Source organism: Linepithema humile, chromosome 1 (assembly GCF_040581485.1).
Source record: "Linepithema humile isolate Giens D197 chromosome 1, Lhum_UNIL_v1.0, whole genome shotgun sequence".
NCBI classification, from domain to species: Eukaryota; Metazoa; Arthropoda; class Insecta; order Hymenoptera; family Formicidae; genus Linepithema; species Linepithema humile.
In genome coordinates, this window is record NC_090128.1 from 16,271,283 (window position 1) to 16,332,230 (window position 60,948).

Sequence of the window (60,948 nt, forward strand, 5' to 3'; positions counted from 1 at the left end):
TGTATCAGCATGTGTCTGTTATGCAAAAAAATAAAAATAATTAAAAATAAATAATAATTAGACAATAAATATTGCACTAAAATTGCACATAAAAAATAAAATAAAAAAGAAAAGTCTTAAGTATTAAGAACCATCAGATGAAGTTCCTGCTTTTCCATATAAATTTTGCGGATTATGTAATTTTAAATGTTCGGAATCAATTTCAAAATTTGAACAATTAATGCCTTCAGCTTGAAAACTAGACCGCATAATACAAATTGCAGAAACAGTTTCATTAGATAACTGATTTCTTTTTTTAGTTTTTACATCTGTAACCATTGAAAAAATTCGTTCCGCTTCAGCATTAGAATGGGGAAAAGAAAGAACTGCTTCGACTAATAACTCTAAATTTTGAAACCTTTTTTCCCCATTAAAATTTTTTAATTCTAATATTTTTTTCCACATTATATCGATTTCTAAAGAAGCTAATTCTTTTTTTTTCATCATTAAAAACAGATGGTAAAATTCTCAAAAGAGTAGTATATAGCAGGTATGGGGCGTCACAACAAACCCCCACCACCTACCCCATATTTGACCCACTGACCTACATTTGGTCTGGCGTCAAAACAAATGACGTCACAGGGAGGGGAGGGGGAAAAGATGGCGGCAGTGGGTCCAACATGGTGGACGTCTACAAGATGGCGGCTGTTGACAAGATGGCGGCTGTTGACAAGTGATTTTTATTTTTCGGAATTGAGAAAATCCAAGCTGGGTTCGAACCTGGATCGCAGGATTTCTAGTCCTGGTCCTAGTCTGCTGGGCTACCTATACATCTAATGATAGTAAAATGGTGTGTCGTATTTATGGCTATGGGACCTGGCAGGGAAGGGATGTATATATGCTGGGACCGCGTCTATATGATGTACCCCGGACTCTCTGGCAGGTATGGAACATGTAAACAAACGGCGTCGCACAGTCGCCTCTAGTCTGCGAAGGGAAGGGATGTATATATGTTGGGGCCGCGTCTATATGAGGTACCCCGGACTCTCTGGCAGGTATGGAGCATGTAAACAAACGACGTCACACAGTCGCCTCTAGTCTGCGAAGGGAAGGGATGTATATGTGCTGGGGCCGCGTCTATATGAGGTACCCCGGACTCTCTGGCAGGTATGGGACATGTAAACAAACGACGTCACACAGTCGCCTCTAGTCTGCGAAGGGAAGGGGCGCATTTATACTGGGACCGCGTCTATATGAGGTACCCCGGACTCTCTGGCACGTATAGCGAACAAAAGAATGACGTCGCAGCGACGAATGATCATGCGACTTTTAGTTTGATATTTGGTGTGATGGTTAAGGGGTCGAGCGCGCGATATTGCGTGAACGGGGTGAGCGTCAGCCACCCGTTTTCGCAGATTGAGCGTGCTGTAAAAATTGACGATGGCGAGTGGAGCGTGCAGGAACATGCGAAAAGGGGAAGGAAACGAATGCAAGAAATGAAATACAAAATCGTTTATTTGGGATTTTTTTTAAAAATACATAATTGAACATTACAGTCAAAATATAAAAATATTTTATTCGACTTACTGAATACATTCTAAAAATATTATTTCAAAGCGCGCATCGAGAAATGTTAAATATATGAAAAAAATGTTTTATTTTAAATTTTTAAAAATACATCATTGAATATTACAACAAGTACTAGTAAGGTAGTTTCGTTTGATCATTCTTTTTGCAAAGAAAAATTTTGCGATATAAGCATACTATCAGTCTGTCGTTTTGGTTATAATCATCGGTGAAAAGACGAAGAAATTGCTGAAGGCTGTAACCAAGAGACAAATAGTAAAGAAACACGCAGCAATATTGACCGCATGTTTGCGAAAAAAATCCTTGTAGCTGCTCGGTGTTCCATCGATACGTGATGGAATTTCGTCGAAGTCGCAGATGAAATCGTTGATCCGAGTGTGGCGGGATTCCGTAACTATCGAAATATGTGTCGGTACCATGCTCGTCGATGTAAAAGGCGACCCAGTGTCTTCCGGGGCGGTCATGTTCGTCTGTATAAGCGACAATGGCTGTCGACCTTGTCCACACCCTCGGTAGTCTGTCGGCAGGATAGACTCCCGCATATCTGACATTGAGACGATGCAACGCGTGTAAGATTTCCAACGAATTCATTTGTCGCGTAACAAGACGGTGCTCGCGTGCGAGGAATTATTTGTATAGTAGAGTCGCAGGGGTTTACCTCCTTACGCAAAGAGTAGACGTTCTCGAATGATTGTGTGTTAACGGGGATGGTTTGTTGAGCGTAGCTATCGGTAGGATATTCTTCTTCTTTCTTTACGTACGGTGTATCTTTTGCAATGTAATAAAGTGATTGATTCTTCTCTTCTTCTTTTTCCGTAGCGTTACGCCACGCTTCGATATTGCGAATTATATCAAGATTTTTATTCTTTTTCATAAAAACAGCACTGTCGGTTTTTTCGCTTACGCTCCAATTCTCATGAGAAAGATCATCGCAGCTCGAAACGATGCTACACTCGCTGCTAGTGTTTTGAGTGACTATCCAGCGTTTCAATTTGCAAGCGTTGCGTAACGCGCAAAGAAATTTGTCTGTAGAGCAAAATCGAAAGCCGTGGTGAGAGCACCGATGTCCGCTCTCTTTGACTTCTGGTAAATTTTTAAATGCCGGAGAAATTCCTTCTAGATCATATACGTTTCTGGAAAGTAGACGCCTCAGATAGTGTGCCTTTTCCTGCCCCCTGCTATAGATGTAGCGCGCTCGACGTGTTATTTCACGTAGTTGTATTACGAAACATTTAAGATCAGTTTCGCCATCGAACCACTCGATACCGTGATAATTTCGCGAAAGCCAGTTGTTTTCTAGTCTCGATTTATCGGGTAAATCGTCAAAGGGATAGGGAGGCGTCATAATCCAGTGTCCGATGATTGGTGAGTTAATCGCAACGACAGCTACTTCTTTCGGAATAAACTTCTCGGCGGCATCGCGGAAACCCTGTATATCAATGACTATATCCATAGTTATGTCCAAGTACTCACTTTTTATTTTCAAACGAAGCGACGACGTTCGTGTCTCGAACAAGACTGAATCTGTTTCCGCTGCTTCACACGCCATTTAAGAAAACAGACGTGAGGGAAAAATGTGTGTAGTAGTAGTGGTGGGAGGCGGGGGTTTGGCGTTATAAAAGTCTAACCGGCAAAATCGACGATAACTTGTCGAGAGGAGTCTATTTCTAGAATGTTATCGAACTCTGCGTAAACGATACAATTAACGGTCGCGGTAAGCGCCTTTTCAAATTTCACTTCTAATCGCAAACTACCATGTTTCACGAGATTCCAATGTCCGGCGCAATGAGCGGACAAGTCGGGGGTAAGATCGAAAGCGAAAAGAGTGTAGCCCTGGCCATAATCCTCTCTACTTATAGAATTTCCCTCGTTCAAGAAGTGAATGCCGGTTCCCGAGAAGAGCGTGTGGTTGGCTTCGACGTAAAGGCCTTCGTCTTTCGAAAAGTTCGGTTGTAACGGTCTACTGGGAATTTGCATACCATCGGCATACAGAGAAAAGAAATTTATACCGTAGTTTTTGAAATTAAACGGATTCAGTTTTCTATCACCATTAAACGCTCTGTTATCGACAAAACCGACTATTACACGTTTTGGCAGTTGTCCGAGTATTACATTATCTATCGATTCCCCTACGAGTCCAGCGTGAATCGTAAATGTTTTAACCTCGACTTTTGTGAGAGGATATTTGGCGGTGGTTTTACTCAACATTCTCGCATGCGAGAGTAACACACCAGGGCTTATCTTTGCTCTTCTAACGAGCAGACTAGCGTCTAGAAGGCGTATTTTTGACAGTGAATTAGATTCCATAAGGCAAAACGAATCTTTCGAGCGAACGAGCCTCATTCTAACTTCCACCCCGTTGATTAAGAATTTATCCTGATTGAAAACGTCGCAGTGAAGATGGCCTATGAGATCTAGCGCCTGTTCGTCTCGAATGTAACGCGAGCGTCTCACGAGAGCCTGATTTGGGGTTTGCGACTTTAGGAGGGCGTCCATTAAACCTGGGGTATCCATATCCCACAGACAGCAGGTCAGATGGGAGTTTTTTGCGGGTGAAGAATAATTTAATAATGCCTCGATGTAAGCCCGATACGCGTAAGCGTTGTTTGGGGGCGACACGAGTTTTTGATTGAAATATATGTCGATTTGGTTGAACATGGAATGCAGTAAATGATTTACAGGGCCTACTTTGAATTCGGGGGTGCCAACGGCGGTACCACCTCCTGCTAGGGGGGAAGATTCTACGCGTACGCGAAGGCTCAGCATGGTGTGCGTGAGATCTAGATAATCTTCTCCATGACCGGGTCTGACGAATTCTATAGGCGCGTCGTCCGCGAGCGACGTTACGGGTTTGTAATAAATCTATTGCAAACTCTCGATGCTGGTTTGTGTGAGTGGTAAAGAAAAGAGATCGAGTTCACTTTTTAAACACTCGTTTAAATGTGTATGAAGAAAGGACATGCTCCGTAAATTCCTAATTCACGCACTGATTAAGAGAATATGTCGGCTACATTGCGTTTCTTGACTCGACGACGCCTCGTGGTGCCGGATGGCTTTTTGCTGTTGGTCTTTCTAGCCGCTGTGCGAATTTTCTTTTTTTTTGTTGTCTTTTTTTTCTTCGTGATTTTCCTTCGCACGCTGCTTTTTTTCGACGATTTTTTTTTGCTCGTCTGACGATGAGGACGACGACGCTTAGGAACCGCGATGCGTCTTTCGTGATTGAAGAAAGAAAACTGAAGCGCGGCTGTTTTCGCTGATACTTTATAACTTGTACCCTTCATCAAGCTAGTTATTTTTTCTTGGGCTTTTCTTTTGAGATTTCCACTCGATTCCTTGAAACAAGATTTGACCACCTCCTTGAACGGTGTATTATTTTCAACATCCTCCATCACGCTAATGCCGGCGCGTAAAGCTTCTTTACCAACCGCTCGTACACCTTTACTCAGATAAGGAAGCGCCCTCCTGAATAATCCTCCGAGAAAACTACCGATTCCGTGTCCTCGTTGATAAGGTGCTCCGACGAAAACTCGTGTGATTCCTTCACTCCGACCTTCGTTTTGTATATCGTAATATTCGTGGTCCTCCGGTCTAGTCATAGCGTGCGGCTTTTCCGACTGATTTTTTCTTACTGGAAACGTCTAAAGTGCAACGTCACCGTCAGCGTTCCCGATTGGAATGGTATTCTTTTTCCGAATTGATCTTTTATATCTATTTCAATCCTACGAAAATACGTTTGTCGTAATGGTATATAATGCGGGACGGAGAAATGTTTCACTTGATTCGCTCCGTACGCGTAATAATGACCGTAATGCTGCAGCTCGACCGGTACTATTCGAAGAAGTGGAGTTTGCACATCGCCGGTTATATAAGGTTCACAAATATCACAATAAACAAAGAGTTTATCGGGAATACCGCGCAGCAATCCGTGCGGTTCGAGAGTATAGACATTTCCAGCGCGCCCTCTTTGTTCTCTTTTAAACCCGAGTTTGATAAAAGGTGCTGTAAAAATATCTTTGGAATTAGGATTAGTTGCAGTAAGTGTTGTATAGAATTCGATTTCACTAGTCGTTAGGGCCCCACCGCAACCGAGTATTCATAGAAGATTATCGGAAACGTTCATATGATGAACCAGATTGCATTTATTTTCATCGCATGTAATCTCGAACAAGATTTTACCACCACTAGCGTCTTCTAGTGTCAAATTAATATGCGAATTCGCATTTTTGCACGCCGAATTAATAGCGGAGATAAGTTCCTCGATATTTTTGTAAATACCATTCGGTATTACTCCTTGCGTCGACGTTAACGTCGTCCCGCCTTTCCTCGTCTCGCGACCATTTTCAATATCGACGAATCTAATGACATTTTCACCGTGATTTATGTGTAAAAAAGTAGTGGGAAATTGGATCTCGTTAAGCGCGACTTCCCATTCGCCGTGTAAGTGTATAGGATGGGGTAATTCTGTAATGAAGGAAGTGGTTGCATTGTCTGGAAAATAGCGCATACTACTATTGCTGGGAAGAATCAAGAGAAATTGATCCGTCCTCATTTCGAACAAGCGGGGTTAAACTCACAGCAGGGATCCAAGAATCAAACTTGCTGGGATAACCACGCCAGCTAACCAGCACCTGTTTATTATTACCGCGACCCCGACTTCTTATCACACGATCGACGATAAACTCCTCCTCCTGCAAGTTTTTCTCAACCCGAGCCAATTCTTGTTCGTAAAAAATGCCGTCTATGACTTCTCCCGCTAAATCGCTCAGCTCGTACACACGTGGTTTTCGCCAATCGAGTATACGGTGAATTCGAAATATCTCCTCGCTCCACCGTGCCTCGTATCCTTTCTCGAAGACGACTTTTGCTCTACTGATACGAACGAGATCACCGACGTGGTATTTAGCCTTTCGACGTTTCTCGTTCGCTTCGTCGTCGTTGCTCCTCCATTGGCGCGTTATATTTTCACGCGCGATACGTGCATTTTCTCTCGTAACGACATACGGTTGCATTCTGGTGCTCGAATGACGGGTGTGATTATAGGCGTTTACGATATTTTGCAAAACATCGATGTAGCGTCGCGTATTTTTATGCGTAAAATAACGCCACATTCGTTCTTTCAACGTTCTGTTGAAGCGCTCGACGATGGCGGCTTTGACATCCGGATTGCGGGCTACGCGAAAACGAATGTCATTTTCTTCCAAAAGCTTTTGTAGCGGTCGCCCGACAAATTCTTTACCCTTGTCCGTTTGTAGGTATACGGGTACGCGTCCGTTACTTCTCGAGAGCACGCACTGGAAAGCTCCCATTACGGAATTACTCGTCTTGTCGCGCAATGGTTTTACCCAGACGTATTTACTAAGTACATCGATAATCACGAGTAAATACGCATATCCGTCGTTGTAACTTTTGAGATTTCGGAGTTCGATCAAATCAGCCTCCCACAGATCGTCGATATTCGTTACGTTGTAATGCATTCGTGGAAATTTCCGTCGCAATGGACGATGCAGTGTGTACGCATTTTGCGCTTCGAGCCATCGCATGACATTGTTACGGGATAAATTCGCCGCGCGAAACAGATTATCAACAGCCGAATAACCGGCATAATGCGCGGGATCATAGTACAATTTTTCAAGACCCGTCATTTCAATTTATTCCAATCGAGCAGGCGTCTCGCTACCGGAGAATCCGTGTTTCTCTTAGGAGTGGAACTCGCCGTAGGATCGCTAAGTTTCGCGATATTTTGCGAAGAACCGACTGCTAATAATTTTTTATTTCTCACTAGTGTGGAGGGAATGTTCAAGTCGTGAAGTAACCGCGCGAACTGAACTCTTCCCACGGCTTTCACGGTTTTTCTATCGCGCATCGCCTCGTTTATCAGGTCTGAGATATTTGAATCTTTTACGACGTTACCGTCTATAGTCACGACTCCTTGCTCATCCCAGCTAGTTCTACTCGACGATGTTTTATCGAGTAGGTGTTTCGTTAGTAAGCGAGCTTCGGCACGGTAAGATTTCGGTACGCTTTCCACTATTCTTCCGACGCTTTTCATCGCCTCGAGACTTGTGTCGTGTTCTTTCGGGAAGCTTCTCGTACGACTAGAGTCCGGAACGAATGAGCCCGTGAGATCGTGCACCGGTACTCCTTCACGTGTGTCCAACGCATTTTCGTCTTTTTCTTCCTCTTCTTCTTCCTCGGCGTTACGCGTGTCGTCCTCTTGATTTCGTCGTCCTCGTGCTACTCGTACAAAGTGAAGATATCGCCAAAGAACCTCTTTGTGCATCTTCCATCTCTCGGCTTCGTCCTTCGGATAGGGTGAATTAAGAATTTGACTCAACTCCGCATCGAGTCTGGATAAAGGGGTCCCGGGAGTTCGCACGGAATTATTATTATTAGCGCTTTCGTTGTTCCCCGATGTGTTTTCCACCAGAGGTACACCGTCGGTAGTCGGCTGCGGATGATGTAATTGACGCTGCATTCTCTCGAGATTTTCCGTAGAAATTAAAACCATTTTTTTCGCTCTTTCCATAACGCTCAATATTATTTTCTCTCTTGTGTTTTAATCCGTCGCCCTGTCTATAATTCGCGAAAATAAGGCCTCTAATAAAGGAACGATGATATAAGATAAGAATCCACCTCGTTGTACCAATAGCTTTCTTTTATTCTTCCAATTTCCACGCTTTGACGCGATACGACGCAGCGCCGTTTTGTATTTGCTCAGACGATTTTTTTCGCGTCGTTCGAGCGCAACGTTACCATTGAGTGTGTTGAAAACGCATTCGCAAATACAGCGAATAAATTTTTCATCCGCGGTTCGCAGGAAGGAGGTGCGTTGATTTTTGTTCAAATGACACAATGCTTCTAGAAGACAAACGTTTCTCTTTCCGATCGAACGTCTAGCGGTTTTCGGTGCACTGTCTGACGCTGCTACCGCTTCTTTCATCGTGTGAAAGTCTCTCGCAACTGACGTCACGCGAACGCTAGTACATACTTTTTATACGTTTGAGAATGATCTGCGCGGTACGTAGACGTAATGCAACGCATCGTCGGGAAAGATGTTTGTCCGAAATCGATATTTGTCCGGAGTCGATTGTTTCAGATCGAGTAATAAATATCCGTGAGGGCGTGAGGTTGCGTCAAAGTATGCTTCTTCTAGAAACTTTGGGTCATGGGGGTACACTTGTCGCGCGAGATGGCGAATTTGAGCGCGATCGCGCGGGTTCTTGAAGACGACTATGTAGTTAGAATTAAGAGATATGTCGCGCTGTCCGCGTCCCTGGTGAAATAGATTTTGCGTGATGAGTATAACACTGAGATTCTTATTATGACTACCCTTTGTAAAAAGATCCACGATTACGTCGCACGAGGATGATTCTCTCATAAGATCGTCGATTATCACCAATTTTGGTGCGAGAGGATCGCAAGAATAATCGTCCGTTTGCGGTAGCCCTTCGCGAAACTCGATTATATTTCTCTTTATTTTACCCTCCCCTCTTCCATGTCCTCCCACTTTCTCTTTTGTTTTCGCAAACATGTATTGTAGTTGACGATATGCGTCTTGCCATTCGGCGTAATAAAATAAGACTCTTTCAAAAGAAACATCGGCCATTTCGGGTAAATATTTGAGAAAGGATTTTACAAAGACCGTTTTACCACAGCCGGTGGGACCGCTGACAATAGCCGTCCAGGGATGTTTCCAGCGTACGTCCATCTTGTGAAATGAACACCGCTCGTGTCTTTACTAACATAAAAAAAGCCGTGCAACGGTACGATGAAGTAAGCTTACCATCGCAGCAGGGGGCACTCCGCGGCGGAGGTGCGCTCGCGCCAGCGTACTTTGCGGCGGTCTTTTACGAGCTGATTCGGACCGGAGAAGCTGGACAAGCGTAAATGCTGAACAAGCGGAATTGCTCGCGTCAGCGCCTGCACGCGCGGGGGAGTAAGTTCATGAACTTATGATACTCCCCCACGATGAAAAGCTGCTTTCCACGGAAAGAATTTGGCAAAAATAGTCGTTTTACGTGAATGTATGTGGGGAGAGAGAGAGAGAGAGAGAGAGGGAGAGAGAAAGGGGAAAATAAACTTGGAGAAAAATCATTGGGGAATTATTTTTTCAGAATATAAATACAAAGCAAAAACGATATAAAATATAAACAATTTTATTATTTCTTAAATCTTTACATGACTTTTTTCTATAATTTTATCATTTTCTTAGCCTATTCTTATTCTATTTTTACAACACAATTTTTATTTACTTTTTACAAAAAATTTATAAACTTTACATATATGGGGAAAACATGCGTGTAATTATTTAAATAATAAAATAGAGCGAAGGAACAGCATCGTGAAATAACAATTAGCGTTCGGATAAATATCCATAAGGGACGGAACAACGACTGTCGAGAAATCTACGTTTTAGCAACACGGGTGTGCAAGCTTTCACTTCGTCGCGTGTTATTATTTCGTGAAAGGCTGTACGTCGAATTGCTCTGAAACGTAGATTTATCGAACGCGATTCTACCGTTGCCGACTCCGTTCCTCCTCCTCCTCTTGACCTTCCCGCTCTTTACGTAATAATAATTCCCTAATACTATTAAAATTAACTAAGCGTGAGTTTTCGAAATTTAGAGTTATGCCCTTTACTTTGCAAACTTCTCGCGTTTGCCCTTCCGCTGTGCGAACCACGTATGCGTAAAATTTCGGACCACCCGATACAAACGCCTCGATATAGCTACCGCGACCATAGCTCTCGAGTTCGTCCGTCATATCGCCTAGGAAATTACCTTTACGCACTTCGTATTCATCGGAGACACCGTTGCTCACGTAAATACACGAGTCGGTATCGTAATATAAAACGCGACGATCCAATTTATCTAAATATTCGTATAATACAAGACGCGCCTGTGCCGTCGTGAAAGCCGCTATAACCACGTTAGTAAGAGGCGAGGGTACGTCCAGCTCTTCTCGCAGTCGCCACGAAACATACATCACTTCTTCGTTTACGGGTAATATTTCGATTATCTCATGCTGAGGACTCGTGAGTAAACTCGCTAAACGCTGTTGAGTTTTTACGATCTCGGTATTCGGCAGGTTGGATCGTTGACCAAATTTCCCCCAAAAAGAATTTAAACATAGCTTCGCGACCGAGCGCAAACCAGGATTTTTCGCGATGTTTTGCTTATCGAGAACGACACCCTCGGTTTTCTCGTAGTCGCGAAGATATTGTTCTTTAGACACGTCATCCTCACACTCGCTCGGTCATCCGCTGGCTTCTTGTTTCAATTTAAAAAATGTGTTTATATATTCCGTGAATAATCCACCCTGCTGTGTATCGGGATCGTAGCGAGCTGTAGTGTATTGCCAAATCTCACAAACCCTCGTGATCGAGATAATTATACATATTATATAAATAATTACGAGATAACCTTTGTCGATGGCTTTGCGCAATTCAAGCGATACCCACGTACCCTCGAATTCTCGCTCGGACGGCTCGTGGGTACATTCATCGTGTGAAAATGTTTCGCAACAACTGCGACACAACGCGAATAGTAGCTTTCCACGCACGCGATAGGGTAATACGGGGTGAAAGAGATCGCTCGGAGGGAGTACCCTGCAACGCACGAGACCTTCGACGGAATCAAAATTGTAACACGGTCCTATGCCAATTAGAGTCGAGCATTCCTCCGCGACGTACACCGTGGGATGTCCGATCGGGAAAACCCCGATCTTCAGTACGTACGGGTACAGAGAACACACATCCACGTAGCGTATCTTCTCCGTATCCGTAATCTTGTACCGCGTCACGATGTTCCCCGTACGTCCACCGTAGAACGCATCGCGCGGGTTGAGCGGCTCAATTTCTATCATCGGGTGATTTTGTAAAAATTCACGCATTTCTCTATTTTCCATCATTTCGCGATCAAAGACGCATTCCCACTTCTCTATCACCGAGTACCCCCGTCTTCGAAGACGATACGTTGTTGCGATGGTGCGCTCATAACGCAAATCAATCGTATCGCCGCGTTCGTTGTTTACCGTTAGTTCCCTATCGCGATTAATCTTAAAATACGACGGACATCCGTGCCAAAAACAACCGTGGAATTGCAACACGTGATAGTGTGTTATACCGTTTTCCATCGACTCGTAATAACCATCGACTAGCGTGCCGTCTTGCAGACGATATTCCCGAGTGCGTCCTGCGTGGGTGATGTTATGTCCGAGCTCGCGCTCCTTCCACACCAGCCACTGAAGCGCCTTCCGCGATTGGGTATTCGCGCGTCTGTACCCACCCGGTGGAATTATTCCAATTTCTCTTTCACGTAAAAAGTTTTTTCTAAAAACCCTTATACACGTGGAAGCGATGGTTGTGCATTCCTCGATCGGACACACGCGACCGCACTTCAAGAAAATCTTTCTGAAAGACATACACGCGCGTCTCAGAATATTCACGTCGTTGCGACAGTAACGCAATATCTCGCATTCGAAATCAAACACATAATTCGTACGAATCATTTCCGCGTGCCACGCTAAAAACTTTTCTCGCTCGTTCGTATTCATACTATCGGGTGAATAATATCGAATATCCGGCAACGGACCGACATATGACTGATTATCGTTGGTATTAAATAAATGCGAAAAAATGCCTTTGTCCGAAGTATTTGTCAGGCCAAAAGCCTTCGGTAACTCCGATAAACGCATTGGCATATAATTAATACTATCGATAAATTTTGTATGTCCCACTGTTAGTACTACAATTTTCGTCCCGTTTAAGATTACCCGCGGTTCTAAGGCGGTTCCGCTCTCAACAATATAACGTAGGATAAATTGCGCATCGAATGCTTTCGCGTTATGAGCTATACAAATTATGTGTTTAAAATATTTAGTTGGACGTGTCGCGAAATCTACAAACTCCTTTACAGGATCACGACGAAATATGTATTCACGAATACCGCACCACCGACAGCGCACCGAAGTATCCTCAATCTCGGCACACGTTTCGCAAATCTGTTGCGCGACGCAAAGTGTAGGTACGTGAATATTTACACTCGCGGTACCTTGAAGCGTGTCATCCTGTCGCGTCTCGAAATCGTAAAACACGAATGCGACGCGACTTTCTGTTTTAAGTACGCACTCACCCGCGTTTTGTTGTTGCTCTCCTCCCTCCCCCAAAATGTGCTCCGTGTCGTTAGTACGGAAATTAGCTTTGTGAGGGAGAGGAAGCATGTGACAAAGATGATTCAACGGCTGGGCAGAACGACACGTTGAACAGTAAGTCACGCCGCATTCGTGTTGTCTATTACGCTTGATTAAACGACCGCATTCTTCGCAAAAACATACGGTGTTGCAAACGCTACGAGACGATTGCCCATCGTATGATTTTTGCGCACGATGATGCTCAAGACACGCGTGATTGAAAAATTCGCGATTACAATTTTCGCAATGAATACGCTCCGCGTCGAATCGCTCGCACGAAGATACCGCGTAACACCGAGGGCATTTATTTGAGCATCGGTGTCCCCCTACATCGCTGCGGTAACCGACGTTACACGGTACACAATAACCTCGGCTACCCGCGGCGGCTCTTAAATTTAAAATAACGCTGTAATGTCGTAATTCAGCGTGATGTAATAGGTTTAAACACGCGACCGGTTCGCGATGTAGTGAGGCTAGTATCGCATTTCCATCAAATAAGACTTTACCCCCGTGACCAAAAGTTTCCGCGCTATAAACCATTATCGCGATGTTTTCCGCGGCTAAATATTGCTGAAAATGCTCGATTTCGCGAATACCGCAACCCTCTTCTGGAATTGTAATACCGACTTTCCTCGTTAAATCACGTGCCAACTCACGTTGTAACGAGGAATGACGGTATCTCACGGCGTTCCATCTTTCTTGTAGACTACCCGTACGTAAATTACCACGTTCATTGTAAATTTGCGCCGTTACGAGTGCGCGAGGAAAACATAAGTTATCCGAGTTGGATATCGTTAAAATCGAGCGTTTACCAGCGATATCAAGCGCATTACCCGCACGACCCGTAGGAGGAGTGACACGGTAAACGTGGATATTGAATTCTTGCGCTACGTTCAAGCCCCCGGAGCTTTGAGCTAACGAACTCACGAGGTTCCAGATATTCTCGTGAGTCAAATCACGAGATGGTCGGAACGAAATACCCGCGGGCCCGTGTGAAAGATTCGGGGAATCGAAACTAAGTCCGATGTAATCACCGGGAACACAGGAAAGTACCGCGTACGCGTGAAGCTCGCGAAACGCGTTTTCTAACCACGCGTAAACCTCCTCCCCCTCTGGTAATGATCGAAGGCGAAAACCAGCCTCTCTCCCTACTACACCGAAATTTCTAAACTCACGCACGTTTTCCCTTAATAAATCTAAATAATTAAAATTATCCCCGTTATGATTCGCGATCTGTTCCGGCGCACCAACCTGATTCTCCGGAAACAATGCTTCCTCATCCTCTTCTCTCTCCAGTCTCCCCTCCCCACGAACTCCTATCTCGTTGTCGGTTTCTTCGGCTTGATTTTCCGCCGACTGCTGCTGCTGCTGCGTGTTTTCTTCCATTCCTCCCCCTCCTCCACCAAACTGAACTGGAAAAATCGAAAACAAACGAATTAGTTTATCTTTAAAATTATTGTTTTTACACTTCCATACTCAAATTTTACGCGTTGTTAAAATTAAAAATAGTAATACATTTCATATTAAATTCTCTCACCTTTATACAGGATTATTCCCTTTCTTGTTCACCGTTGATCGTGTTGATCATTGATCACTAATATTCCGGCGAGTAAGAAATTTCCGGGAAAACAATTCCTAAAAATTTCGTCCGGTTAGAATAAAGGTATTCGAGTATGAAAAAGCGTTATCTATGCAAAAATGTATAATTGTATTTACCTCTTTCCCTCAAAAGTTCCTCTAGAGTCTGTTCTTCCGTTCCACTCAGCTCCTCCCCCATATCTTCCTCTTGTACCTCATCATCATCATCATCCTCATCTTCCTCCTCCTCCGAATCTTCTATTATTATTGTATTTTCACCTTCTTGGTTAAACTCTAAAAAATTCACCATTGTTTTTTAGCGGATAAAAAATTTTTATCCATTTTCTTACTGCGATAAATTTCTCATTACTCACCTGGTGAAAAAATCTCTTCCTCGTCAAATGAACTCACTTCGTGAGTTCCAACTTCTTCTTCCTCGCTCTCGCTATCCAAGTTAACGAGAGGTGGCTCAGGTGTGAGCTCGATACGTGCACGCCCTAAAAACATTTAATATTTCATTATTTTAAAAAAATTTACCAATATGAAATGCTTATTCTTCATAAAAGAATGTGTGATAAGACTCACGTGAGGGTCCGGCTTCGGGTGAAGTATCAGCCCGTCGCCTTATTCCGTGAGGAGTATACTCTTCAGGGCGTGCAATACGTTGCACTTCTCTCACCCCCGCGATCCTGTGAGGCGATGCGTTCCGATGTTCTACTCCTAAAAGATTTTACTTTTAATTTTTGAAAATTATATATACATATATACTAGGTGCGCAATTAAGTTTCCGGGTTTTTTTTTATCAATGCAAAATGGAAAATTTCAAGAGAAATACAAAAAACGGTTTATTCAAAGTATCGTCCCTCGCTAGCTACACATTTTTGCCATCTCTCTGGCAATACATGAATACCGCGACGATAAAACGACGCGTCTTTGCATCGAAACCATTTATCCAATCAGTTTTGCACTTCTTCGAAATTGGCCAAGTGTAGCCCAGCTAAGCCATGTGCCATCGACCGGAACAAGTGATAATTGGAAGGGGCCAGGTCTGGTGAATACAGCGGGTGCGGTAGCAGATCCCATTTCAGCGTTTTCATGGTGTCCTGGACGATGGAAGTGCGATGGCACGGAACGTTGTCGTGCTGCAATATCACTCGTTCGTGTCTCGTGTCCCATTCTGGCCGTTTTTCGAGCAATGCATGGTTCAAATTTATCAATTGTTGTTGTCTTGTGTTTGCGTATCATTTTCATCCAATAACGCTTGCAGATCGGCGTCCTCAAATGTTTTTGGTCTTCCGGAGCGCTCCTTGTCCTCAGTGTCGAAATCGCCATTTCTAAAGCGTTTAAACCAATCTTCACAAGTAGTTTTCGATTGTGCATGTTCGCCGTAGGCTTTCTCAAGCAAACGGCGTGCTTCAGCTGCATTTTCTTTCAAGTTGAAGCAGAAAAGCAAAGCTTCCCGCAAATGCTGTTTATTTGGCACAAAACTCGACATCTTTATTGTTAGAAAAAATATTTTTGCGTTGCAATATGTGTTGGTATTATGACTGGTTATTGTTGACAGATGTCCAAGTTAATAAAAAAACACAACTTTAGACATGTATATCGACTACATGTATCGTTAGCGCCATTCATGTGTGAAACCCGGAAACTTAGTTGCGCACCTAGTATATAATAAAAATTGGAATATAAACTCACCGTTTTCACTCGCTTCCGAAATCGATCGATGAAAATAAAATAATAGAAAAGCTATATGCCCACCCGCATCCTCCACTTCTCCATCACCGAAAATACTTCTCATTTCGATAATTTCACCCGCGTAGATTACAAGTCTCTGATAGGAGGCAAAATGCCCCAAGCGAAATAGCACCGCTAGCACTACACTAGGACACACCCCCGCAAATTTCGCAAACACTTCAAAATTTTTTTCATCGTTGTCTGATAACAGCGATAAATATCTGCTCACATCGAGTCCGCACAAAGCGCGTGACAGTAGTAAGCATGTCTCGACGGTTTTTCTTAAATTCTCAACCATTTTCGCGTACTCAAGATAATCTCGCCCGAATTCACGATACGAAGAAACACGACGCGTGTTGTCCACTACACTGAGAATTTTGAAATGCGATTTTTCTCCGTCTCAAATCTCCTATTTATACCTTCAGTCAGATCAAAAAAATCAATCGGTTTCAAGTTGTACATCTTTCACAAAGATTTCCGCACATTGGCGGCAACTTTACAAGATGTATATTACTTTAGTGTTCGAAGGGTTTATCAGACAAAAAATACCCTTCGGACGATGTCGATATTCTTTTCCTATAACTTTTTACAATTTAATTGAGAGTTAGTACGTGAGCAAAACTTAATTTCAAAAACTCACAGTAATAAACTTTCACGTGTAATATAAAAAGGTTTACATTTGCTTACCCTATTGTAAATTGCTTCTTTTTTTAACAGTACGGATATTTCCGATCTTTTTTTTGTCTAACCCTTTAGATCCCATATGTTTAAAATACAATTTTTCCAGGGTCCAAGTGTAAATAAATAGTTTTATCGGATTGGAGATTTATAGTTTTAGAGCTTTTTAGGATGAAAGCTCGTAAAAATTCCGTTGACTGCAATATTTTAATTTTTTCTCATTCCTCAGTCCTCAGTTTCTCTTCCTTTTGTACCCTTTGATTTTTTTTCCGAATAATTGTAATGCGAGACTATGCAGGATGTAACAGCGCACGAACCGATGTCCTTACTCCTTCTTTTATCAACGGTCGTTTTTAAGAGAGTTCGAGAAAATGTAGAAGAAATAAACATCGTATCCTATCAGATGACTCAAAATTTTTATGCGCACGCATTTTCCCACTACTTTTCCGATTTTCTACTCCATGCGATTGGGAAAATTTTAATCATTCGTTTTCTGACATTCGAACGTGCGGGTTCAGCAGCAGCAGCAGCAGTAACAACAGCAGCAACAATAAAGAAGATACAGCATTTTTGTATTTCATTTTGTGTCTACGTGAAAACTAGTATCATGAGTAAACGCAAAGAAATTTTAAATTCTGAACATCACGAAGTGCGCGGTGACGTTTCCGGAGCAAGATACTTCAATGGAGAAAAATTTGAGCAAAATTATATGATGTTAGCCAACACCACTTACGGACTCAATTCCTCATATACGAAAAAAATTCATGTTGGGTTGCAAACTTCAATCAACGATGACAAGTTTGATTTCCAACCCGCTGTTAAATTTACTTCCAAGGGAGCCGAGGGTATTTGCTTCAACATGGTGGAATGGCAGCAATTTCAAGAAAACATGGAACTTATGACTGATTATTTAAATGGAAATAGTGTTAAGTCTAACTCTATTATTATCAAGAAGATAATTATAAATTTCACCACCACCTATGGAGCAAGAGCCCTGCTATTGAAATATCAGGAGCAAGAAGAGCCTTCTTCGGGAAGTAACTTGGCTGCAGAAGAAATCATCCATACTCCGAAGAAACCACGAACATATTCCTACGCAATAGCAATGCAAAAGACTTTTTTTCTCGGACTGGAAAACTTACTCGATTGCGTAAACGCTAATTTAAATCAGTTAAATATAATCGCAAACAGTGTTAATGATTGCTCTAAATATCTTATTAATGAAATACAGGTAAATTTACCCAACAAGAACTTCATCGAAAGTAACATTGTAAAACACACTATAAACACTAATTGTCACAATATTCAACATAATGTACGTTTGCAACTAAAAGATTTAACATTTCTCGATACGTACTTTGAAATAATATTTTTAGAATTAATTGCACTTTACTTCAATCAAATTGTACGGATAATCAAGTTGCAGCGAAAATTGTAATCTATACGAACGTACATTTTTCTTGCATATATGGATTTGTTTATGACTCTCTGAATACTCTCCAAATAAATAAAATATTTTTGTCTATAACGTTCGACCATACTTTTAAGAAAAATTGTTGCAAATAAACATATTTTTGTATTCCATTTCTTGCATTTGTTTCCTTCCCTTTTCGCATGTTCCTGCACGCTCCACTCGCCATCGTCAATTCTTACAGCACGTTCAATCTGCGAAAACGGGTGGCTGACGCTCACCCCGTTCACGCAATATCGCGCGCTCGACCCCTTAACCATCACACCAAATATCAAACTAAAAGTAGCATGATTATTCGTCGCTGCGACGTCATTCTTTTGTTCGCTATACGTGTCAGAGAGTCTGGGGTACCTCATATAGACGCGGTCCCAGTATAAATGCGCCCCTTCCCTTCGCAGACTAGAGGCGACTGTGTGACGTCGTTTGTTTACATGTCCCATACCTGCCAGAGAATCCGGGGTACCTCATATAGACGCGGCCCCAGCACATATACATCCCTTCCCTTCGCAGACTAGAGGCGACTGTGTGACGTCGTTTGTTTACATGCTCCATACCTGCCAGAGAGTCCGGGGTACCTCGTATAGACGCGGCCCCAACATATATACATCCCTTCCCTTCGCAGACTAGAGGCGACTGTGTGACGTCGTTTGTTTACATGCTCCATACCTGCCAGAGAGTCCGGGGTACCTCATATAGACGCGGCCCCAACATATATACATCCCTTCCCTTCGCAGACTAGAGGCGACTGTGCGACGCCGTTTGTTTACATGTTCCATACCTGCCAGAGAGTCCGGGGTACATCATATAGACGCGGTCCCAGCATATATACATCCCTTCCCTGCCAGGTCCCATAGCCATAAATACGACACACCATTTTACTATCATTAGATGTACAGGTAGCTCAGCAGACTAGGACCAGGACTAGAAATCCAGCGATCCAGGTTCGAACCCAGCTTGGATTTTCTCAATTCCGAAAAATAAAAATCACTTGTCAACAGCCGCCATCTTGTCAACAGCCGCCATCTTGTAGACGTCTACCATGTTAGACCCACTGCCGCCATCTTTTCCCCCTCCCCTCCCTGTGACGTCATTTGTTTTGACGCTAGACCAAATGTAGGTCAGTGGGTCAAATATGGGGTAGGTGGTGGGGGTTTGTTGTGACGCCCCATACCTGCCATATACTACTCAAAAGCTAATTTAGTAATATCAATATTAATATCTCCTATACGCGTAGCAATAAATGTTAAATTTTTAAATTGTATTCTAGATTCATCGTAAAGAGCAACTTTCGGCTGTAAAAACATTAATTGTTCGAAAACAGTATCTCTATATGGCAAACGTTTCAACATTTTGCGAACTGCAGTTATATAAAACTCTAAACAATTTAATTTAATTTCTTGCGCGCATTCCAAAGATAATGTTTCTAAAAGACTTTCACATTCCGGACCAACATATATATTATTAATATTTTTAATATTTTTCTTATCGTTTATATTAAAATTAACAATACACTTTAAAGCTTCTGGAATAATAAAATTTTGTGCTATTTCGCGAATTAATTGTTGGCTATTTTCAAACAATGTATGTATTAAAACTTTACGAGCTTGAAAAAGAGCATTAAACTCGTTAAAAAAATTCAACGAATATTTTAAAAATAATAAATATGCTTTAATACAATTATCATTTAACTGATTTAAAATTATTTCCGCAGATTTTAATTTATCCTCTACTACAGCCAAAATAAAAAAATTTTTTAAAACTTCCCAATTATTTAATAATCTAACAACGCATTTATGTAATACCAACCACCGAGTATTTGATAATTTTAAAATCTTATTTCTTTCCACATTGAAAAACGCTTGAAATTCACCTAAAATTGCACATCTCTTTGCACTGCCTGAAATGTAAGTACTAACTCCTCGAATTAAATTTTTGCACGACTCAGGAAGTTTTTCGCATGCTCTACTTACTACAAGCGCGGATGAATGGCAAATACAGTTTAACGTGACAAGACCCGGTATTTCTAATTTTAATCGTGACATAAAAGAATTATTGCAACCAATCATTACAGATGCATTATCGCTTGCCATTCCAACAATATTTTGTAAAGAAATTTTGTTTTCATTTAACATATTTTTAAAAATTTCAAAAAGTTTATTCGCGGAACAATCTGTTGCGTCTACAGACAATAAATTTAATAATTGAGTCGTTACTTTTTTAGTGAATGGTGAAACATATTGCACAAGAACACACATAAGCTTTTTATCCGAAATATCTGTGCTTTCATCTATTAAAATTGAAAATTTACATTTTTGTAAATTAGTAACGATTTTTTCAATCTCGCGTTTTGCAATTACTTGTGTAACTACTTTAGTACATTTATCTCGTGCTAATGAAAGATCTGATACAACTTCAGGGATCATACAGATATCTTTCAATAGTGGAATTAAATAATCTGCGGAATAAAATGCAATATTATGCTCAGCAAAAAATGCTGCTAATTTGATCTCGGCGCGTTTGACTTTATCTTTATGTGAAAGAGTAACACTACTATTATCATCATTATTCGAAAAATTAATGTTAACATTTTTAGAATTTATTTGTTCAATATGTTGGTCTGATTGCGAATGTTCAAGTAAATTTGATTTGCAACATCTGATGGTTTTATTGCATACAGTACACAATGCTTTATGTAGTGTAGGATGTGGAGCTAACCATCTTTTAAAAACATTTTCATCTAGCCATGATGATTGAAATTTTCTAATTCTAGGTCTTTTAGCTTTAGCTCCATAGATTCCATATTTATGAATAAATAAATAAATCTTACCTTATTTTTACTCACCTAATCTCCTCAAAACGTCCCGCCATACGATCAACACACATATAACACAACATATAACGGTACTAGATCTCCATTACCGCACATGCGCAGAGCCGTACATGCGCATACAACCGGTCCCTAATCGGAACACTGAACTTTACACCCATGCTGCCCATTTTCTATTTCATCTAAAAATTTTTGAAAAAATCTTAAAATTTACAGAAAAATGTAAGCTTTCTAATGGCGCGTGGCAAAATTATCAAATTCAATTGGATCATACTTAAAATTTCAGAAAACCGAAAAAAAATAATAAAAACGGTAATTATTCAAGTGTAGCGATTATTCATTCGACGTTTTTCTCTTCCAATTAACACTTTCGAGTACTCTGTTTATCTGTGCACTGCATTGAAATATATACCATACTGGAAGGCGCACAGGCTACCCCCTCCATTCGACAAAACAGTCAGACAAGGCAGTGACTCGGTACCGGATTTCTCTTTCTATCTCGTCTACTCTCGACTAATAGTAGCTGTGAACACGTGACCAAAACTGTTGGTTAGATAGAGAGATCCGGGTCCGAACAGCTATCTCGATCTGACCGGTCGAGAACAAAGGCGTGCTCGTTCCAGTATGGTATATATTTCAGTGGTGCACTGTCACATGAGTCTAAACTAAAATGGCGGATCTAATATGGCCGCCAAAAATTTAAAAAATTTAAGAAATTAACTGATTTTTGTAAAACTTAATATCAAAGAGTTTTTCTGTATGCTGAATACAAATCTCAAATCGGATTTTAAAAATTCAAAATGGCGGATCTAATACGACCACCAAAAATATTGAAAAATTTAAGAAGTTAACGGTTTTTATAAAACTTGGTATCAGGAGTATATTTGGGACGCAGATTTTAAAATTTCATCATTCAATTCGTATTTATCGACCTATTTGGTCTAAAGATTATCGGAAAACTATTAAAATTTATAACAAAATTCAAGTCCTTCATGGGCGCGTGGCAAAATTATCAAATTCAATTGGATCATTATTTTTTTTCTGAGCCTAGTCAAAAAAGTTTCATAAAATAAGATCGTGAAATCCATTTTGTACACATTCGAGAGAGTTTCTCTACCGCGATATTATCGCCATTCATTACAACATTTTAACGTTAAAAATGTTTTATTGTGATTCCGTAAATTTCTAAACGCTTTAATATTTGGATTTGTATATCCGACTCCCATGGTTCTGGGCTTTTTTGTGCTTTGAGCGTTTCTCTGAGGTTTTCTTTATTCTTTTCAGAGCTACTTTTAACCGTTTTTTTAGGACTGCTCTCAGAACAATACTACAGAAAATTCTATTATCTGTACTATTTTTGATCGTGAATCTTAGAATTTGATTTTGAATATGTCCAGTATACACGGTGATAGTTGTTGCAATCCCTACAATGTGGAAGATCACATTGTAGGGAAAGATCTTCGACGCATTTCGAATGTTATCAAACGATTATTCCCAAAATTTCCAGATAATGCTAAAATTTGTGCAGCATGTAGGAAAATGCGTTTGATAATTGTACTCATGATACTGAACAGAATATTTCTGTATCTTCCGGTGCATCTTCATTATCTTTCAGTGGAATTGAATGCAACATAAAATCGCAAAGAGAGATTGAGTTAGAAGATATGTTAAGTGGATTGAAAGAAAAATTTTCCACTCTTGAAATAAGTAGTATCAAGTAGTATAAAATCAATATCAGCCATCTCTAGTATCAAGTTTTATAAAAATCTGTCAATTTCCTAAATTTTCAATATTTTTGGTCTTTATATTAGATCTGACATTTTCAGTTTTCGAAATCCGACTTAAGATTTGTATTTAGCTGGCCGTAAAACTCTCTGTTCAAATTTTATAAAACTTCCTTACTTTAAAAAATTTTTCAAATTCTTTGTTGCCATATTAGATCCGCCATTTTGAATTTTTGAAATACGACTTTAGATTCGTTATTAGCAACCCGAAAAAGTCCCTGATATCAAGTATTATAAAAATTCGTTAATTTCTAAAAATTTTCAAAATGTTTTGGCCATATTGGATCCGCCATTTTGTATTTTTGAAAGATAACTTAAGACTCGTATACAGTAACCCGAAAAACCCCTTGATACCAAGTTTTATAAAAATCAGTTAATTTCTTAAATTTTTTAAATTTTTGGCGGCCATATTGGATCCGCTATTTTAGTTTAGACTCATGTGACAGTGCACAGATAAACAGAGTACTCGAAAGTGTTAATTGGAAGAGAAAAACTTCGAATGAATAATCGCTACACTTGAATAATTACCGTTTTTATTTTTTTTTCGGTTTTCTGAAATTTTAAGTATGATCCAATTGAATTTGATAATTTTGCCACGCGCCATTGGAAAGCTTACATTTTTCTGTAAATTTTAAAATTTTTTCAAAAATTTTTAGATGAAATAGAAAATGGGCAGCATATGTGTACTGCTGTCCTGGCATCTCTCCTACTCAGAGCCCTTATGCTCCAAGCCAGTTCCCTATTAGGAGTATCTCCCATCAGAACTCTAGCCTATCTGTATTTGGACTCAGATTCCACTCTTTATTGTCTTAGATGTTCTCTGCGGAGCCATTCTTTGATCCTCCCTCTTCCTAAACAAAAGGGGATTCCCAGAGCCGGCCCCAGTCCTACCATCGTTAATTCTGAACCCGCTTTTGCCAGCTGGTCCGCACATTCATTACCCTGGATGCCCGAGTGACCCGGCAGCCAGGTAACGGTGACTTCTCTCTCTCTCGCCAGTTCGTTCAGAACGCACCTGCACTCTCGAACCAATCGCGACGTTATTGTCGGAACCCAGCGTCTTGATGGCTGCCTGGCTGTCCGTACAAATCCTGATGTGCCTCCCCGCCTCTACTCTACTCCGCACGGTCTGAGCACAGCTTAGGATAGCCACAATCTCCGCTTAGAATACCGTGGCATAACTGTCGAGAGAAATGCACTCCTTCCATCCCTCTCGACTGCCAAAGAAGCCGGCCCCGGAGCCCGTGTCCGTCTTGGAGCCGTCCGTATACCAGACATCTTCTCCACGCACTCGAGCCCTTAAGTTTCCACCTTCCTTTTCCCACTCCTCCGGCCTCGGTATATACACTTTGAAGCGCCTATCAGAAGCCCGAATAATAGGTATTCTGTCCTGTCGCATCTCGAATATCGGATCCAGCAGAACGTCTTCCGGCAGCCTCGTATGCCGGGCTCCCTTCTTCCATTTTAGTTCGCATCTCAGACGGTATGCCGCCATTGCTGCAGCAGCCACCACCACCTGATGAAATGGTTCGATGCTGAACATTACGCCCATCGCCGCCACTGGTGTCGTAACCATAGCACCCAGGGCCCCTCTCAAAATCAGAGCCCTGACATGCTCCAGCGCAACTTTGGCTGTTTTCTTTTGCACCCTAGTCCACTATACTACGGCTGCGTATGTGAGTCTGGGGCGAAGTATGGCTGTGTAGATCCAGTGTATCATACTCGGTTTCAAGTCCCAAGTCTGGCCAATGGTCCTTCTACACATCCAAAAATACTGGCACAAGCTTTTGCACCGATTACGAAGGTGCTCCTCCCAAAGCAGTTTCTTATCCAGGATAACTCCCAAATATTTCACTGATTCTGTCGGAACTAACCTTACTCCTCCAAGAGTGGGTCCCACAATGGTGCCCACTTTGTATTTGCGAGTGAAGACAGTAAGACCGGTTTTCAGTGGATTCACCGCTAAACCTGTCCTCTGACACCACTCTTCTACAACTTCTAGTGCCCTCTGCATGAGCTCTAGAAGCGTCTCTAGAAAAGGGCCTCGCACAAGTATTGCCACGTCGTCCGCGTAGCCTTGTGCAGTGAAGCCTCTATCGTCCAGTGCCTTTAATAAACCGTCTGCTACCAGGCACCATAAAAGTGAGGAAAGTACTCCGCCCTGCGGGCATCCTCTTCCCACCCACCCACCCACAGACTTTCGCAGTTCCCAGCGAAGTCATCACACGCCTCCCTAGCATGCCCCGGATCCACTCGACGAGCTTCATCGGGACACCCCTTCTGGCGGCTTCCTCACACACTACCTCGTGCGGTGTGTTGTTAAAGGCGCCCTCTATGTCCAAGAAAGCACCAACTGCGTAGCCCTTCCTTTCCAGCTGCTCCTCAATAAACGCTACCGTCTGATGTAGAGCAGTCTCGGTGGAATAGCCCGAACGATACGCGTGCTGATTTTTGTGGAGAAGGTAACTCCACAGAGTTGTCTCCCTCAGATACGCGTCCACCAGCTTCTCCAATGTCTTAAGGAGAAACGATGTTAGGCTAATTGGCCTGAAATCCTTTGCCTTGGTGTAGCTCGTTCTTCCCGCCTTCGGGATGAAAACTACCCTGGCCAGTTTCCATGCGCTGGGTGTGTAGCCCATCGCGATACAAGCCCTTAAGGTTCGAGTTAGTGGGCCCACGATCTGTTCCAATTCCTCTTGTAGAAGAGCCGGAAAGACACCATCCGGTCCCGCTGACTTATAGGGCTTAAAGGTGTTAATTGCCCACTTGACCTTCTCGGGCATGACAATCTTGGCCGCCATTCGCCAGTCCGCTTGTCGGGCTCTTCTGAGTGAGCCCGGCTCCTTATATGCAAATAGCTCTCCCGGCTCCCTATGGAAGCTCGAAAAGCTCACTTCCAGTAGATGCTCCAGACATCGCTCTCCAGTCACTACCGTCCCATCAGGGAGTGCGATGGCTTCCAGAGTCGCATCTGGGTTCCTAACGAGGATCCTGCAGATTCTTGCCGTTTCAGGCATTCCGTCTACTTCCTCGCAAAACTTCCTCCAGCTTTCCAGTTTTGCCCTAACCACAGAGTCTCTATATTTTTTCTGTGCCCTCCTAGAGAGCTCCCAGTCAGATTGGCGGCCCGTGTTCCTGGCTCTGTTCCAGGCCCTACGAGCCGCCAGTCTGAGACCCTGCAGTCCAGGGGTCCACCAGGAAGTATCCTCTACTATTTGTAACCGCCCTTTCGAGGCAATTACTTTCGTAGCAGTTTACCAGAGACCTCTGCAAGTAGTCCACACAGGTCTCCAGTTCGTCCTCTGTCCCGTGCCTTTTAGGAAAGCCTTTGAGACTGTTGGCCAGGTCTTCCCTATAGGAGTCCCACTTGGTTTTCCTCGGGTTCCTGAATTTGACCTCCTTCCCACTAGCCTAGCTATCCTAAAGGTGATCTGCCTATGGTCAGAGAGCGAGGGCTCCATCGAAACCCTCCACTCCACTACCTCCTGTATCAACTGCCTGGAACAGACAGTGATGTCGAGCACTTCTCTTCTCGCTATAGTGCAGAAGGTGGGCTCGTCTCCTGTGTTGAGAATCTCCAGATCCGTAGATGCTAGAAACTCCAACACTTTTCTCCCTTTTTCGTTGGTGTCCGAGCTTTCCCACACGGTGTGATGCGCGTTAGCGTCACATCCCATGATCAGGGGAAGCCGTTTCTCCTGGCAGTATTCTGCCAGTTTTATCACCGGTGCAGGCGGCACCGCCTCCTCCTCGTCATAAGAGAAGTAAGCCGAGCAAATAACCATTTTCTTCCTGTAACTGGAGTCATCAGTGAAATTCACTTCTACAGCCGCAACGTCCCTGGAACACAGGTGAGGTATTAACTGGGCATCCATACCCTTGATGGCCACGCAGGCCCTGGGCCGATCCACTGATGGGGCCCTAAAGAGCCTACCGCAGGCCGCCAAACCCCTGATGCAACCTCGGATTACCCAGGGTTCTTGCATCAGTGATATGCATGTTTGCCTCCCAGCTTGTTGCCTGGCCAAAACAGCCGAGGCCCTTTTGCTGTGCTGCAGATTAATCTGGGTGAAGGCCACTCCCTTCGATCCCGCCATTTAACTACGAGACCGTTTTAGGGGGCTCCTCCTTATTCCCCTTTACCCCCCCCCCCCTCCTGGGCTCCATTTACCCGAAAGGCAACCCTGTCGAGCCCAAAGAATGGTCTGAAGTCCAGTGTCCTCAATTTGAGGACACTGGACCCCGGGACACCGAGGACTAGGTTCCCACTCTTCCTGGTGGCCCCTATCCCCTCCGCGAACACTTTCCAGCTCCCGGTGACGAGACCTGGGTTCTGCTTCTCCAGCCGCTTCAGGACCGTGGCCGCGTCCTCGAGAGGTCCCGGGACCCAAATCACCGCCCTGTGCTGCTTTTGAAGTGCGTCCATGCCCATCACCTTGAGCCTGGCGCCCTCCCACGGAATGATGCAGCCGATCCGCCCCACGAGCCAATCCAGCGACGCCTCATCCGCGCATTTTACCACCGCCGCACCACTCCTTAGAGAGGTGCCGTGTAATCTGGGCACCGGACCCTCCTGGATCCCGTCGATCTCCTTCGAGACCGCACCCCTCAACAGAGTCAACTGCTCAGCAGTGATCTCTGTCTCGGGGTAACCCTCCGCCACAATCACCCTCGCCAGAGGGTCAGCAGCGTCCGAATAGGCATGGTGTCCATCGTGAGTTCTTTGCCTCTTCAGCGGACGGCCGCCCGATGGAGGGGTATCCTTGGAGCCCTTCCGACGTTTACCGTCGGCGTGCCCCTTCACCACCTCCACCGGCGTACAAGGGGAAGCCACGGGAAGAGAGCGAGCCCCTTCCAGAGCCGCTGCTCTCATCCGCTTCGCCCTCCTTCTTTCGGCCCCGCACCGATTTTTCTTCGCTGGAGGTGAAACTTCCTGCCGCGCAACCGGGCCGGCCTCACTTCCGGAGCCCTTAAGGGTCCCGTCCGTCACCACCGTCCCAGCTCCTTCCCTCGGAGACCCGTCACGCGAGCCCTCCCGATTTCCCCCTTCGTTCTCCAAGTTTAAGTTTACGTTCATATCCATAGTGGTTTCACGAGTAGTTAGGCAACTACACGTTCCGCCCACGCAGAGCCCCGCATGCGTGGGTAAGGCTGGATACTCTGGGGTTTCGCCCGGTTCCCCAGAGGCATCGTTCGCAACACTGCTCCCCCAGTGACATGCAGCCATCGCCACGATGGCTTACAACTTGGCTTGGGGAGCTGGTCTGCGGCAACGGTCTTCCCTTACCCTCCACAGGGTTTTACTTCCGTGGAGCCAGGTTATAACCGCCACTACCCAGCAGCACTGAGTCCCCTCAGAAAACTCACACCTACTGGGCGTCCTCCTACCCGCCACCTGGAGATGCGCCCGGTGGGTAGCTCAAAGACCCCCGGGGTCTTTTGCGTTTATTGTCTGTAAAAAATTTTACACGCAATATTCGTTACAGATTTTTGTGCAGTGTGTTGTATTTGTTGTGTGCAGTGTGTGCCGTATTTGTTTTGTGCAAGTGCAAAGTTTTTATTTTTTAAATTACATATAAAAAAGTAATAACAGTGATTCAAATAAGAGAAAATGTCAAATCAGTGCAAAATAGATCCTTTTTACGATAAATGTTGGTATAAAGAATGTACAAGTTCAAGATCTCATGGAAAACGGTTATACAGAATGTCGTTGCAGACGGATAAAAGACATCACTTATACGTAACAGTGGTGAGTTTTTATATATTATCTACTCAAATATTCATTAGTATCTGAAAATATAGAGTAAAAATTATAGAATATAAAGATATATACAGGGTGATTCGAAATAACCTGATGTCCTTGAAATGTCATATTCTTGAACGAATTCTAAGACGATTTTTCCTTTTGCAAAATTTTGTCCGAAGCTTAGTTTTCGAGTTATAACGGAAAATAGTTCGCTACTTATGAGTCCGATACAACGGGCAGGCAGGGACGCGTCATAAGACAAGCGCCCCCCTACACGGTCAATGTTATTGTATAATATTTTATATTGCATAATATTATTGATAATTTTGATTTTACATTGAAGTTTAGATTATTCGTGTATTTCCTATACAATATTGTACAATTATTATTGATCGTTTAGGGGGGCTATAACGTAATGCTTCAAAGTGAAATATTTGATGACGCGAGTTTTACATAAGTGACAAATTAACTAAAAATATAAAGCGAAGACGAAGTAGTAACCGCAGTTTAAATATTCTTACCTTGGAGAGAATCGACGAGTTTGTATTTTTTGTGACGATTGTCCGTCTTGAAAATAACAGCTTCTCAATTTCATTTGACACTTTACAAGTTATTTCAAAACATCACTGTATTATACAAGTAAAGTACTGTGATTAAACACTCGTTACGAGTTACACTCGTAAATATCAATTCCCGCACAGATTAAGGGCCACCGCTTTTCCGTAACGTGTTACGTTGAGTTAAGTACTTCATCGCACAGAGAAAGTCATAACGTAGCATAAGCGTGTATACACGCTACGTTACGATTTTTTCTGTGCGTTGAAATACTTAACGCAACTTAACGCGTTACGGAAAAATTTGTACGATGGCTTTAAGGCACAAAATCCCACCGATTTACGACCGATAAAATACGACCGATTTACTATTATTATTTATAAAGGTTATTGTTTGTTTACTTTTTGACCGTCGCATACGTAGTTCTACTGCACACTCACGAGATAGCACTGATGTAAGTATCGGTAGAGTAATTGCATGAAAAGAGCTTCGATGCGGATTCTCAGCGTTGATTGATCATAACGTGATCATAACATTATCGATCTCGCTATGGCGTACGTTGCTTTGCGAACGCGCTTGGCGCGAGATATGAGAGTGTCTTATTTTCATTTTTAGGCAATTTAATACCGTAACGAAAAAATGTAGACGGGTATTCTAAACATTCATCTTTCTTAAAATAAACAAATTTCTTTCCACGTTGACTATCTATCACGTTGGCTATCTTTAATAAAATTTAAATAATATGATATTTATTTCTGCATAGTAAAAGAAATCGTAGTATCGAAAAAAAGCAGATTGCTATAATTGTATTTATTTAATAATCTTTTAAAATTTTTAAAATTTTTTCTCTCTCTCTCTCTCTCTCTTAATTGTTTTGCGGTTTTTAATAAATGTCCAACGAAAAGAGATTTGGTCGCCCTGAAAAGGGCGGATTTGTCTTATTTTTATAACAAATGTTCGAAATGGCCTCCGTCCATCTCAATGCAAGCTCTCAAGCGCCGTATTATATTATGTTGCACATTCTCCAACATATCTTCATCAATACTCCAAATTGCTTCGTGCAATTTTGCGTCCAATTCTTCCATATTTTCGGGAAGTTTCCTATACACAATCTCCTTACAATAACCCCATAGGAAAAAATCCAAAGGGTTGAGGTCCGGAGATCTTGCGGGCCAATTTATTGGACCATACCGGCCCATCCAACGCCCAGGAAACTGTCTATTTAAGAAATTGGTCACAATTCTTGCGTTGTGTGGCCCGGCACCATCTTGTTGGAAAACAATATTGTTCCTCTCGAGTAAAGGAACTTCTTCCAAAAAATCGGGCATTGTGTTTTTCAGGAAGTGAAGATAATTTGCGCCATTTCAATTGTCCGGAAGGTAAACGGAACCGAATATTTGTGTTCCCATTATTCCAGCCCAAACATTCCCCTTCCAACTAGTTTTTGAAGCTCCTGGGATGGGTGCATCGTGAATTTTTATCGCTCCAACAATGATTGTTGTGCGAATTCAAGATTCTTTCTCGTGTGAATAACGATTCATCGCTAAATATGACACGAGAATGAAATCTTGGATTTCGATCCATCTTTCTCAGGAAATTTTCGCAAAATTTTCGTTTTCAAGTTTAATCTTCCAATCGTAATTTTTGCACACGAGTGTAGTGAAATGCGTGCAATTTTTCTTCCTTAAGTATTCTTTGCAACGTGGAATACAAGAAATCATGATAGCGAGCAATAACTCTAATACTAGTATCAAATTCTTGCTCGATAACATTTTGCAAATTTCTTGTGGTCCAGTTCCTGCCAACATCATGTTTATTTGACAATACGCTGCCAGTTTCATACAATCTGAATTGTAATAAATAATGTTAATGATAAATAATTACGTTATCATTCTTATTTATTAAGATGCAGTCAGTTTTATACAACCTATGAGCTGCAGCGAGTATCACAATCGGCGGAGGATGTCGGTTTGAATATAACTCGGCGTATTTTTTTGCAGCCACATGATATTGCCTTTGACACTCACCGAGTGCCATCAGCATATCGTAATATTCTTGAGTTGAATATGCCATTTCTTTATTGTCTTAATTGATGGAGGATGATTAACACAGATATCAATTTTGTCATATTATTTGTATGATCATTTCTTTGCAACCGCAACATAATGCAAAAAACTTCAGCGAGCAATTTGGATAATTGAATAAAACATAAAAATGTAAATATTTTCATATAATTATAGTTTCTTACTCGCTGGTTGCATGCAGCCCGAATGATAAATAATAATGTTACTATTCTTATTTTTTATCATTTTTTACTCGCCGCAGTTCAGAGGTTGAATGAAACTGGCAGCGTCTGAACAAATAAGAATAGTAACATTATTATTTAACATTCAGGTTGCATGCAACCGGCGAGTAAAGAACCATAATTGTATATTGTATATTGTAAATATTGTAAATTGTATATTGTAAATATTTAAATTTTTATGTTTTATTCAATTATTTAAATTGCTCGCTGAAGTTTGTTGCATTATGTTGCGGTTGCAAAGCATATAAATAATGTGACAAAATCGATATCTGTGTCAATCATCCTCCATCGATTAAGACACAAGAAAAAAATGGCATATTCAACGCAAAAATATTATGATATGCTGATGGCACTCGGTGAGTGTCAAGGGCAGTATCATGTGGCTGCTAGAAGATACGCCGAATTATATCCAAACCGAGCACGACATCCTCCGCCGAATGTGATACTCGCCGCAGCTCAGAGGTTGTATAAAACTGACAGCATTTTAACAAATAAGAATGATAATGTAATTATTTATCATTAACGTTAGTATTTATTACAATTCAGATTGTATGAAACTGGCAGCGTATTGTCAAACAAGCATGATGTTGGAAGGAATCGGACGGCAAGAACAATGCAAAATGTGGAAACAGTAATTCATGCTATCGAGCAAGAACCTGATACTAGTATCAGAGTTATTGCACGCGATCATGATTTATCGTATTCCACAGTGCAAAGAATACTTAAGGAAGAAAAGTTGCACGCATTTCACTACACTCGTGTGCAACATTTGCGACCGGAAGATTATCCTCGAAGACGAAATTTTTGCGAAAATTTCCTGAGAAAGATGGATCGAAATCCAAGATTTCATTCTCGTGTCATATTTAGCGATGAATCGTTATTCACACGAGAAAGAATCTTGAATTCGCACAACAATCATTGTTGGAGCGATAAAAATTCACGATGCACCCATCCCAGGAGCTTCAAAAACTAGTTGGAAGGGGAATGTTTGGGCTGGAATAATGGGAACACAAATATTCGGTTCCGTTTACCTTCCGGACAATTGAAATGGCGCAAATTATCTTCACTTCCTGAAAAACACAATGCCCGATTTTTTGGAAGAAGTTCCTTTACTCGAGAGGAACAATATTGTTTTCCAACAAGATGGTGCCGGGCCACACAACGCAAGAATTGTGACCAATTTCTTAAATAGACAGTTTCCTGGGCGTTGGATGGGCCGGTATGGTCCAATAAATTGGCCCGCAAGATCTCCGGACCTCAACCCTCTGGATTTTTTCCTATGGGGTTATTGTAAGGAGATTGTGTATAGGAAACTTCCCGAAAATATGGAAGAATTGGACGCAAAATTGCACGAAGCAATTTGGAGTATTGATGAAGATATGTTGGAGAATGTGCAACATAATATAATACGGCGCTTGAGAGCTTGTATTGAGATGGACGGAGGCCATTTCGAACATTTGTTATAAAAATAAGACAAATCCGCCCTTTTCAGGGCGACCAAATCTCTTTTCATTGGACATTTATTAAAAACCGCAAAACAATTAAGAGAGAGAGAGAGAAAAAAAATTTTTAAATTTAAAAAGATTATTAAATAAATACAATTATAGCAATCTGCTTTTTTTTCGATACTACGATTTCTTTTACTATGCAGAAATAAATATCATATTATTTAAATTTTATTAAAGATAGCCAACGTGATAGATAGTCAACGTGGAAAGAAATTTGTTTATTTTAAGAAAGATGAATGTTTAGAATACCCGTCTACATTTTTTCGTTACGGTATTAAATTGCCTAAAAATGAAAATAAGACACTCTCATATCTCGCGCCAAGCGCGTTCGCAAAGCAACGTACGCCATAGCGAGATCGATAATGTTATGATCACGTTATGATCAATCAACGCTGAGAATCCGCATCGAGGCTCTTTTCATGCAATTACTCTACCGATACTTACATCAGTGCTATCTCGTGAGTGTGCAGTAGAACTACGTATGCGACGGTCAAAAAGTAAACAAACAATAACCTTTATAAATAATAATAGTAAATCGGTCGTATTTTATCGGTCGTAAATCGGTGGGATTTTGTGCCTTAAAGCCATCGTACAAACTTTTCCGTAACGCGTTAAGTTGCGTTAAGTATTTCAACGCACAGAAAAAATCGTAACGTAGCGTGTATACACGCTTATGCTACGTTATGACTTTCTCTGTGCATTGAAGTACTTAACTCAACGTAACACGTTACGGAAAAGCGGTGGCTTTTAATCTGTGCGGGAATTGATATTTACGAGTGATACAAGTAAAGTACTGTGATTAAACACAGTAAATACAGTGATGTTTTGAAATAAATTGTGAAGTGTCAAATGAAATTGAGAAGCTGTTATTTTCAAGACGGACAATCGTCACAAAAAAATACAAACTCGTCGATTCTCTCCAAGGTAAGAATATTTAATCAAATCGCGATTACTACTTCGTCTTCGCTTTGTATTTTTAGTTAATTTGTCACTTATGTAAAACTCGCGTCATCAAATATTTCACTTTGAAGCATTACGTTATAGCCCCCCTAAACGATCAATAATAATTGTACAATATTGTATAGGAAATACACGAATAATCTAAACTTCAATGTAAAATCAAAATTATCAATAATATTATGCAATATAAAATATTATACAATAACATTGACCGTGTAGGGGGGCGCTTGTCTTATGACGCGTCCCTGCCTGCCCGTTGTATCGGACTCGTAAGTAGCGAACTATTTTCCGTTATAACTCGAAAACTAAGCTTCGGACAAAATTTTGTAAAAGGAAAAATCGTCTTAGAGTTCGTTCAAGAATATGACATTTCAAGGACATCAGGTTATTTTGAATCACTCTGTATATATATATATATATATATATATATATATATATATATATATATATATATATATAATTATAAATAGAAAAGCTTTTTGATATATTTTTTTTTATTTTCTTACATTCTATTTAATATTTCATTTTTAGTATTTAATGTTATTTTGTATTTAATTTTTTTTTTTTTGTAATATGTAATTATTTTAAGCGCATTCATGTATATATTATATGTACAATGGATAAGTGAACATTCATTAACACATTTGTTGTAGAAAATTGTTTTTAATTTGCTCACAAAGTTGTGTTTTAAATTAAATACGATATAATTTTGAAATGTACATTGCATTTTATGTACATATAAAATATTTTATGAAAATATATTACTATAATTTATTAATTTTTATTGATCTTTATTCATTTATATTATTAAATGTTTCTATTAATTTTTAAATGTCAAATAACGAACGAGAAAAATATTTGAGTCAATGTTTATGTTATGGTTTGTCGCTCACAATCTTTCGCTCGCGCTTGAATTGTGTCAGTTCACACGTACCGGTATCGACGCGTGTGCGTATTAGGAATCTATCATACGATATATTAGGCCTCGGAATTATTTCATCTTTTCAGCTGATTCTCGTGGTATACGCCTCCTTTCCTCTCTTCACCGCGCGCGCGGCAGCCGCTAGGGCCAGCGCCGCCGAGCGTTAGGAGCGGCGCTATCCGATAAATGTTGGGTTCTTTTTCCTTGATCATTAAAAGTTAAAAAAATTTATTAAAAATATTTTTTTTATTTTTAAATTTATTATGTGAAAATATTTCAATAGATTTCCACGTCACCCGTGAGGTACTATTGCTATTGAGGAAAAAAATATTTTTAATAAATTTTTTTAACATTAATCGGATAGCGCCGCTCCTAACGCTTGGCGGCGCTGGCCCTAGCGGCTGCCGCGCGCGCGGTGAAGAGAGGAAAGAAGGCGTATACCACGAGAATCGGCTGAAAAGATGAAATAATTCCGAGGCTTGGTTTATGAAATATTTTATGCTTCATTCTAACACATTTTGGCAAAAAGTTATATATTTTGTAAAATACTTTTTTTTTCGATAATCTCATCTTTAAAATTTTCTGCATTAATTATGAAATTAATCACTTTGTATAAAAAAACGTAGTTCTAATGTCATTATAATAACACTCTAAAAAAAAATTTAAAAAAAACATTATTAAAATATGTCAAGAAAAAGTATGTAGTAATCTATTGAAAATTGCATATTCTTGTTTTGTTAATAAGAAAAATGTATTTTTTTTGCACCAATTAATTTATTTCATTATTTTATGAAAGAAATTATTGTCACATTATCAAGAAATGATAATTAACAAAATATTTAAATATTTAACAAGATATTTTATATTTTTTTCAAAATGTGTTGGCATAAAATATCATATAAGCTATTCCTTTTTAACTACATATTATTCTACAAAGTTTTTAAATTAAATATTGTAATATATCAATTAATGATCCCATTTAAAAAAATAATGATTACATTAAAATCAACATTGAAATTAATATTTAATTGGAAATGTCTTGAAATGTGAACTGTGCTTACATACACAAGATATTTCTAAATCTTATAACTTTTGTTTAAAATATTTTTCCGTATTTACTATAATTTTCGAGAAATCTTAATATTTAACATTATTTAAAGTAGAACACTATGTTAATATCTTTATATTTTTATGTATATGCATATATATATTTTTTCTGTTATTTATATAAAAAATTGATACTTTATACAGTTTTATCTGGATTTTGCTTCTTGATAATCTTTTCCAATCATAAAAAATTAAATTTTAATAATATAATTTTCAATACTATTTTTCACATTTAATATATTCAAGCGAGTATGTAAATATAATTTTTAAATTTTCTTTTATTTTATTTTTGGTACAGGAAATACGAAATTAGAGAAATTGTCTACCAGTTCTCTTCGACGTGCGGGATTGTGCGAAGACCACTTTCCTGAAGAATCATTCACATTTACAAGAGGATTAAAACGTGATGCAGTGCCGATTCCGTTCGAATCTCATAATGTAAGTAATGAAAGTAATATTTTAATTCCTTTTTGTTCTCACAATATTAATGAGGACATTACACAAAAAAGAAAATGCATGGAAATGGAACAAGTTCTTCATTTACAAAAAACAAAAAAACAAGTGTCTGATATAGAAATAGAGAATATAGCATCAACATCTACTTCTACTTTTATTAATGAAAATATAATAGATGAGCATGCAGTTACAGAACAACGTTTGCTGCGATGCTATCGACCAAAACATTTACATTTTAATGCGTCAATTGAAGAAGAAGATGTTACGGAATGGATGCATCTAGAGTCATTTGTGCAACAAAGACTCCCATCGCCTCTTCCATTTAATAAAAATATAGAAAGCACTAAAAGTAATACAGAAACTAGTAGTACAAAAACTAGTATAAAATCTAGTAGTACAAAAACTAGTACAAAATCTAGTAGTACAAAAACTAGTAATGGAGAAGATAAAAGAACAATACGTCAGCTATATAGAACTGTTAAATCTTTAAAATCTGAAAATATTCGATTACGAAAGCAAATAAGAGATTTAAAATATCGCATACGTCGTATTCCGAAAATACGTAAAATGCCAAATAAAGAAAAACAAAAGAAAAAAGTATTAAAAAAATTGATTAATGAACAAGATTTACATCCTGTAGCGAAAGCTATGATAAATTTGCAGCTGCATATACCTAATGCAGCATATACAGAAAAAGAGAAAAATCTGTCGAGGCAATTATATTATTATTCAGCTGCTGCTTTCTGTCGTTTAAGAAAAGCAGGTTGTAATTTTCCCGGACAGCGAACCATTAGAAGATGGCTAGAAGAATATGATGTACGGCCAGGATTTTGTGACTTTATATTTGAAAAATTAAAAGAAAAGATTTCTCATTTATCAATGGATGAAAGAGTGTGTGCTTTAAAATGGGATGAAATGGCAATAAAACCTTATGAGGAATATTCGCGAAAATTAGATGAAATAGAAGGTCTTGTTGATCTTGGACCTCTAGGAAAGAAATCAGAAAGATCGAAATGTGTATTTGTCTTTTGCTTAGACAGTTTAAATGCGCGTCGTCCATGGCGACAGCCTTTAGCATATTTCCTCCCGGGAAAATGCATGAAAGCAGAAGAAATAATTATATTGTTAAAAGAATGTTTAGACAGATTGAGTGCAACGGGTGCCGATGTGCAACTTGTAACATGTGATCAAGGTACATGTAATCAAAGCGCTTATACTCAACTCGAAATTAATGCAGAAAAGCCATTTTTTATATATAATGGAAAAAGATATAATGCATCTTTTGATTTTCCTCATTTGGTCAAAAAATTGGCAAGTTTCTTTAGAACACATGGAAACATTTATCGCGATGGAAAAATAATCGCATCATATTCAGATTTTGAAATGACATGGTCTATTGACAATGCCACAAAAGGAGGTTCAAATTTATTGTCTCACATAACGGAAGCACATATACGTCCAAATATTTCGAAGCAATGAATGTTAAAAGAGCTTTCCAGTTATTTAGTTATACTTTTGCAGCTGCAATAAAACAGCCGGCCACGAAAAAGAATTAAATACAAATACGTGGGAAGCGACAGCTAATTTTGCAAAGCGTATGAATAATATTATAGATGCTTGCAACGCTTACAGTCTTAATATTACATTTGGTGGAAAGCGACCATTATCCTCAAAAAATCCGGATATCGAAAATCTGTTAACAGATTTTATCGAATGGTGCTCAAGATGGTCAAAATCAGCGAATAGCATAGTTCAAATTCCTTGTTTTAAAGGTTTTGTTTTAACTGTACGAGCTATTCTCGCAACTTATAAAATACTTGCAAATCGATATGAAGGATTTGAACTTGCGACAGGATTGTGTAATCAAGATTCTGTCGAACATTTGTTTTCCAAATTAAGACAACGTGGAGGTTTTAATCCTAATCCAACCGCAAGAATGATTCGATTATCTATCAGGCATATACTTTCTACGAGATTGTTGAACAAAGTTAATATTTACATTTATATTTACTAGTTATTTTATGTTTGACTCTAGTAATATTCTATATTCTTTTGTTCTTAGTGTAGTACACTTTCTGTTCTTCTACTTCTGTTTCTCTCCTCCTTGACACATGTGGAGGCTGGTGATCGTAGTTATCAATAAAATATATACTGAGAGTTATTTTGCTTGTCGACGTATCTTTTGTGCATTCCATACATTCTGACAGGTTATGGGCCCAGACCCATCGATAATATTTGTTTTTCTTTCGAAGAATAAAGCAGTTTAAGTAAGTAACGTGAACTAACCTCAAAATTCGCACGCGATCGCATAAAGACAATGAGTTCGGAATCGAAGTATACTATAACGAGACTGAACAATTATTTCAACTGGCGATATAAGATAAAAATGTTATTGATTGAAAAAGGCGTTTGGACAGCAATTACGACGGATCCGCCAAATCCGATTACAGTTGACTGGACACAAAAGGATGAAAAAGCACACACTGCGATTGCATTAAATATAAAGACGACCAGATCCAACACATTAGGCATTGTGAAACAGCGAAAAGTGCATGGAATAATTTGAGAGATTTCCATGAAAAGGACACGCCGAATAATAGAGTAAGCATCTTGCGACAGCTTATGACAACACGATTAGAAGAAGGCGGTAATGTCGAAGCGCACGTAACCAAAATGACGGAATTATTTCAACGTTTTGTAGCCTACGGAGATGAATTAAAGCCAGAATTTATTTTATGTGTCACAATTCTCAGTTCATTACCAGAAAGCTATAACGTATTGGTTACAACGTTGGAAAATCGCAAAGATGAATTAACATCAAGTATTATTTGCTCGGCTGTGATTGCGGAATATCAAAAACGTCTCGAACGAAATCGCGATAATACTGAAGCTGTATTAAAAATTAGCTCGTCTGCCAAAAGCGGGTCATTGGATATGAAAGGAGAAGCAGCTAGCATAGATAAATCGAAATGTCTCTTCTGTAAACGTAAAGGGCACTGGAAAAAGGATTGTCGTAAGTTACTTGCGTATAAACAGAAGAGGAGTCAAGAGCAACAAGGTAAAACTCAGCAGCAGGTAAATTCGGCTAAAGCCAGCGGTACTATTCAACATCTATTCGCAACAACGATGCTACATAACGACGGTTGGTTAGTCGATAGTGGAGCAACTAATCACATGGTGAGCAAGCGTGAGATTTTCACTGACATAAAGGAACATATTGAAAGTATCTACGTAGCAAATGGTCATAAAGTAACTGCAACAGGCAAAGAAACAGTCAATGTAAAATTCATAAATAAATTAGGTGACATAACAGCAGTTTCGATTGCAAATGTTCTATACGTGCCACAAATACAAGGAAATTTTATTTCTGTACGACGTTTGACTAGAATGGGATATACTGTGACTTTCGACAATGAGGAATGCAATATCGTTCGTGCACATGATGGAATGCAAGTTGCATTGGGCGAACCCTATGGAAATCTGTACAAGTTGAAGACACCAAATATGATATGCGCAATAGGAAATCCAGATCCGGAACCAATGAAGAATTGCGTTCATAAATGGCATAGTATTCTCGGCCATAGAGACATCCAGGTAGTGAAGACGTTACCATCAAGCGATCTCGTCGACGGTGTTCATTTTGACGAATGCAGCAAGAATTGCAACAACATCTTAAACTGTGAAGTATGTCTACAAGGTAAAATGAGTAGGATGAAGTTTCCAAATTCTAATAATAGAGCGAAAGAAAAATTGGATTTAATCCATTCGGATGTCTGCGGTCCGATGCAAACAGCGACACCATCTGGAAAAAGATACGTTCTCACCTTTATAGATGACTATTCTAAATTTACAGCCATCTACCTACTTAAAGAAAAATTGGAAGTTTTTGGTAAATTTAGAGAATTCGTGGAGTTGTGCAAGACGATGTTCAATCGTAAACCAAAGATGCTCCGCACAGATAGAGGAGGAGAGTACATGAGTGTCGAATTCATCAAGTTCTTGGACCGAGAAGGCATTCAATATCAGCGGACGGCATCATATAGCCCACAACAAAATGGTGTTGCCGAGCGTAAAAATCGGACGCTCATTGAGATAGCAAGGTGCATGATATTAGAAGCTAAGCTTAAGAACAAGTTTTGGGGCGAAGCAGTCGTAATGGCGAACTATATACAAAACCGTTTGTCAGCTAAAGATATTGCACGAACACCGTTTGAAAATTGGTATGGTACCAAACCTAATTTAGATTTTTTCAAACGATTTGGATCAAAGTGTTACGTACACATACCTGACGAGAAGCGGAAGAAACTTAATTCAAAAGCAACTGAGGCAATTTTTGTTGGCTACGATGCAATCTCAAAAGCATATAGATGCTATGTTCCATCGAATGGAAAGGTAATTATAAGTCGAGATGTTAAATTTGTCTACAAAAACAGCGATTGGAAGATTCATCAAGATGAATTTAAGGAGGAGAGCGAAGTCACAATTACGCATCTACCTGAAGAAAAATTCTACAGCGCTGATGAAGAAGATTGGATAGAAGAAGATGATCCTACAGCGAATGAAACATTAAGAGATAATCAGCAGTTACCCATAGCTCAACGTGAAATAAATAAAGATGTTCCAGTTAACAATGAGAGTAACATTCGTCGATCCACAAGATCGAACTTTGGCGTACCATCAAATCGTTACACTGCAAAAATCAATGTCATCAAGAAAGAATTAATCGAGCCAAAGACATACAATCAAGCAATTCATTCCAAATACAAAAACGAATGGATTCAGGCAATGAAGAACGAAATTAAGTCACTTCAAGAAAACAAAACATGGGAGCTCAAGGAATTGCCCAAAGATCGACGTGCAATTGGTTGTAAGTGGGTATATAAAATAAAAACCCACGGAGTGAGTAAAGTATTCAAGGCACGATTGGTTGCACAGGGCTTCTCCCAAAAGTATGGAATTGAGTATGATGAAGTATTTGCTCCAGTAGTAAAACACGCAACATACAGAATCTTACTTACTATTGCGGCCAGAGAGCAAATGAAAGTTATTCATCTCGATGCGAAGACAGCGTTTCTAAATGGAAAATTGGACGAAACGATTTATATGAAACAGCCTCCCGGCTTCACTGAAGAAGGAAAAGAACATCAAGTTTGTCTCTTGAGGAGGAGTATATACGGCCTAAAGCAATCGGCCAGAGTGTGGAACAAAACAATTCATCAAGTTCTCACGGATGCAGGTTACGTTCAAAGCAAGAATGATCCATGCCTATACATATTAGAAAAGAATGGCAAATTATGTTACGTATTAATCTATGTCGACGATGTAATAATGGCCAGCAAAGACGACAATATGTTAATGGAATGCGAGCAAGTTTTGAGTGCAGAATTTAAAATCAAGAATCTTGGAAATATCCAAAACTATCTCGGTTTGCAAGTCAAGCGCGATCTCAACGGAAATTTTGCACTTAATCAGAAACAGTACATCATGAAGATTATCAAGAATTTTGGTATGATGGAAGCAAAAACTTCAAATGTTCCAATCAACATGTCATACGGCAAAGGAAATTCCGAGTTGTTAATGGATAATGAAAACTATCGTAAATTAGTTGGTTGTTTACTTTACATCGCTGTAAATACGAGACCAGACATCCTTGCAAGTACAACAATTTTGGCACAGAAGGTAACAAAGCCAACACAAGAAGACTGGAATGAACTAAAACGTATCCTTCGATATCTCAAGGGTACAGCAGATCTGTCACTAATGCTAGGCGGCATCAACAGTAAAACTGGTCTCATCGGTTATGCTGATGCAAATTGGGCAGAAGATGTCGCATTACACCAACGCAAGTCAACTACCGGCTACATTTTTAAGTATTTCGATAGTATAGTCAGCTGGTGTAGCAAGAGACAAACTTGTGTTGCTAAATCGTCTATGGAAGCTGAGTACATAGCACTATCTGAAGCAAGTAGTGAAGCACTATGGATTCGTCGTCTACTAAGGGACTTCAAACAGCCGGAAAAGGACCCAACTATTATCTACGAGGACAATCAGAGCTGCTTAAAACTGATTAAAAAAGAGAAGTTGTCAAATCGTTCCAAGCATATTGATGTGCATGCTTACTTCGTCAAGGACCATATCGACAAGGGGACGATCAAATGTATCTACTGTCCAACAGAAGATATGGTTGCTGATTTATTAACAAAACCATTACCAGCTAGTAGAATCATAAAATTACGAAAGCATTGCGATTTAATGGAAATATAAATGAGGAGGAGTGTTGAACAAAGTTAATATTTACATTTATATTTACTAGTTATTTTATGTTTGACTCTAGTAATATTCTATATTCTTTTGTTCTTAGTGTAGTACACTTTCTGTTCTTCTACTTCTGTTTCTCTCCTCCTTGACACATGTGGAGGTTGGTGATCGTAGTTATCAATAAAATATATACTGAGAGTTATTTTGCTTGTCGACGTATCTTTTGTGCATCCCATACATTCTGACAGGGATATATTCAGAGCAGCGACAAGGGTAACGTTCAATGTGTAGAAAGTGAAACTCTTATTAATGAACCAAGTGAACTCGTTAAGACGATAGAAAAAGTCATGAATACGAGCAATGCGTCTATAGAATATGATATTGAAAATGAAAGCGAATTGCTTGATGAAGACGCAAAACTTCTTCTGGAAGAATATGATATAGAAGAAATTGAAAATACAAATCCGATTGATAGCAGTTATAATGAAAATGCTATCGCATTTTTTGCCGGATTTGTGGCACGGCAAAGTATTATTAAAAGTAGTTGCGACGACTGCCGCAACATTATGATGAAAACACCAATGGATGAATCTACAGTAAATGAAAAATACATTGAATTTCGTGAATATCCAAATAGCGATGAAGATGCTCCAACGGTGACAAAATTAGTACGACCAACAACTCTATTTACAAATATTATAAAAACGCAATTAATGGCATTTAACAGTACATGGCAACACTATTGGGCATGCACTAAAATTCTTGACAAGATAATGACGGAATGCGTATTTGCAACAAACAAAATACATCACGACTGGTTTGACAAACATAAAGAATGTTATGATCATCGGATGCAAGCATTAAAATATATGATTGTTGTAAAAATATATTCCCGTACAAGATATAATAATCGTGATGCAAAAGTAGCTAGTGCACCGTGCAAAAAAGTTAAAAGGTTTATAAACAAATAAAGCAAAACGTGAATAGAGATCATCTTGAGCACCATCATTCAAGTATAAAGAAGAAGAAAATTATATATACAGAAATCAGAAATAAATAAAGTAAGGAAAAAAAAGAATAAGAAATAAAGTAAGATAAAAAGCAGAAAATAATAGCATATATTTTCAAAAATAAAGCTAAGCGAAAAAAAAAGTAAGGAAAAAATAAGTCAAGGAAAAGAAAATAAAGAAATAATAATAAATAAAATAGTATTAATTATATATATATATATAATAGAAATGAATTAAATAATATTACATAAAACGTAGAGAGAAGAATTATTAGGAAGAAAAATAAAATATACATATTTGAAGAAACAAATACTTTTTTAATTTTTTTATTATTATATGTAATCTTGTGCAATTTTGTCATTGTGGAAAGAAAAATCATCATAATATTACATTCATAAAAAGTAAGTTTATAAATCATGTTACACTTTGCAGTATTTTTTTGTTATAAGAAAAATAAGCATGATTTTTTTAATTTTTTGGAAGATTGCAATCACAGTTGAAATGATTACATAAATCATAAACTAGCAGGTTTTATCACGGAAAAAAATAAGTTTAATGTAATCATGCTAAGAAATTATAAAATCATGCATTTTATTCCCAATGACATAATACGAGATATATATAATAATAAAGTTAAAAAAGTACGGTAACACAATTGGAATAAATATATCGTGTATGTATTTTATGTTGGCATACGGTATTCTATAATTATAAGGCAAGGTATATATATGTGAATATCGTGAATAACACGTAATATATACAAATATATAATACAATAAAAAGTGATTTTAACAAATCACTTATAAAATAATAAGACGTCGCGCAATAAAAATGGGTAAAAACGACGTCAAAACATAATTTATTTTTTCAGTTCTTTATAGAAAATCTATATTATATAGATTTCCCGTGATAAGACTTGCTAGTTTGAGATTTATGTAATTGTTTCAACTGTGATTGCAATCTTTGCGTCATGCTCATATAAATGCCAACTAAAATATCTATACACGTATATAAATCTTTAGTGCAATATTATAATTTTTCTTTTAATGTGCATTCTACATTAACAGAAATTTTATTAAATTAGAAAGAAAGCATTTCCGAATCTTGTTTATAAGATTTTTTTATCCTTACTGTCTGAATATATATATATATATATATATATATATATATATATATATATATATATATATATCTTTTGTAAATATATAATGTAATAAAAAGTGGTATAATAGGGCTACAGAGGCGAAGATCCACTTTAAAAAAAATCTAACGCGCTATTAGTGGCACCTCATGGGTAGCGTGGAAGACCACTATTAATTATTATTACTAAATAATTATTTATACATCTTTTTTTCAGTTATTTATAAATTTTACGTGTTCTTCTTTAAATATATTCATATTTCTGTTAAATATAATCACATTAATAAATATATGTATCATTATGTATCATGAATAAAAAAATAGTAAAAAAAAAAGTAAAAAAAAAAAGTAAAAAAACCTACATAAATCTCTTTGACTTATTTCTTGTTAAATTATCAAATCTAAATGTGATCTATATAAGATGTACCATTCCCGACTTATTTACAAAAATTGAGCTATAGTAATACATCATGTGGTCGACGTTTTTCTTTTGTTAGCGAGAGACACAAGGAAGGATTATCAGTTTTCCTCGGAGCAGTACCTATACGTTTGATCGCCGTACGCGAATGTCTCCTCGTTTATAGTAAACTTGCGAGATAAGTATACTCAACATTCGTTTATGTTTGTTTTATGTTTTCGCGATTATTGTCCGTAAAGGATTTTATACGCGATTACATCTGTGAAGAATTTTTCGCAGATTCGTGCCAAGTGTACTTAGGTTGCGTGGGTGAAAAGTTTTTTGCAACTTTTAAACTGTAGTGTACATTGAAAACAATACAGTTAAAAAGCAATATTGAATCAAGATCATGTATATCGTTTCTTCGAGAAGTGTGCGTATAAAGATTGTACGAATGGTAAATGTAATGGAAAACGTTTATACAGATTGCCGCTACAGACAGATGAAAGATATTATTTATGGATACGTAACAGTGGTAAGTTTTTTGTTTTATATAATATAAACTCTGTTTGTATTTTTTGTACAGTAAAATCACTTAACATTCGGAAAAGAAATAGGATATTAAATATATGAGAACTTTTATATTCTTTCATATTTATTTTTTATATTTTATAATTTTAATATTTAATTTTGTATAATTTGTAATATAATTATTTCTAATGCCTTTGTGCTCTAATCTAGAATATTGATATGAAATATATGACAGGCTTCACATTCTGTTTATATATTTTGTTTTATTTTGATATTTTTATAAATTAAAAAAATTTTTTTATAAATTATAATATATTTATTTCTAATAGCTTTTTGTGCAAATAATAATATACAATTTTTTTTCAATTTTATATAAAGTATTTATCGAATATAAAATAAGTATATAAAATAACGATTTATAATATCGTCATTTTATATAAAATTGTTAATAAAGATATGACAAAATCCATATTTTTTTATTAAAGACAACCATGTGCTTTTAACACTAATTGCTACCTCCCATTATTTTGTGTATAAAAGTGTTGAGGTAAAACAATTCAATTTTTGTTTGGCCCATCTTATGTCCCTTTTAAAACCATACAACTTTATTTTAACCGATTTTTCTCTACAGATAATAATATTGACGTAAATCAAGATGATAACGTTAGGTGATTCACTCTGTATATAAATAATTAAATAAGTGTGACGTAAAGTAAAATAATTTTTTCTAACTTTTTCACAATGCATTCATATATAAAATTTAATTTATATTGTATATATAAATATTTAAAAATTATAATGGACATACATATATATTAAACTGCAACTTTCTTTTTTGACGGACAATTTTTTACAGTGAAATTTTCAATGAATATTATTCTCTTATTTTTGTCCATTCCTATATTAGATATCTTTAGAATTTATTTTTAAATATATATATATATTACAAAATTTAATACGAAATTGAAGATGAAAAGTGTTCAGCACATCCCGTGTTTACGGCCGGCCCGGCCGGCTTGTCGCCGCATTGAAAACATCGGCAAGCGAGCGAGCCTCGACTTATGTTTATGTTTATTCGACAATGAACACAATGTCGATTCATTGAGTTTTTTGGTCGGCACTGTGTTACTGTTGGATTAACGTAAACAAAAGTCTCGAGGCTCGCTCGCTCGCTACTTTTCTATCTGTTCTCTCTCTCTCTCTCTCTCTCTCTCTCTCTCTCTCTCTCTCTCTCTCTCTCTCTCTCTCTCTCTCTCTCTCTCTCTCTCTCTCTCTCTCTCTCTCTCTCTCTCTCTCTCTCTCTCTCTCTCTCTCTCTCTCTCTCTCTCTCTCTCTCTCTCTCTCTCTCTCTCTCTCTCTCTCTCTCTCTCTCCCTCCCTCTCCCTCCCTCTCTCTCTCTCTCTCTCTCTCTCTCTCCCTTCCTCTCTCTCTCCCTCCCTCCCTCCCTCCCTCCCTCTCTCCCTCCCTCCCTCCCTCCCTCCTTCCCTCTCTCTCTCTCTCTCTCTCTCTCTCTCTCTTTCTCTCTCTCAGCATAACATCCGCATCACGCTACTCATTAGAGTCACGCGTTCAACGTTTAGTCCGTTGTCGACCGCGATCGAAGCTAGATCAAAACTCATCGAGTATTTGGTCGGCATTGTGTTACTGTTCGATTAACAAAAGTTCGTAAACAAAAGTCTCGAGGCTCGCTCGCTCGCTCGCTACTTTTCTATCTGCTCACTCTCTCTCTTATTCTTGGTAAGCTTGTATTATTCGCGTTTTTTAAAGTCTATATTTATATATATTGCATAATTTTACTTTTATTTTTGTTTCCAGATTATTACAAGCCAATACCGACGCCAACAGCCCTGATGTCGATGCCGACGACAACGGATTCGACGCCGACGACGACGTCACCGGCGATTGCGACGCCGACGACTACGTCAACGATGATTGTGATGCCGACGACGACGTCACCGGCGATTGCGACGCCGACGACGACGTCAACGATGATTGCGACGCCGACGACGACGTCAACGATGATTGCGACGCCGGCGACGACGTCAACGATGATTGCGACGCCGACGACGACGTCAACGATGATAACATTAAGTGTAAGTTTAATTTTTTTTAAATATTTAATTAATTGCATAGCATATTTAATAATACATATATTTAATATATTGATTATAAATTTATAACGGTGTAAACAATAGTATAACGTAATAAACGGTGTAAATAACGGTTTGTTATAAATTACTGTAAGAAAGAGGAAGTAACCCTATTCGCTCCTTGCGAGATCCAACTAGTTACTTTACATGGCGCATGCGTTAGCGCCAACATCGTGTGTGCGGGACTTACGCCGTGGGAGAGAGTCGTCACGCGACCATCATAAGAACAGTATTGTAAAACGAGATAACGAAGAGTAAACTTTTGTGCAATCACCATACGTCTCTTCGCTAATCCTGGCCCATCCTGTCCTTCAGTAAATAATCCTGACATATATTCTAGTCGTTCCGTGGAACGTTTGGGTTCTAACCGTGGTTACGCCCTGCTAGCAAAATACGTGCGTCGCGCCGGTCTCGCGCTAGCAATCCCGCCGGTACAGGTAAATCGCCCTTGTCATTACGTTCGGCGATATAAACTAGATCAATTACAGTTCAGAAGTGGGATAGCATCACAGTGTGAAAGGATTTTTAGTGAAAAGACATTTTTTTGGCTTTGTGCGTGGCACGTGGTGGATGTGTCGCCATTTTTATTTGCGTCAGAAATCGTCGCTAACGTGGTTTTCGGCAGCCATATTGTGCATTTACATGCGGGAAGGTCTCCCATTGGCCACAGACTATATTAAGGTGTTCCGGTGTTTAGTGACACGCCATCTGAAGATAATTAAGGATGGATCGTCAACATTGAAATGAACTCTCGTTCGCGCAACTCAAGGAAGAGGTGTGCAAAAGAGGCATGGCACCACCGAACACAAAGATTAAGTGCATTCAGCTCTTGGAGGCTCAATTAAACAGTAGTCCTTCTCAGGGTCATGAGGAGTCAGAGAGATCAGCTGACACGCCTCAAATGCATTGTAATTCAAGTACAGATACACAACCGTTAGGTTTGAGTGGAACAGCTCTAACCTCGGAAGGTCAGACATTGACACATTCGTTTAATGCACTGCTGCAGCAGACTCTTGGAGTTCTTATGGAACAGGTAAGACTTCAACAGGAACAATTGCAACAACACCAAGAAGCTCAAAAACGTCAACAAGAAGAAATGTTGTCTCATATCGCTCGTCTGGTGAATTCTATTAACTTAAGGGAACCGCAAATAGAAAGAATCTCTCGTTCCCCGTCTCCCGTTCCGTCAGGGATTTCTAATCATCCTATTAATGAGGTCAGCAGCGGTAACAATCCGGTGTTAGCGTCGATACCTATAGCACAAGCAATCAAATTATTAGCTTCTCAAATCGCCGTTTTTTTCAGGAACCGAGGACGATAACGTTAAATTGTGGTTGCAGAAAATTGAGCGTGTAGCGCGCATTCACGGCGTCGCAGACGAAGTAATCTTATTAGCAGCCTCCGGAAAACTAAATAAAACGGCACGTGACTGGTTCGAGCTGAACACAGGCTCAATCAATGACAGGTGGTCAACCTTTAAACAGGCACTTTTAAGAAGATTTCGACGAAGCGTGCCATATCACATTGCTGTTCAAAAGGCTGAAAGTCGCAAATGGATTGTTGGAAAAGAAACTTTCCACGAATATGCGATGCATAAATTAAAACTGATACAGAATTTGCATTTACCGGAGAAGGATGCAATACATTTTCTCGTGAACGGAATAGTTAGTGCACCCCTAAGAGGGATGGCTACTCTAATTAAGGGGAGGTTCTAGTCAAAATCGAAAAAAAAAAAAAAATTTTTTTTTTGCTTTATTTTCATCCTTAGGGTCTTGAAATTGTGTAGCCAAAAGGATATTTTCCTATATAATTTATTTTAGGAGTTATAGCGTATTAGACGAGAGAGTGCGTCGGCCGAAAAACAGGTATAAACGCGCGCTCGGAGCGGCTTCAAGGGAGGGGCATTTTTCACCGCTTAGGCGGTGCTCCCTTGTTTCAATTACAGGTAGCAAGTTTGTGCCTGTCTCAACGAGTTCCTGTACATCCCTGTTTATTGTGTGCTCGTATACCCTCGGTTGAATGTGCGTTCTATACTTCTATTTATAGTAACGTATTTCAGTTGCGTTTCGAACGTGGGGCAAGTAACAGTGTTTCAAAAATGCCGAACACACGAAAATCAGTGGGAACTGTTCGACCATATCGGCCTCGAAAGAAGAAATTCAATTATAATCCCGATAAAATAGAAGCAGAAACTGAGTATGCTAGTACTTCAGCGAAAAAAATTAAAGACGCGAGTTACGATGATATTGAAATTGATGTTGGCCATAATAACGTTATTATAAATTTTCTGACTGTTTTCACCTTTTTGTCTCAGTGTTTAAAATGTAAAAAATGTGACGGTGATGTGACATTTTCTCGTACGTGTGACCGTGGACTTGGTTTTAATTTAGTAATCAAGTGCAAGTGCAATGATCAACAACGCATTTCTTCAAGTCCTTTAGTAAATGGTGCATACGAAATAAATCGCCGTTTGATGTTTGTTATGCGGATTCTGGGACTCGGATTACGGTCGATAAATACTTTTTGTTCCCTAATGGAACTGTCTTCAGGCTTTGCAAATGGTACGTACTATGCATTTATCACTAATCTGCTCGAGGCAGCAAAGAGTACATTCGAAGTTATTCAACGTAAAGCGATTGCTGAAGAAAGACAGAAGAACGCGGAGGCGGGAAATGAAGAAACACATTTGAGCGTGTCGGGCGACGGTTCGTGGAAAAGACGTGGCTTTTCGTCGTTATTTGGAATTGCAACGCTGATCGGAAAATATACGCACAAAGTGTTGGATTTTGTAAAGTCGTTGGAGATTGTAAAGTCGTCATTCTGCCAAAGCTGCAGCAACTGGGCCAGCAAAAAAGGAACTAATGAGTACGATATCTGGCATGATACTCATGAACAACATTGCAGCATAAATCACAATGGAAGTGCTGGTAAGATAGAGGTAGATTGTATGAAAGAAATGTTTTGTCGATCAGAATCGCACGGTGTGAAATATGCTACATATATAGGCGACGGTGACACGAAAACTTTCCAAGCTCTCCTCAACTGTAATCCTTATAGCGACCTTACCGTTCATAAAAAGGAATGTATAGGTCATGTGCAGAAGCGCATGGGCACAAGATTGCGCGCAGCCAAGAAACAACATAAAGGAATCGGAGGTAAAGGTGCAGGAAAATTGACTGACAAATTGATAAAAGATTTGACTTTATATTATGGACTTGCCATTAGGCGACACCCTGATTCGGCCGAAGAAATGAGAAAAGCTGTGTGGGCAACGTTCGATCATAAATGTTCCACGGATGAGAAACCGAAACATGAAAACTGCCCGCCAGATGAAAACAGTTGGTGTAAATGGCGTGTTGCAGAAGCTAAGGGAGAACTCGCCGATTTCCATCATGAACCTGCCCTTATAGCATCAGTTCAAGAAGCAATTCGACCCATATATGAAGCTCTTTCAAGTGACGATTTGCTGCAAAGATGCACAGGTGGAAACACGCAAAATGACAACGAAAGCTTCAACGCTTGTCTGTGGAAACTGGTCCCCAAACACCTTCATTGTGGCGAACAAACTATCAGAATAGCAGCATACATAGCTTCCGGCATCTTTAATGAAGGCTATTCATCTATATTAAAAACCATGCAGACGTTGGGAATCGTAATCGGAACAAACAGCAGAAACTTCGCTGCGAAGACTGACGAAGAGCGCGTCAAGTCAGCGAACGCGAGTCAATCAGAGTTAATAAAAAAAGCCAGAATTGAAAAAATTAGCGCCCAAGTGCAGCAAAACATGCTCTTCGAGGATGAGGAAGGAACCCTGTATGGTGCTGGAATAGCTGATTAGATGTAAGTGTCAAAAAACAAACATTACTTACGATTTTTTCTTCCTCTAACTTTAGACGCGTTTTTCTTGAAACAACTTTTTTTTGCGCGCCGCACACGATTCCGCTTCAACGACTTAACTGATTTCGATGTTTGACGGCGCAAATTAAAGCTTATTCAATTTAGGGGGCCTTCAGGAAGCGTTTAAAAAAAAAAATTGTTTATTATTGTTTTTTTAACGTTAAAACAAAACAAAAAAACGGGAAAAGAGGGTCTTCTTTTTTGTAATGGCCGTCATTTCTTTTTAAAAGGGTTTTTTAAAAATCGGAAAATCATAAGGCCCCCAAAATTTCATCTATTTTAAGAATATTTTTGATTTTTTTGTTTCAGATCACTTGGCAGGGCCGTAGAGTGTGCAGCGCACATTGCTTATTGCCGCGCACGGCTTCATTCAGTGAGGGCTGGAGCCGCCATTTTGATTTTTTTTTTTTTTTTTAAATGTTATTTATATTTTCAAATATATACTAATAAATGCAATAAAAAGTTTTTTCAAAAAACATTTACGTTCGCTCAAAAAAAAATCATGAAATTATAATTGAGAAGAAGACCCACAATAAATTAAAACTTGTTTAATAAAGATAGGAGATCAAGGGTCAGGCTGGTTGATCGTGCCAAGAGTTTTTTTATGAAGTGATATTTATTCCTCATAATTCCTCATAATTCAAGATCGTCATGACGGATCTTGAATTGAGAGCAATGGAAAATTTAGAATTCAGCTTACCGATTTATGTTAGATACGTTGATGACATTCTTACTATGGTTCCTAGAAGACATATTGAGGATGTCCTCAGATCTTTCAACTCCGTACACGATCGCCTGCGATTCACCGCAGAGATAGGGGGAGATAATATCAATTTCTTAGATATAACATTATATCGAGGCAACAATCAGTTTGTAACATGGGTTAAACCCATGTTACTAGTCGCGCGATCGGCCGCGACGATCATCCGCGCATCAAGCCGCCGGCCGCAACACGTCATCGGAATGCGGCCGCCGAGGGGGGCGAACGGGTATATAAGGCCGTCGCTCCGGCCAGTAGGGACCTTACCCGGTCTGCAGTGAGCACGCTGCAGACCTTCCAAGCCATCAGGGCGCACTCTGACTTGGCTTTTCCATTCCTCCAGGAGCAGGGAGCACTCTGTCTCCGCCGGGCGCACTCGGCATCCTCACTTTTCCGTTCCTCCAGGAGCAGGGAGCACTCTGTCTCCGCCGGGCGCACTCGGCATCCGTATACCGTTCACCGTCCCTCTCAAGGCAGGGAGCACTCTGTCTTCGTCGGGAGCACTCGACGTCCCGTACACACCGTCCGTTCCTCCGTAGGTTTAAGTATTATTAAGTTCGCGCTTCTTAGTCTAGATTCTCTAGTTTGCATTCATTTAATTTATCCTTCACTAGCTTATTTTCCGCTAGCATGTATTCTTTTCGTTGGTTTATCATGTTCTAGCTTGTATTCTGTAGTTTATATTCTTTTACGGTAGATACCTGTCTCACTCTTGCGGTACCAACGTGCGTTACCACTATACGCTTTCCTCGCGCTCTCGCTGGGACGCCGCTCTCGCTTGCACGCCGCACTCGCTTGCTTTCTAAACTACAGCTTGCTCTTATAATAATTACCATGTAAAAATGTATCTAACTCTTTGCATAGAAATATATTTATTTCTACCTCCTAATTTGGTCTAAGTTCATTGGAGTCTCCCCGTCTAACCGCTTATACCGAATCCTGGCACCGACGAGCTATTCCGCACTTAGCAATAGAATCGCGAGATAAAAACGCACCGTTACATGGCGCCCGAACAGGGACCGTAATCCAGAGACTCCAATCTGCGTAGTCCAATGCCCGCGTGGATATATCAATTAACTAAAGAGCAAGCGATACAGACCCTAACGCGGCTTAATATAGACGCAAACGGAAAATTAGACGACCTGCGCAAACGACTCGCGCAGTACGCAAAAACACATCCCGAAACAACATTCGCAATGCCGAACGTACCCGGACCGTCAACAGAGAACACCGGAACGACCGAGGCGAGGGCCGAAGGAGTACCAGCCCTCAGCCTTCTTGAACGGACAAAAATACTGAACCAAATCCGGAAGTGGGGCCAACACTTCGAGGGGAAGGACCCCCTAGGGTTTATAGAGAGAGTAGAGGAGCTAGGCCAGGAATATGGGTACGAAGAGGCCCATCTACTCCTCGGACTACCCGAACTACTCCGGGGCAATGCCCTCCTGTGGTTCCGGAATAACCGGACCTCGTGGTCAAAATGGACAGAATTCCGACAAGCCTTCAAAGCCCACTATCTAACACCGGGATACCAACGGCAGCTGAGGCGCGAAATACAAGGTAGGCAGCAGAAACCGGGCGAAACCTTTACTACCTACATAACCGAGCTTCAGACTATGATGCGGCGTGCTGGGGGCTATTCACCGGAGGACCAGCTGGAAATCCTCCATGAAAACATGAATCCGGATTACCAGCTATATGTACCGCTCGAGAGCGTAACGAGCTTGGAGGAACTCGAGGCCAAGGTACATAATATAGACAAGATCCAGGCCCGACGGAGCAAACAACGGCCCCAACCGGAAATAACGGGAACCCGAGTCGCCGCAGCCACTTACGACCGGACGCAGTGCTGCTGGCGCTGTAAACAGCGGGGACATACGCGCCAAAACTGCCGACGACCGGCACTGAAGTTCTGTTCCCAATGCGGGAAAGAAGGTGTACTCACACGCGAGTGTCACCCGCCACCGGGAAACGACACCCGGGCCGGAGTCACAGCGGTCGCCGACCGGCCCGAGTCCGAATAACCTACCGCCCCCGACCGTACGTACAAATCTCTATCAGGGGCCACAACATCCAGGCCCTGATAGACTCGGGGTCCGAGATATCTTTAATGAGCACCGAAATGGCGTCGCTACTAAAGGGGTGCAACACCGTCCCGTGCCGCCGCCGGATCCATCTAGCCGACGGCACCCGAGTAGCAATAGGCCAGCTGCTGGAAGCTCAGGTATCCACCGCCGAGCGCACCGTCAAACATCAATTCGCCGTACTACCAGGATTAAGCACCGCCGTCCTTATAGGGACGGACCTGTGGGCCAAGCTAAGGTTCACACTACCGCCACCACCAATACGGCGGGTCAACTGGGGCCCCGCCACCGGGACAGTTTCCTCGACCGCGGCCACAAACGAAACCAGCCGCCTCGAGAAATTTCTGGCCGAGGAATTGCCGAAGTTCGACCAGATCTCAGGGCCGACGAATCACGCGACGCATCAAATAAGGTTACGTTGCGAAACGCCGATCAAGCAGAGATACCGCCCCAGGAACCCGGCCATGCAGGCCATTATCGACGAAGAAGTCGAGAAGATGGAAAAAGAAGGCATTATCGAACCGTCCACCAGTGCCTGGAGCTCGCCCGTAGTGATCGTCCGGAAGAAGGACGGCACATACCGATTCTGCGTCGATTTTCGGAGACTAAATCAAGTCACCGAGAAGGACGCATACCCGTTACCACACATAACGGCCACTCTAGACAAGTTGAGGGGAGCACGGTACCTGTCCACCTTGGACCTAAAAAACGGATACTGGCAGGTACCACTCACGCCAGAAAGCCGTCCGCTGACCGCCTTCACCGTCCCCGGTCGAGGACTCCGACAATTCCGAGTCCTACCGTTCGGCCTGCATTCGGCACCCGCCACCTTCCAGCGGTTGCTCGACACCGTCCTCGGACCTGAACTCGAGCCGAACGTACTAGTATACCTCGATGACATCGTGGTGGCCAGCCAAACCCTAGACGACCACCTACGTCACCTAAGGGAGGTCTTCCGACGGCTACGAAACGCAAACTTGCGCTTGAATCCAGCAAAGTGCCATTTCTGTCGAAGTAGCCTAAAGTATCTCGGCCACATTATCGACCAGGATGGCATCCGGACCGACCCAGACAAGGTCAACGCCATTACGAACTGGCCGACACCTACGACAATCCGTATGGTTCGACAGTTCCTCGGGGTAGCCTCGTGGTACCGACGATTCATCGCGGACTTCCCCGCCATCGCCACGCCACTTATCCGTCTCACCCGCAAAAACGTACGGTGGAGATGGACCGACGAAGAAGAGGAAGCGTTCCACAGCCTCAAGCAAGCCTTGACCACCACACCGGTACTCGCCTGTCCAGACTTCAGCCGCCCGTTCGTACTGCAGACCGACGCTAGCACCGTGGGCCTTGGCGCTATACTCACCCAGCGACACGATGAAGGGGAACGAGTAGTGGCCTACGCCAGCCGAACACTAAATGCGGCCGAAAAAAATTACAGCGCCACTGAGCTCGAATGCTTGGCAGTGATCTGGGGCGTACGCCGAATGCGGGATTACCTGGAAGGGTACCGCTTTACGGTCATAACCGACCACCAGTCGTTACGCTGGCTGCAGAAAATCGAATCACCCACCGGACGCCTGGCCCGCTGGGCACTTGAGTTGCAGCAATACGATTTCGATATCAAATACCGCAAGGGCTCACAAAATCAATTGGCGGACGCCCTATCAAGAGAACCGGAAGTAAGTGCGGTACAACGGGAGGATACCTGCAAGTGGTACCAACGCTTGGAAGCGGCGGTACGTTCCGACCCGGCCGGATACCCGGACTACGAACTCCGAGACGGACGTCTCTATCGCCACTTACTACACGACCTTAACTTCCACGATACCCCGGTCGAAGAACAGTGGAAGCAGTGCGTCCCCCGGAACCAACGAACGGCCGTCTTACAGCGCGCTCACGACGAGCCAGCCGCCGGACATCTTGGAACCGCCAAAACGATTGCTCGGGTGGCCCGAGCCTATTACTGGCCGAACATGTTCCGGGAAACCGCCGACTACGTCCGGAAGTGTCAAACGTGCCTGGCACATAAAAGCCTCCAACAACGACCAGCAGGCAATTTGCACTCCACTCCGGTGGACACCCCATGGCAACGTGTGTCCATAGACCTGGTCGGACCCCTACCACGATCCCGTCAAGGGCATACGTGGCTGCTGACCATGCAAGACCGGTTCAGCAAGTGGGTCGAGATGGCGCCCCTCCGTCAGGCCACCGCATCCGCCGTCACTCGAGAGGTTACCCACCGGTTAATCTACCGACACGGAACACCTAGCGAAGTCATGTCCGACAACGGCACCCAATTCACATCACGGGAATTCCGGGAGATGCTCCGTACGTTCGGGGTCCGACACCGTACAACTCCCGCCTACGCGCCACATTGCAACCCGGTAGAAAGGGCGAACCGGACGATCAAAACGATGATCGCACAATATGTCGGACACGACCATCGCGATTGGGATAAACGCATACACGCGTTACAATTCGCGTATAACACCGCCCGGCACGAGGTCACCGGCTATACTCCGGCCTTCCTCAACCACGGCCGAGAATTGGCCAGGCCACACCCCGAAGACCGAACCGTAACCGCCACCGGCGGAAGCCTAGAGGCGAACCGGCAGCAGCTGGAAGGAGCCTACGAGGTAGTCCGGGTACAATTAGCGCGAGCATTCCAACGTCAGGAACGGCATTACAACCTGCGCCGCCGACACTGGCATCCGAAAATCGGAGAAAAAGTCTGGAAGCGGGACCGGCACCTCTCCGACAAAGCCGAAGCGTTCAACGCAAAGCTCGCGCCGAAATATATCGGGCCACTAATTGTAAAAGCGATAATATCGCCCGTCATCGTCGATTTACGCGATTCCGTAAACAATAAGTGGTATCGACGCGTACACATTCAAGACTTAAAACCGGCGCCGCCCGAAATGTAAACACGACCCGTACCGCATTCCTAATATACAAAAGAAACTCGGGGACAAAGGTCGACCGCGCCGCGAGCCAGCCGTCATGTTTACTATATCACGCGTCATAACACGATCTACCCGAGTTGGTATACCCGACAAGCGACCGCTAGCCGTTAGTTCTCGTCACAATGTCGACTCGACAGGACGAAATACGACGCTTATTCGGAGACCTTTCCGACGATTCTGAAAACGAGGCGCCTGCGTGCGCCCAAATTACCGCCGGTCCGAGCGTACCCAGCGTGGGGACACGCATTCAACGGTCAGACCGCGAGCAGCGAGAAAAAGCGGCCTGGATGATGACACCACCGCCGATTCGGCCCCGGCGACGCATGAGCGCGGAGCTTAGGGCCCTACACACAGCCACAGGACCACCAGCCACATCACCGCGAATGCGGATCCTACGAGCGGCCTCCACCACGCCGCCTTCCACACGGACCGGCCGGCAGACCGAACCTCCGCGGACACCGCCACGAAGATGCCCGGCTGCCGGGCCTTCAGGCACGCCGCCCACCGCCGCCGAAACACCACCGACTCCGACCAACCCACCAGAAGTGGATGTCCAGCTGTCAGATGGGACCTGGGTAAAGGTACCATACTGGGCCGCCCACCGCAGCCGGAAGTACCACGTGGTCACCGCCGCTGGACGCTGGCTGGTGCGGTTCGACTTCCGAGGCCAGGCGAGGTCCTCGCACCTCATTCCGCCACCCGCATCGCACCCCCCCTAAAAAGAAAGGGGTAGTGTAACATGGGTTAAACCCATGTTACTAGTCGCGCGATCGGCCGCGACGATCATCCGCGCATCAAGCCGCCGGCCGCAACACGTCATCGGAATGCGGCCGCCGAGGGGGGCGAACGGGTATATAAGGCCGTCGCTCCGGCCAGTAGGGACCTTACCCGGTCTGCAGTGAGCACGCTGCAGACCTTCCAAGCCATCAGGGCGCACTCTGACTTGGCTTTTCCATTCCTCCAGGAGCAGGGAGCACTCTGTCTCCGCCGGGCGCACTCGGCATCCTCACTTTTCCGTTCCTCCAGGAGCAGGGAGCACTCTGTCTCCGCCGGGCGCACTCGGCATCCGTATACCGTTCACCGTCCCTCTCAAGGCAGGGAGCACTCTGTCTTCGTCGGGAGCACTCGACGTCCCGTACACACCGTCCGTTCCTCCGTAGGTTTAAGTATTATTAAGTTCGCGCTTCTTAGTCTAGATTCTCTAGTTTGCATTCATTTAATTTATCCTTCACTAGCTTATTTTCCGCTAGCATGTATTCTTTTCGTTGGTTTATCATGTTCTAGCTTGTATTCTGTAGTTTATATTCTTTTACGGTAGATACCTGTCTCACTCTTGCGGTACCAACGTGCGTTACCACTATACGCTTTCCTCGCGCTCTCGCTGGGACGCCGCTCTCGCTTGCACGCCGCACTCGCTTGCTTTCTAAACTACAGCTTGCTCTTATAATAATTACCATGTAAAAATGTATCTAACTCTTTGCATAGAAATATATTTATTTCTACCTCCTAATTTGGTCTAAGTTCATTGGAGTCTCCCCGTCTAACCGCTTATACCGAATCCTGGCACCGACGAGCTATTCCGCACTTAGCAATAGAATCGCGAGATAAAAACGCACCGTTACAAGTTTATGTTTAATTGGTATCGAAAACCTACTTTCTCTGGCAGATTTTTGAATTTCCACTCTCAACATCCGATATCACATAAGAGAGGTGTGCTAGTTGGCCTGATAGACAGGGTCTTGGGTTTGTCTCATTCACAATTTTATCAACAGAATTTTGTTCTCATTATTGACATTTATTGAATAATGGCTATCCTTTACCTTTCATTTTTAACGGTATTAGAGAAAGAATAAAATATTACATATATAATAACAGACGCTTATTGTTGGATAATGATGTCAATGATGAGGACAATAAACGTTTCTTTGTTCTTCCTTACGCTAACATTGTGTCAGAAAAAATTAAACATATTACAAAAAAATATAAATTCAGATTAGCACATACTATACCTAACAAACTGAATACTTTTATTAAGAGACATAAAGACATTGCAGAAAAAGACTCCCACAATGACATTGTCTATAAGATTTCATGTAATGACTGTAACGTGACTTATGTAGGACAGTCAAAAAGACAATTAAGAACTAGAGTCGATGAACACAGAAGTTCTGTCAGGAGAGGTCAAAATTCAGTCATTACTGAACATTGCAGTCGACTTAATCATAATTTTGATTGGGACGGTGCAGAGATCTGTGATATAGAACATTCTTATAACAAAAGATTAATTTCTGAAATGATTTTCATCAAGAGACAGTCACATGGCATAAATGTTCAAAGTGATACGGATTCGTTACCTGCGTCATACAGTCATATCATTAGTTTACTATCCCCTCTTTAAATACCCCCCCCCTTCTTGCTTCCTAACTTCCTACCTATCCTCTCCTTTTTGAATTTGCCGTTTGCTCAGAATAAGATTTGTGCTCGACCAAGTGAGACGTCTGACCTCTTAAGTGTGCTCAACGAATTTAGAGGTTTAATTAAGTCTTTTAACGTCAATAATGACTAACAATCTGTATTTCGAGCTATCTTTATCAACGGACTGTATAAAACACTGACCATTAATTATGTTTTGAGATTTCATTCTGGTATGTAATTTATTTATTTTATTTTATTATCCGAAAATTCGGCTTCATGATTTCATAATATTATATACTATTATATTTGTCATTAGATTTAAACTATTCTGAAGATGGTCAAAAATCATTGACCGAAACGTCAAATAAATATCACTTCATAAAAAAACTCTTGGCACGATCAACCAGCCTGACCCTTGATCTCCTATCTTTATTAAATCATGAAATTATGTTAATTTTCGGGCCTTTTGACTAGAACCTCCCCTTAAGTCAGACTCTATTGACGACTTTTTAGAGCAAATGTACGTTCTCACATTGGCCTACGGTGATTTAAATAAAAGGTCGCCTCCAACATTCCGAAAATTTGAAAAAGAAAAGCCGAAATCTCCTACGACTTCTTCTGGAAATTCGAGTCAGGGGACGACGAGGGATTTGTTTTGTGTTTATTGCCGTACAAAAGGACATCTTCGGGTCGACTGTTTTCGTCTAAAGAAGAAGGAGCAAACCAAGCAGTCCTCTTCAACAGCCGTTGGTGCATCGGTCGCAGCAGTGGAAGATCCACCGACAGCTGCGTCTACGGTATCGTACATACAACCTTTACAAATTAAGATTTCTGATCCCGTCGTTGATGTTATTCAATTCGGTAAAAATAATTGTAATTTCAAATCACTAATAGATTCCGGTAGCCCCGTATCTTTTGTTCATCCGTCTATAATAGATAAGTTCATT

At 41.0% G+C, this 60,948-nt stretch overlaps 4 protein-coding genes across 4 annotated transcripts; 2 read left to right on the forward strand and 2 right to left on the reverse strand.

Annotated features, from left to right (window-relative positions):
* Nucleotides 1-18,292: 18,292 nt before the first annotated feature.
* Nucleotides 18,293-24,407, reverse strand: LOC137001904 (zinc finger BED domain-containing protein 5-like). Its single transcript, XM_067361123.1, has 4 exons — nt 24,003-24,407; nt 23,847-23,960; nt 23,542-23,602; nt 18,293-21,005 (listed from the first exon to the last, which is right to left on the reverse strand). The coding sequence occupies exons 1-4, from the start codon at nt 24,405-24,407 to the stop codon at nt 19,402-19,404; spliced, it is 2,184 nt and encodes a 727-aa protein (XP_067217224.1). The 3' UTR covers nt 18,293-19,401.
* Nucleotides 24,408-26,085: 1,678 nt separating this feature from the next.
* Nucleotides 26,086-26,928, reverse strand: LOC105671139 (uncharacterized). Its single transcript, XM_012365074.1, has one exon. It carries the CDS (start codon nt 26,926-26,928, stop codon nt 26,086-26,088), a length of 843 nt encoding a protein of 280 aa, XP_012220497.1.
* An 11,059-nt stretch (nt 26,929-37,987) lies between these two features.
* LOC137000854 (uncharacterized) lies at nt 37,988-45,165 on the forward strand. The gene is made up of 2 exons (XM_067358414.1): nt 37,988-38,377; nt 42,897-45,165. The coding sequence occupies exons 1-2, from the start codon at nt 37,988-37,990 to the stop codon at nt 43,617-43,619; spliced, it is 1,113 nt and encodes a 370-aa protein (XP_067214515.1). The 3' UTR covers nt 43,620-45,165.
* A 4,488-nt stretch (nt 45,166-49,653) lies between these two features.
* Nucleotides 49,654-52,618, forward strand: LOC136997371 (uncharacterized). The gene is made up of 2 exons (XM_067348082.1): nt 49,654-51,716; nt 52,083-52,618. The coding sequence occupies exon 1, from the start codon at nt 49,975-49,977 to the stop codon at nt 51,712-51,714; it is 1,740 nt and encodes a 579-aa protein (XP_067204183.1). The 5' UTR covers nt 49,654-49,974; the 3' UTR covers nt 51,715-51,716; nt 52,083-52,618.
* The last annotated feature ends 8,330 nt before the right edge of the window (nt 52,619-60,948 follow it).

Bases quoted from the DNA above. Each gene is read 5' to 3' on its own strand.
- LOC137001904 (XM_067361123.1), bottom strand. From the start codon at position 24,407: ATGGTTACGACACCAGTGGCGGCGATGGGCGTAATGTTCAGCATCGAA. The intron at 23,603-23,846 runs GTGCGTTCTGAA...AAATACAGATAG, and splicing joins CGATTGGTTCGAGAGTGCAG to GCTAGAGTTCTGATGGGAGA. The intron at 21,006-23,541 runs GTAGGAGAGATG...GAATCTATGGAG, and splicing joins TTGGAGCATAAGGGCTCTGA to CTAAAGCTAAAAGACCTAGA.
- LOC105671139 (XM_012365074.1), bottom strand. From the start codon at position 26,928: ATGGCGGGATCGAAGGGAGTGGCCTTCACCCAGATTAATCTGCAGCAC.
- LOC137000854 (XM_067358414.1), top strand. From the start codon at position 37,988: ATGAATAATATTATAGATGCTTGCAACGCTTACAGTCTTAATATTACA. The intron at 38,378-42,896 runs GTTAATATTTAC...ACATTCTGACAG, and splicing joins CTACGAGATTGTTGAACAAA to GGATATATTCAGAGCAGCGA.
- LOC136997371 (XM_067348082.1), top strand. From the start codon at position 49,975: ATGCCGAACACACGAAAATCAGTGGGAACTGTTCGACCATATCGGCCT.